The sequence below is a fragment of the Oncorhynchus gorbuscha genome, linkage group LG05 (genome assembly GCF_021184085.1).
Source record: "Oncorhynchus gorbuscha isolate QuinsamMale2020 ecotype Even-year linkage group LG05, OgorEven_v1.0, whole genome shotgun sequence".
NCBI classification, from domain to species: Eukaryota; Metazoa; Chordata; class Actinopteri; order Salmoniformes; family Salmonidae; genus Oncorhynchus; species Oncorhynchus gorbuscha.
In genome coordinates this window covers 64,364,223-64,425,170 of record NC_060177.1, presented here as the reverse complement: position 1 = coordinate 64,425,170, position 60,948 = coordinate 64,364,223, and the positions used below count along the sequence as shown (strand labels likewise).

Here is a 60,948-nt window from a genome sequence, read left to right as displayed (position 1 = left end):
TTCATCTAATTCATGCTGATAAAATAAATGAATTAATATGCCGAAAGGACAAATTCTCAAACTCGCACACGTTTGAGAGACTTAAAGGGGCAATCTGTAGTTGCTACATCCATTTTTGGACTATATACAGTGGGACAAAAAAGTATTTAGCCAGCCACCAGTTGTGCAAGTTCTCCCACTTAAAAAGATGAGAGAGGCCTATAATTTTCATCATAGGTACACTTCAACTATGACAGACAAAATGAGGGAAAAAAATCCAGAAATCACATTGTAGGATTTTTTATGAATTTATTTGCAAATTATGGTGGAAAATAAGTATTTGGTCAATAACAAATGTTTATCTCAATACTTTGTTATATACCCTTTGTTGGCAATGACAGAGGTCAAACGTTTTCTGTAAGTCTTCACAAGGTTTTCACACACTGTTGCTGGTATTTTGGCCCATTCCTCCATGCAGATCTCCTCTAGAGCAGTGATGTTTTGGGGCTGTTGCTGGGCAACACGGACTTTCAACTCCCTCCAAAAATTTCCTATGGGGTTGAGATCTGGAGACTGGCTAGGCCACCCCAGGACCTTGAAATGCTTCTTACGAAGCCACTCTTTCGTTGCCCGGGCGGTGTGTTTGGGATCATTGTCATTTTGAAAGACCCAGCCACGTTTCATCTTCAATGCCCTTGCTGATGGAAGGAGGTTTTCACTCAAAATCTCACGATACATGGCCCCATTCATTCTTTCCTTTACACGGATCAGTCGTCCTGGTCCCTTTGCAGAAAAACAGCCCCAAAGCATGATGTTTCCACCCCCATGCTTCACAGTAGGTATGGTGTTCTTTGGATGCAACTCAGCATTCTTTGTCCTCCAAACACGACGAGTTGAGTTTTTACCAAAAAGTTATATTTTGGTTTCATCTGACCATATGACATTCTCCCAATCTTCTTCTGGATCATCCAAATGCTCTCTAGCAAACATCAGATGGGCCTGGACATGTACTGGCTTAAGCAGGGGGACACATCTGGCACTGCAGGATTTGAGTCCCTGGCGGCATAGTGTGTTACTGATGGTAGGCTTTGTTACTTTGGTCCCAGCTCTCTTCAGGTCATTCACTAGGTCCCCCCGTGTGGTTCTGGGATTTTTTGCTCACCGTTCTTGTGATCAGTTTGACCCCATGGGGTGAGATCTTGCGTGGAGCCCCAGATCAAGGGAGATTATCAGTGGTCTTGTATGTCTTCCATTTCCTAATAATTGCTCCCACAGTTGATTTCTTCAAACCAAGCTGCTTACCTATTGCAGATTCAGTCTTCCCAGCCTGGTGCAGGTCTACAATTTTGTTTCTGGTGTCCTTTGACAGCTCTTTGGTCTTGGCCATAGTGGAGTTTAGAGTGTGACTGTTTGAGGTTGTGGACAGGTGTCTTTTATACTGATAACAAGTTCAAGCAGGTGCCATTAATACAGGTAATGAGTGGAGGACAGAGGAGCCTCTTAAAGAAGAAGTTACAGGTTTGTGAGAGCCAGAAATCTTGCTTCTTTGTCGGTGACCAAATACTTATTTTCCACCATAATTTGCAAATCATTAAAAATCCTACAATGTGATTTTTTTCCTCATTTTGTCTGTCATAGTTGAAGTGTACCTATGATGAAAATTACAGGCCTCTCTTATCTTTTTTAAGTGGGAGAACTTGCACAATTGGTGGCTGACTAAATACTTTTTTTGCCCCACTGTATATCCATTGATTCTTGAAGAATATAAGTTATAAATGCCTCATGGGTTTAGTTCAACTGTCACGCTCCATGAGAACCCAAAATATAAGATTGTTTCCCCCCCCAATGTTTGTAAACAATGTAAATGTAAACAAACACTATAGCCTCATAACATGATTAAATAAAACAAAAATGTTGATATCATGGATGGCCAGTCCTTGCATCCATAGCTCTATCTTTTAATCTGAGAGTGGTTACATTTCTCCAGGACCATCCCTCAGCTTTTTACCAAAACAGAAGTGGGCGACTGTTTTGTTATTGTTTCATTTGCGGATTTGCCCTTTAAACAGCTGCATATTATCAAGATATCAAAAATTCCTCAACAAAAACGTAAACAGTAGGCCTATAGAAAATGCAGCATATGGCATTCGTTTTTCACATGTAAATAGCACTTTTCAGTAGTGCGCAAGGCATGCCATTCCATGAGTGCAGCATTTATTTTTCAACTTGAATCAATGAGCCCAATCAGTTCTCCATGACAACAAAATCATAAACAACAGAGTAGGGTTGGCTAATAAGTCCTTTGGGGTTATACTCAGGTAAAACTATTTAGCTAATCTATTCTTCCATATTTCCAAGTCCTATTCTTGAAGATCAAGGGGTATAACATTTATTGGAATGACTGGAACTCTGATAGATGTTGTTTTTTATTATAAATATAGAATTTAAACATAATATTATATGTAGTAGAAAGCGATGGGTCTGAAGCAGCCTACATAACCAACCCATAAAGTCATATTTAACATCCATATATGGCCAGCTATGTAAACTTTAACATTAATTTATTCTGCAATAGATGTCCTTCAATTGGTAACACACATTTTTGTCATCTTCTAATGCCTCTTAAGGGGAAAGTAATCTAAAAGTAACTGAATGTAATCAGATGACCTTACTGAGTTTGGGTAATCCAAAAGTTACGTTACTCATTACAATTTTGGACAGGTAACTGTAACGGATTACATTTACAAAGTAACCTACCCAACCCTGTTAGCATGTTAGCTAACCCTTCTCCTAACCATAACCTTAACCCTTTAGCTAAACCTTCCCCTAACCTTAACCCTTTTAGCTAACCCGTCAATTAAACTGAACCTTAACCCTAACCCATAGTTTAGCTAGCGTTTGCCAGATAGCTAACATGCAACATGCAGCAATTTAAAATATTTTACTGAGTTGCAGTTCATATATAAGAAGTCAGTCAATTTAAATAAATTCACTAGGTCCTAATTTATGGATTTCACATGACTGGGAATACAAATATGCATCTGTTGGTTACAGATACCTTAAACCAGAAAACCAGTCAGTATCTGCGGTGACCACCATTTGTTGCCTCATGCAGCACAAAACATCTCCTTCGCATATAGTTGATCAGGCTGTTGATTGTGTGCTGTGGAATGTTGTCCCACTCCTCTTCAATAGCTGTGCAAAGTTGCTGGATATTGTCGGGAACTGGAACATGCTGTCGTACACGCTCAATGGGTGACATGTCGATAAAATGCAATTGTGTTCATTGTCCGTAGCTTATGCCTGCCCAAAACATTACATTTGTCATTTAGAAGATGCTGTTATCCAGAGCGACTTACAGTAGTGAGTGTATAAATTTTTCTTCTCCCCGTACTGGTACCCCATGAGAATCTAAACCACAACACTGGCATTGTAAGTGCCATGCTCTACCAACTCAGCCAACTAACCCAATCGCCACTATGGGGCACTCTGTTCACAATGTTGACATCAGCAAACCGTTCGCCCACATGACGCTATACATGCTGTCTGCCACCTGCCCTGTACAGTTGAAACTGGGATTTATACGCAAAGTGCTAACTTCTCCAGCACACTTCTCCAGTGTGCCAGTGGCTATTGAAAGTGAGCATTTGCCCACTGAAGATGGTTACAACACCGAACTGCAGTCAGGTCAAGACCCTGGTAAGGATGACGAGCAAGCAGATGGGCTTCCCTGAGATGGTTTCTGACAGTTTGTGCAGAAATTATTAGGTCATGCAAACCCACTGTTTCATCATCTGTCCTGTTGGCACGTCTCAGACCATCCCACAGGTGAAGAAGCCGGATGTGGAGGTCCTGGGCTGGTGTGGTTACACGTAGTCTGTGGTTGTGAGGCCGATTGGACGTACTACCAAATCCTCTAAAATGACTTTGGAGGTGGCTTATGGTAGAGAAATGAACATTCAGGTCACAGGGACCAGCTCTGGTGGACATTACTGCAGTCACCATGCCAATTGCATGCTCCTTCAAAACTTGAGACAACTGTGGCATTGTGTTGTGTGACATAACTGCACAATTTAGAGTGGCCTTTTATTGTCCCAAACACAAGGTGCACCTGTGTTATGATCATGGTGTTTAATCAGCTTCTTGATATGCCACACCTGTCAGGTGGATGGATTCTTTTGGCAAAGGAGAAATGCTCACTAATAGTGATGTAAACAAAAGCTTTTTCGGCGTATGGAACATTTCGGAGATCTTTTATTTCAGCTCATGGGACCAACACTTTACATGTTGTGTTTATATTTTTGTTCAGTATAAATGGAGTGGCTCGAATTTACATACAGAAAAATATGAAATGCTTTAAGACCAGGCTGCAGCTTCAGTGGAAAATCATCTGCAAGCAGCAAGAGCACACCGCTCTCAACTGGTTGTTGCATGGAGCAGCTCACAGAAGATCATCAGTAGCCGTTAGGGTAGGGAGGAAAGACATTTCAATGTATGATATCTACCAGTAAATGCTAACCAAAGCAACAATGGGTATCCAACCCGGTATTGAAAAAGTTTCCCCCTAAGTGGTTAGTTCAAATCAAATCAAATTGTATTTGTCACATGCGCCGAATAGTGTAGACCTTACCGTGAAATGCTTACTTACAAGCCCTTAACCAAAAATGCAGCTCAAGAAGAGTTAAGAATATATTTACCAAATAAACTAAAGTTAAAAAAATAAAAATAAAATAATAAAAAGTAACACAATAACATAACAATAACGAGGCTATATTCAGGGGGGTACCGGTACTGAGTGAGTGTGCGGGGCTACAGGTTAGTTGAGGTCATTTATACATGTAGGAAGGGGTGAAGTGACTATGCATAGATAATAAGCAGCAAGTAGCAGCAGTGTACAAAACAAATAGAGGGGGGGGGGGGGGGGGGCAATGTAATATTCCGGTGGCCATTTGATGAATTGTTCAGCAGTCTTATGGCTTGGGGGTAGAAGCTGTTAAGGGGCCTTTTGGTCCTAGACTTGGCGCACAGGTACCGCTTGCCGTGTGGTAGCAAAGAAACAGTCTATGACTTGGGTGACTGGAGTCTCTGACAATTTTATGGGCTTTCCTCTGACACCGCCTATTATATAGGTCCTGGATGGCAGGAAGCTTGGCCCCAGTGATGTACTGGGCCATACGCACTGCCCTCTAATAGGCCATTTGAGATCTGCAATTCAGTCATTATGCACTGTTTGCCTGAACATTTCTAAAGGCTTTACCAAAAACCTTCCAAATTAAATGTTGACTGCAAAGTAGGCCTACCTGACAGAAGGATATCATGCTGATATATATATATATATATATATTTTTTTTTTTAAATTGTCCCGGACATCAAAAATTGGCTCCTGTGGTTTAAGCATTATTGTGGACTTAGACATCACATTTTTGTCATTTTTTTATTAAAAAAGTGTGATTTTGAGAGTGAAAATCTGAAGAAAAAAAATGGCGCCTTTCCTTCTCAGGCCGGGATGTACACAGTATTCAGACCCCTTGACTTTTTTTCCATATTTTGTTGTTATGTTACAGCCTTATGCTAAAATGGATCAAATTGTTTGTATTCCTCATCAATCTACACATAATACCCCATAATGACAAAGCAAAACAGGTTTGTAGAACATTTTCCAAATGTATTAAAAATACAAACGGAAATATCACATTTACATAAGTATTCAGACCCTTTACTCAGTACTTTGTTGAAGCACCGATTACAGCCTTGTGTCTTCTTCGGGTATAATGCTACAAGCTTGGCACACTTGTATGTGGGGAGTTTCTCCCATTCTTCTCTGCAGATCCTCTCAAGCTCTGTCAGGTTGGATGGAGAGTGTTGCTGCACAAGTATTTTCAGGTCTCTCCAGAGATGTTTGATCGGATTCATGTCCGGGCTCGATGACGGGTAGCTCTAGGAAGAGTCTTGGTGATTCCAAACTTCTTCCATTTAAGAATGATGGAGGCCACTGTGTTCTTGGCGACCTTCAATGCTGCAGAAATGTTTTGGTACCCTTCCCCAGATCTGTGCTTCAACACAATCCTGTCTCGGCGCTCTACGGACAATTCCTTCGACCTCATGGCTTGGTTCTTGCTGACTTGAACTGTCAACTGTAGGACCTTATATAGACAAGTGTGTGCCTTTCCAGATAATGTACAATCAATTGAATTTACCACAGGGGGACTCCAATCAAGTTGTAGAAACATCTCAAGGATGATCAATGGAAACAGGATGCACCTGATCTAAATTTCAAGTCTCATAGCAAAAGGTCTGAATACTTATGTAAATAAGGTATTTCTGTTTTTTATTTTTAATACTTTCTCAAAAAATTCTAAAAACCTGTTTTAATTTTCATTATGTCATTATGGAGTATTGTGTGTAGATTGATGAGGAAAAACATTTAAGTAATCTATTTTAGAATAAGGCTGCAACGTACCAAAATGTGGAAAAACTTAAGGGGTCTGAATACTTCCCGAATGCACTGTATACCCATTTATCCAGGTGTCACTTCACCACTACAACACTGCTTAGGGTTGATGGAAAGTCAGCAGTCACACAAATCAAATCAAATCAAAGTTTATTTGTCACGTGCCCCGAATACAACAGGTGTAAACCTTACAGCGAAATGCTTACTTACAGGCTCTATCCAATGGTGTGAAAAAAGGTATGTGTGTGTTGGTAAGTAGAGAAATAAAACAACAGTAAAAAGACATTTGAAAATGCAAATAGTCCGGGTACCTGCCTTTTTGTCCTAGACTTGGCACTCCTGTACCGCTTGAGAGAACAGTCTATGAGAGAACAGTCTATGACTGGGGTGGCTGGGGTCTTTGACTATTTTTAGGGCCTTCCTCTGACACCACCGGGTGTAGAGATCCTGGATGGCAGGCAGCTTTGCCCCAGTGATCTACTGGGCCGTACGCACTACCCTCTGAAGTGCCTTGCGGTCAGAGGCTGAGCAATTGCCGTACCAGGCAGTGATGCAACCGGTCAGGATGCTCTCAATGTTGCAGCTGTAGAACCTTTTGAGGAGCTCAGGACCCATGCCAAATCTTTTTAGTTTCCTGAGGGGGAATAGGCTTTGTCGTGCCCTCTTCACGACTTTCTTGGTGTGTTTGGACCAATCTAGTTTGTTGTTGATGTGGACACCAAGGAATTTGAAGCTCTCAACCTGCTCCACTACAGCTCCTTGATGTTAATGATAAATAGTCCATTCACTGGGATATAATAAGCCAGTAGGTAAAACACAACCATTAGGCTAAACATTTCCCATTTTAACTGTACAACTGTTACTCCCCATTGCAAAAACCATTTAACATTTAGCACACAAAGTAACTGGTGATCTAAAGTTTAAATGCAACAACTTTTCACACAAGTTATTTTTGAAGAGATAATTCCACTGTCACTCAAATGTCTTGCCCTAATACAGTTGAATGGCAGATGCTTTGGCTGAAGTAGCTACAGTAGTTAGACTTTATTTATAAGAAAAATCTAAGAAAAATCCTGATTGGATCTTTTTTTCTGTTCGGTGTTAATCTTTTCCTTTCTAACAAAAATTGAAGAGATTAAATCAGAAGCCATAGGGTTAGTGAAATTGTACATACATTTTTAGCAGTATCACGTACAACATTGTGGATATGCTACTGTAACTATTCAATTATATCTCCTCAAGGCTGTGATTGATGCTTCATTTATTATTGATTAGTTAAACAATCAGTCAGTTGATTACATGATCTTTGTTAGATACTTCAATATATAGCCTGTAGTTCTATCAAGCATGGTTGTATTCATGGCCCATATAGGTAGAGAAAAGCCTTCCTCTTAAGGTATCTCTCTAGGTTTTTGTTGAAAAACTCAGCAGAAACTAATTCATGGATGTCCATGTTTCAAGGAATGACTATTGATTCTAAATCATTGGCCGACTGTGATTTAAGAAGACCATAGTTACAAGCCAGGCCTTGTGTGACCAGGAGTGGCATTCTGGTGTAGCATTCATTATATGTAAGAAGCATGGGACTGTTCGTTCTGTACCATCCTGTTGTGAGATCAATATAGGTTTATTCTTCCCTCCCTTCCCTTTAGGGGTACTAAACACTGCTCCTGGCTATGTCAGCTACCTGGGAAGTGAGCCTAGAGACAGTGTGGTGTTAGTGTTGTGGTGTGAAAGCAGTCCTTAGGCAGTAGTCAGAGGTCTAGGCAGTGCTACAGTAGGCACAATATATCCGGGGGCAGCTTTGACAGCTACAATTGCATATTTATGACTTACTGTGAATTGTAGGTGCCCAACATCAACAAGAAAAATGTTTTTGTTGGTCCTGCTTTATGTGGCTCTCTTGAATTTAGAAAACATTTTACAGAGGGGAGCTAACCATCGCTAACCATCGCCATCCACGTACATTCCCGATGTCCTGGCTGTGATGCCTCAGCCATATACCTGAAACCTAATGAACACAGCAGGCAAAGCAAGTAGGCTCAGGTGGGAGAAGAATCATTTGCAAACACATAGCCACGGGTGGAGAAGACAACACAGTAGGGGAGAATAACAGCATGGATTCATGATTATTTCAATGTCTTCTTATACTCTATAAGACAAGAAGATACATACACTGAGAGTACCAAACATTAGTTGCACCCCCTTTTGCCCTCAGAACAGCCTCAATTCGTCGGGGCATGGATGCTACAAGGTGTCGAAAGTGTTCCACAGAGATGCTGGCCCATGTTGACTCCAATATTTCCCACCCTTGTGTCAAGTTGGCTGGTAGTGGATCTCTATTCCGAAAAGTTTGTTCCATCTCAACCCACAGTTACTAAATTGAATTCAGATTTGGTGACTGGGTAGGCCACTGCAGTAAGCTGAATTTACTATCACGTTAGTGGAACCATTCCTTGACAATCCTAGCTTTGTGGCATGGGGCATTACCCTGGTGTGATGAATCACGCTTCACCATCTGGATTTGGCAAATCTGAATTTGACAGGAGAATGCTACCTGCCCCAATGAATAGTGCCAACTGTAAAGTTTGGTGGCTGTTTGTCATGGTTTGGGCTAGGCCCCATAGTTCCAGTGAAGGGAAATCTTAATGCCACAGCATCTATTCTAGATAATTATGTGCTTCCAACTTTGTGGCACCATTTTGGGGAAGGCCCTTTCCTGTTTCAACATGACAATGCCCCCGTGCACAAAGCGAGGTCCATACAGAGATCGGTGTGGAAGAACTTGACTGGCCTGCACAGAGCCCTGACCTCAATCCCATCAAACACCTTTGGGATGAATTGGAACGCCAACTGCGAGCCAGGCCTATTCGCCCAACATCAGTGCTCAATCTCACTAATGTTCTCGTGGCTGAATAGAAGCAAGTCCACCTAGCAGTGTTCCAACATCTAGTGGAAAGCCTCACAAGAAGAGTGGAGGCTGTTATAGCAGCAAAGGGCGGACCAACTCCATATTAATCCCCATGATTTTGGAACGAGATGTTCAGATGTCCAAATACTTTTGGTCATGTAGTCTACCAGAGATACCAGACATCAGAAGGTGAATGTCATAGTACACAATGCATTGTCAGTAGAACCTATCTCTCTCCTGATTTCGAAAAATCCATGGAACATATTTTCTCTTTTTCAGTCAACTGAGAGGAGATAATAGGGTCTGCTTGATGATTCCAAAGTCCAGTGCATTATGTATTCAAACTAAATTTGATTAAGGTCTTCTTAATATTTTAGTATCTATCTTACTGAATAGAGAACTACCTCATTATTGGCTTTTTCCATGCCATCGTAGATGTGCGTGTTGTGATTTATAAATGTCAGAAAGATACCTTTTATTTATCTTAACAACCAGGTGTACTGTACAGTATTGTATGTTTTCCATTACCGTATGCTGCAGAAGAGCTTGTTGAGAAGGACTGATAATTCAGGTTTATGATTTAAATAGGATAGGATTACCCTGCTTACTAGTAGTTGCTAGTTATTGTTTAATATTATTTTACTACAATACCATAATATTATTGCTAATTTGATTCATCTTTAAAATAATATAAGTACCCTGTCAAACCTGCTCTTGTATTATTCCTTGTGTAAGTTTCAGCTTGTGCTTTAGAGGTTATGCTATGCTTTACAGGGCCATCAGAAAGTATTCACATCCCTTGACTTTTTCCACATTTTATTGTGTTAAAACCTGATTTTAAAATCTATTCAATTTAGATTTTGTGCCACTGACCTACACACAATAGCCCATAGTGTCAATGTGGAATTATGTTTGTAGAAATGTTTACTAATTAATAGAAAATGAAAAACTGAAATGTCTTGAGTCAATAAGTGTTAATGTAAGGAGTGACGCCGGACAGGAGAAGCAGGTATGGGAAGTTAAACATTTAATAGGGAACAGACGTAGAAGACGACAGGAACAGCGTCAGCACACAGGTAAAAAAGGACCTATGACAAACAATTCCGAAGCAGGGAACAGAGCTTGGGCACAGACAGATATAGGGAAGGTAATGACACAAGTAACTGAGTCCACTTGAGTCCAATGATCGCTGATGAGGAAGAGGGGGAGCAGGTGTGACAGTACCACCCCCCCTCTAGTGGCGCCACCCGGCGTCCCACCTGGGCGAATCGGCTGAGACATTGGCGCTGGGCAAGGCGGCCGCTGGGGAAGGGAAGGAATAGCGGGAGCAGGCGTGACAGTTCAATCCCTTTGTTATGGCAAGCCTAAATACGTTCAGGAGTAAAAATGTGCTTAACAAGTCACATAATAAGTTCATTGGACTATAATAGTGATTTTTGAATGACTACCTCATCTCTGTACCCGACACATACTGTAAGGTAGCTCCTTCAAGCAGTGAATTTCAAACACAAATTCAACCACAAATACCAGGGAGGTTTTCCAATGCCTCGCAAAGAAGGGCATGTATTGGTAGATGGATTTTTAAAAAAGCAGACATTGAATATTCCTTTGAGTGAAGTTATTAATTACACTTTGTATGGTGTATCAATACACCCAATCACTACAAAGATACAGGCCTCCTTCCTAACTTAGTTGCCGGAGAGGAAGGACACCACTCAGGAACTTCACCATGAGGCCAATGGTGACTTTAAAACAGTTGCAGAGTTGAATGACTGTGATAGGAAAAAACTGAGGATGTATCAACAACATTGTCGTTACTCCACAATACTAACCGAAATGAGTGAAAAGGAAGCCTGTACAGAATACAAATATTCCAAAACATGCATCCTGTTTGCAATAAGGCACTATAGTAAAACTGACATAGAAATGTACTTTATGCCCTGAAAACAAAGCATTATGTTTTGGGCAAAACAACACATCCTTGAGTACCACTCTTCATATTTTCAAGCATGGTGGTGGCTCCATCCTGTTATAAGTATGCTTGTCATTGACAAGGACTAGGGAGTTTTCATGGATAAAAATAAATGGAATAGAGCTAAGCACAGACAAAATCCTAGAAGGAACACTGATTCAGTCTGCTTTCCAATAGACACTGGGAGACAAATTCACCTTTCAGCAGGACAATAACCTAAAACACAAGGCCAAATATAGACTGGATTTGCTTACCAAGATGCCATTGAATGTTCCTGAGTGGCCTAGTTACAGGTTTTCATTTTTTATACATTTGCAAACATTTCTAAAAACACATTTTCACTTTGTCAGTTTGGGGTATTGTGTGTAGGTGATGTGTATATTTAATACATTTTGAATTCAGGTTGTAAGACAACAAAATGTGGACTAAGTCAAAGGGCATGAGTACTTTCTGAAGGCACTGTATGTTAAAAGGGAATCAAGGCTGGAAGTGCTCATTTGAGACCAGGGAACTGATAACATACTTCAAACAGATGACAAAGGGAAGATCCAGCATTGCCACTTCTATCCTTATTGAAGAAGCTGTAGGCAAGGATTTAGGATTGGAGGATGGGATGTGGGGCTTAGACCAACAGTGTTCCATATGTATTCTGGGTGCACTGCTGCTGATTGCTGCTTGTTCATTGACACTTTCATCTTTACCACTGCAACAACCAGATCAAAGTTGTTCCCTGTCCACTCAGCACCCTGTCCCCACCAGCACCCCTGCCAGTAGAGTGCGAGCTTGTTTGGGGTTACTTCGCTCGGAAATGGATCTGATCTCATGGGTATACACACTTCAGTTCAAGCGCAATATGAAGTGTACCCTCAGTTGTGGTTCTGTGGATCATCATGGGTGTGCCCTCAAATGTCTCACAAACAACCAATGTAAAAAAAAACATATATATGTGATGCTTATGTGAACATATGATATGTTGTGCTTATTACAGTTTCTACAGTTACAGTTGTTGTACTTAAATTACTTATATATTTTTTTGTTAGCTCTGTGTGTACTGTTTTTCTCCAGACAAGACCCCAGAGGTCTCCCAGGTGAAGTTACCATATCTAGGATGATGTCCATCATCAAAGAAAGCTTGTAGATGCCTTTCATTTCTCTCACTGCATGACCTCACTCCAAGTCTTTTCAAACACAGCATTCTAGTTTCTGATCCATTTACTGGACTGAGAGAATCTAATACGCTCTAGAGGTCAATCACATCAAAAGAATATATCATAAGTTCAGTGCCCTCTGATTCTTTCAAAGAGACTGTGCAGAGCATACAGCTACAGAATGAAGAACAGAAAAGAAGAATTGGCAGCCCCATTTATCTTATTACATTTTGACAGGGTTCTGTTGCTCTATAGAGATCTGGAGATGAGATAAATAGATGAACTATGAATGACTTAACCACATGTTTTTACTAGACCACAAAATGTTAATTAAACTGTTATTGATATAGCCTAAATAGGGGTGGATCTACAGTATGTGGTAGGGAGGTAGTCTACTTTGTGTGTTTGTCCTCAGAATATAGGGCCAGTAGTTTTGAAGAACATTTTGAGGCACTGTTCCCCCAAAACTGCCCCAAAACACCTGGCCCTAGTATGATGACTACTAGTTATTGGTCTCTGCATCATTGTCGATACTGAGCATTGCTACTGCTGAGACCTGGGCTTGATGAAAGATCAATGGAACAATTTACCACAGTGGTTAGTGACCACAGGCTGTCACACTGCTCTGCGTGTACACTGAGTAGTAAGTGATGTAAGCAGACTTCCTGGTTAGCTGTCTTGCTGTGTTAATTAAGGGAAGTATTTTGATCTTACTAAGTTCGATGAACAATCAGCTTGTCTACCTGAAATGCCCTTGTTCCTTGAAGAGAGTGGTTAAGTCCCACCACTGCTGCTGAGATGGAGATGAGAGTTGGACAAGATGTCTGGTTTACTGAATTACTTGACTGGCATGGATAGAACCAGACGCCTGTCTCTACATGACTCTCTGCCAGCCTGGCCAAATCTCACTGCTCAACCATTTTATTAAAATATGAACTTTGCCTGAACCCACTCACCCTGGTTCCGCTCACTATCCATGAAATACAGTTCAGGGGTGCTGCAACAGATGAGAACAGATTACATTTTTTCCTGTATGTGTTTTGAGAGAGAGATGTGAAAATCAAAGGGCTGTTTGACAGATTGCTAATGGCCATGCATTATGGTACTGTAGATGTTGATTATGGTCATTGTTTACCCTAAGTGCAATGGGAAGAGTGGGCCGATCGTCCATTACGTACCCTCCCTCATCATTTTTCGCCTGGATGTTTTTGAGGTTACAGCACTGCATTTGGGCTCTGTCATTATGAATCTGGCGAAAGGGAATTTAATGCCAGGCATGTTAACAGATTGTCTTTAATCTGCATGCGTTTCATTTTGGGTCGCCATGGTTTTCATTTTCTCACACTGGATTCAGTTGAACTTTTCTTATTGCATTATGAGCAAAGTATCAATCATTACATTTGAAACAGAAGAAGTGGTGAAAAAACTCAAGAGAAACAGCCTACATTGTAAGAGCTGTAACATTTGATTTTCATAACCTATGGCTGCCAGTTAACATCTGCTTACACGTCAAATCAGTATTGTATAGACAATGTAGGCAATGTACAATGACCTAGATAGAAATATATAAGGCTCTTTTAATTGATCTGCCTGTATGTGAGTATTGTCAGTGTCAGGAAGCATCAAGAGGTATGACAATGTTCCTGCGTAGGTCATTTACTCAGTAAACCTTGTTTCTTGGAATTGGGAGCTGTGATCTGCTACGTACACAGAGTCTTTTGTCCTGGACATACAGTATATCTTGGTTTTATATACGATATCAAAGGCAGCAGCGAGGTTGTCATGGCTGGAGAGCATCTTTGCGCGTTTCAGTAAAACATTGATGTGTGCTTGCCTGTGGCTTATCAGCTCCAATTGTTTTCCTCAGGTTGTTTTTCCTCCTGTTGATTTAACATATGATAGATTGTGTTTGGCAAGTCCCCGTGTCTAGAGGCACAGACTGATGTTTCTGCAGGCACAAAAATTACATCGCAAAGCATAGGACATTTCGAATAGACTGTCTTATCTGTGATGTTAGGGAGTTTGTATGAATATTATGACATCAGCTGTCTTCACAGAAAACATTTACATTTTTGATTATGGTTTATGCTCTGACATCTGTGATCACATCTCTTATTCATACATTCATAATGGCGGTGTCACATTTATGATATGCTTATCCTTATAGAGGTGTAATGTATGCTTGATGAACATACTGTAGGGCCTTACAGCGAATGCAAATCATTACCCAGTTTTTTCTACCAACCCAAATTTCTATACAAGATCCACACCAACTTGCCTGGGAAAATTGGCGCTGTGTATAACTGGGGGTTGGATTGATCTACACTGGGCTGAAACTATGTGTTATGTGAGGTGTAGGTGTGTGCTGTGGTGGATGTATATTTTGTCCTTTCCGCTCACATTGTCACACTGACATGTAAGGTTCAATATTAGGCAACAATAAAGCAAGGGCATTTTGTGAGGGGAAGGGTTTAAAAAGAAGGGGCTCGACGAGCAGGTGTCCACGCACTTTTGGTCATGTAGTGTATCTGCTGACACCTCTCTATTGGGAGTAACTTTTCACAAGACGGATCATGTTGATTTAAGACTACATTAAGTCTCCATATCCATTTTTATTCCCTCAGATATTTTATATTGAACTAGAAATGTTATGTCTGTAATATTGTTGTGCATTTGATTGAGATTCCCCCGAAGGCACTAAAATCAGTCTGGATAGTATTGAAGGCTCCTCTCAGTAATGGATGTTGTGTTGCTCAGGAGCACAACAGTAGTTCCTTATGCACAGCTTGGAATTTCAATCTGTATCCTCTAGATACCACCTTTGCATTTAGCAAACATCTGGACCACAACATTGCCTGTCTACTGAGTCTCACTTCACCGTAGATTGCAGGTTATATATTCATAATTATTCTGAATAATATCATTGTTTCTAAAATACAACAAGGAAGTATTTTTGCCTGCGCTGGCGCTGCAGACGGCTATATCGGTTGGCTAATACAGGACTATTAAAGGCCCAGTGCACTACTTTTCATAGTGCAACCCCCTACTTCCCACCGCTATGCTTACAAATACATTTAGTAGGAAGAAACCCCATCTATCTACCCTACCAGAAAAACAACACTACAGCACATCGATCAGCAACATTTATTGTTGTCAGGGAATAAATACAGAACATTCTATGCCAGAGCAGAATTCTATTGTCTAAAAGGGTACAGACGCTGATGCAGCACTTTTTAAAATTGTCTGAAAGGTTATCGATTGTCGCTATTGACCCGTTACTGTAGCGGCGTCCTATATATGAAAAGGGTATAACTCTAAAACATGTTAGTGAATGCCATTCGTTTTTTGGCTGAAATAACTGGACTCCAATGGGGAATCAGATTGTGAATGTACAAAGACTAGTGTATTCATGTAAATGACACTGACACTGTCTTTGGTGTAAACTAATCAGATTAAGTTCGATTTCATGTTATTTTTTTCAGTTGGGGAGCTAGGCTACATGTAGCTATTTACATGTTGTACACAAAAGACATGATCAACATGTTCATACAAACTCGCAGATTGTTTTTTGCCCCAATGCAAAACTCAAGTGGGGAATTACTTGCAGCTATCTAGACAGTACATCAAACACAAGCAAAACAAAGACACACAGTCTAATTAGCGATGTAATGTTATTTTTTTAATCATCATTGCAAACGATGGCTAAGCAGGAGGTAGACAAGCAGTCAGAGTAGTAGTGTTCTTTTTCAACAACTCTGGCTAGTGGCTACGATATGACAGCAACTACAAAGACTAGCTTACATCATCACACAAAACGTAGATTGTTTTTGCTCCAATGCAATGTGTAGGGACTGCGTCCGGCTTGTGCAACTGCAATATCCGTTACAACAAACAGAGGTTGTAATCAAACAATCAATATTCAGGTAAACAACATGGATGTATTTCCTAATGACACGAGCACCATCTTATTATGAAAATTGGTATAGTACACTTAATTTTAAACGTTTTGAGAAGGTTTTTAATTATTTGTCACTGCACATTTATTTGACCTTCTACCATGGAACTACCTGTATGCATTCAAAATAATATCTTTCAATGTGCCACAAACAATAGGTTACAGTATAAAATAAATTGGTCAATAAAAAACTAACAAGGTTGACCTAAATAATTTCATGGTTACGTTATCACTGGAGTTAAAATAACATGTTAAAAATTACAAAAGGGTGAAACTATCCAATTGGGCAGTGTTCTGTGAGTGTTCTGTGAGCACAAACAACAGTCATTGCAGTGAAGAGGATGAAGAATTCAAAGATGATTAAATGGCAGACTGATAGGCCTACTAGAATCCGACTGGGAACGTGGCTAGGACAATCCCTCTACTACTCCCATATTGTAAGTGTCACAATAGTTGTCTCTATAAGGTCAGGATCTCTGTTTAACATCTCATCCAAAAGATAGACCCTTGTCTTGACCACACAAGAACCCCTTTACCCAACTAGGGCATTAGGATCTACTTGTACCAGAGGAAAGAGTGCTCCTTACTGGACTACCACAGCACAACTATATGCCTACAATATTTCCAGCTATGTAGGTTCAAAATACCATATGCCATAGTTCATATTCCTTAATCCCTACCTCTAATTTAACGCTTGGATGTTACAATCTACATACTAAAGTCAATTGTTAATTTGTTTAAATAAATGATAACAGCCATTTTCCATATGAATTCAGCCCTAATTCGTTTGGTATTGTATGTGACATAAAGATGCTTCCTTCACATGATTTAGTCAAGCTGAATAAGGATCTTATGGAGGCTGTCACCAGGGGCCTCATTTATACTTGATAATTTCCGATGGTGTCCTTACATTCGACGCATAAAATATACTGGGCATAAAAAACCTTGCTTACACAGGTTCAAAGAATCCCATTTTGTAATGTACGCACCTGTGATCTATAAATCTAAAATTAACTTAAAATTGACGGCACCTGAACGTGCCTTACAATCAACGATTTCCCCTTATAGAATGCTAGCACAAATGAGGGTTTAGTCAGGAATAGCCATGGACCAAAATAGAAAAGCAAACCTTTTGAAAGACGAGATCACAGCGATGGTAGAGGAGATCGAAGACAGGAAACACGTATTATTCGGTGGGTTGACAAACAAAGCCAAACAGCTAGCTTGGGAGTGTGTTGCCGCTGCAGTGAACCAGGTGGGGCAGCAAGACAGAACTGTGGCTGATGTGAAAAAGAAAGTGTCTGACCTTAAACTGCAAGGGAAAAAAAAGAATAGCCCTAGATAACCAGCAGGAAAATCACCTACATAGAGTAGATCATTTCCACGTCAAAGTAAGGTTTTATAAATAACTGCTTATACGTGGTTTTCTGCATAAGTCATACTTAAGATCAAAATTGATCATAAGTCCGTTTTATAAATGAGTCCCCAGGTATTCTAATTGACATCAGAAGACAGAGGTCAATGCCAGGTGGATGGACTCAGCTATATAGTCTAGGTTACAGCTGTTGATAGCACTCACATTCAGACAGCCATTGGGATGCAGGTAGATATGTCTCCTCTTTTCCAGGAATTCCACTTGTTGGACTAAAGGAGACAGGTGAAGAGATCATAATCAAAGATGAAGGACATTCAACATGGAACATAGCACTTACATAAATTACTGGTACCTACGTGTACAATAAACAGTATAGTGGACATTGTCACGCCCTGGTCGAAGTATTTTGTGTTTATCTTCATGTATTGGGTCAGGCCAGGGTGTGGCATGGGGTTTTTATATTGTGGTGTGTTTTGGTGTTGGTATTGGGATTGTAGCTTAGTGGGGTATCTAGCAAAGTCTATGGCTGTCTGGAGTGGTTCTCAATCAGAAGCAGGTGTTTATCGTTGTCTCTGATTGGGAACCATATTTAGGCAGCCATATTCTTTGAGTTTGTCGTGGGTGATTGTCCTTAGTGTCTTTGTTCCTGTCGCTGTGTTAGTTGACACAAGTATAGGCTGTTTCGGTTTTCGTTTAGTTATTTATTATTTATTTACGTTCTTTGTTTTGTAGTGTTTGTGTTAATTCGTGTTTTACATTGTTCATTAAACATGGAATCGCAATCTACACGCTGCATTTTGGTCCGACTCTCCTTCACACCTAGAAAACCGTTACAGAATCACCCACCAACCAAGGACCAAGCGGCGTGGTAAACAGAGGAATCAGCAACAGCAGCAGCAGGAGAAGCGACAGGTGCAGCAGGAGCAACAGCAGCAGCAGCAAAGGCAGCAGCAGGAGAAGTAACAGAGGCAGCAGCAGCAGTGGGAGAGGCTGCACTATTTGGATAAATGGACTTGGGAGGAGATCCTAGACGGAAAAGGACCCTGGGCAGAGCCAGGGGAATATTGCCGCCCCAAAGCCGAGCTGGAGGCAGCGAGGCGGCATTATGAGGAGATAGCACGGCAGAGCGGCTGGAAGCCCGAGAGGCACCTCCAAAAATGTATTGGGGGGGCACAGGGAGAGTGTGGCAGAGTCAGACCTGAGCCAACTCCCCCTGTTTACCGTAAGGAGCCATGGATGGAATTGGAGCTGTCGGCGAAGCAGAGTGCTGAGTCTGAGAGTGTGGAGGATGTATTGGACAGAGTAGAAAGAAAGCTGTTGATTTTGCATAGTATGCACGGCATTCGCCCTGAGGAGCGTGTTAGCTGTCCGATGTCACCCGTGTCAGTTCCTCGTACTCAGCCTGAAACGTGTGTTGGAGTTCCGGGGGATTTGATGCCGGCTATACACACCAGGTCTCCAGTACACCTTCACAACCCGGTGTGTCCTGTTCCTTGCACTCACCCGGAGGTGCGTGGCCCAGTACCACCAGTGCCAGCACCACGCATCAGGCGTACAGTGCGTCCCGCCTGTCCAGCGCTGCCGGAGCCTTCCTCCTCTCCAGCGCAGCCAGAGTCTCCCTCCTGTCCGGCGCTGTCTGAGCTACCCGTCTGCCCAGCGCCGTCTGAGCTACCCGTCTGCCCTGCGCCGTCTGAGCTACCCGTCTGCCCTGCGCCGTCTGAGCTACCAGTCTGTCCAGCGCCGCCAGTGCCACCAGTCTGCCCAGCGCCGTCTGAGCTACCCGTCTACCCAGCGCCGTCTGAGCTACCCGTCTGCCCAGTGCCGTCTGAGCTACCAGTCTGCCCAGTGCCGCCAGTGCCGCCAGTCTGCCCAGTGCCGCCAGTCTGCCCAGCGCCGCCAGTCTGCCCAGCGCCGCCAGTCTGCCCAGTGCCGCCAGTCAGCCAGGATCCGCCAGTCGGCCAGGATCTGCCAGTCAGCCAGGATCAATTAGATCCGCCATTCAGCCAGGATCCGCCAGTCTGCCAGGATCCACCAGTCAGCCAGGATCCGCCAGAAGTGCCAGTCAGCCAGGATCTGCCAGACGGCCAGGATCCGCCAGTCGGCCAGGATCCGCCAGTCAGCCAGGATCCGCCAGTCAGCCAGGATCCGCCAGTCTGCCAGGATCCGCCAGAACTACCAGGATCTGCCAGGATCCACCAGTCAGCCAGGATCCGCCAGTCAGCCAGGATCCGCCAGATCTGCCAGTCGGCCAGGATCTGCCAGTCAGCCAGGATCTGCCAGTCAGCCAGGATCTGCCAATCGGCCAGGATCCGCCAGAACTGCCAGACGGCCAGGATCTGCCAGTCGGCCAGGATCTGCCAGTCGGCCAGGATCTGCCAGTCGGCCAGGATCTGCCAGTCTGCACGGAGCTGCCAGTCTGCAAGGAGCTGCCAGTCTGCAAGGAGCTGCCAGTCTGTAAGGAGCTGCCAGTCTGCAAGGAGCTGCCAGTCAGCGTGGAGCAGCCAGAGCCGCCAGTCAGCATGGAGCAGCCAGATCTTTCAGTCTGCCAGGATCCGCCAGTCAGCCAGACTCTTCCAGATCTGCTAGTCAGCCAGACTCTTCAAGATCCGCCAGTCAGCCAGACTCTTCCAGATCTGCCAGGCAACCAGACTCTTCCAGATCTGCCAGTCAACCAGACTCTTCCAGATCTGCAGGAGCTGCCAGTCTGCTAGGAGCTGCCAGTCTGCAAGGAGCTGCCAGTCTGTAAGGAGCTGCCAGTCTGCCAGAGCCGCCAGTCAGCGTGGAGCAGCCAGAGCCGCCAGTCAGCATGGAGCAGCCAGATCTTTCAGTCTGCCAGGATCCGCCAGTCAGCCAGACTCTTCCAGATCTGCTAGTCAGCCAGACTCTTCAAGATCCGCCAGTCAGCCAGACTCTTCCAGATCTGCCAGTCAACCAGACTCTTCCAGATCTGCCAGTCAACCAGACTCTTCCAGATCTGCCAGTCAACCAGACTCTTCCAGATCTGCCAGTCAACCAGACTCTTCCAGATCTGCTAGTCAACCAGACTCTTCTAGATCTGCCAGAACTGCCAGTCGGCCAGGATCTGCCAGTCGGTCAGGATCCGCCAGTCAGCCAGGATCCGCCAGATCCGCCAGTCAGCCAGGTTCTGCCAGTCAGCCAGTATCTGCTGAGACCACCAGCCAGCCAGGATCTGGTAGATCTATCTACCTGCCTGAGCTTCCTCTCACTCCTGAGCTTCCTCTCACTCCTGAGCTTCCTCTCACTCCTGAGCTTCCTCTCACTCCTGAGCTTCCTCTCACTCCCGAGCTTCCTCTCACTCCCGAGCTTTCTCTCACTCCCGAGCTTTCTCTCACTCCCGAGCTTTCTCTCACTCCCGAGCTTTCTCTCACTCCCGAGCTTTCTCTCACTCCCGAGCTTTCTCTCACTCCCGAGCTTTCTCTCACTCCCGAGCTTTCCTCACTCCCGAGCTTCCCCTCAGCTGCCTCAGTCCCGAGCTGTCCTTCAGTCCCGATCTGCTCCTCAGTCCAGTGGGGTTCTGGGTGAGGACTACTAGGCCATGGTCGGCGGCGAGGGTGGACTATCCAGGGACGCGAGGAGAGGGGACTAAGACATTGACTGAGTGGGGTCCACGTCCCGCGCCGGAGCCGCCACCATGGACAGACGCCCACCCGGACCCTCCCCATTGTTTTGAGGTGCGTTCGGGAGTCCGCACCTTAGGGGGGGGGGGCGGTTCTGTCACGCCCTGGTCGAAGTATTTTGTGTTTATCTTCATGTATTGTGTCAGGCCAGGGTGTGGCATGGGGTTTTTGTATTGTGGTGTGTTTTGTCTTAGGGTTTTGGTGTTGGTATTGGGATTGTAGCTTAGTGGGGTATCTAGCAAAGTCTATGGCTGTCTGGGGTGATTGTGGGTGATTGTCCTTAGTGTCTTTGTTCCTGTCTCTGTGTTTGCACCAGATAGGACCGTTTAGGTTTTCACTTTTTTTGTTTTGTTTAGTCTGTTCATGTATAGTCGTCTTTATTAAAAACATGAATAACCACCACACTGCATTTTGGTCCGCCTCTCTTTCACCAGAAGAAAACCGTTACAGACATGGACATATACTGTACAGTATAAAGTATATGCCATTTAGCAGAAGTTTTTACGAAGCTCGACTCAGCTTGGCTATAAGGGGTAGAATTCAGGTCAATAAAACTGTACAACATCATTGCTAAAGATATAAAGAATATATTTCAGAATTAAGTGCATGAAAGCCAACTAGAGATGAAAATTGTGAGATAAAATTGCCGACACTAAAGGCTAGCTAGATAATGCAAAGAAACCAAATCAACTGTCTTGATGCAGTGCATAAATTGTCTACATTGTTTGTGGAAACAATACAAAAAAATGCTGATATACAGTGCCTTCGGAAAGTATTCAGACCCCTTGACTTTTTCCACATTTTGTTCCTTTCCTTTAATGAGTCCGACGAGCCCGACTTGAAGGACATACTGTTTTCCCGGGAACAGGCCCAAATCCTTGTCATTTGCGTGAAGAGAAGACAGAGAAAATGAGGACGGAGGTCGGGCTGCCTTCTGAGAATTTGAAGGCGATCGAACTAACATGCAAACATTGGAAAATAAAATTGACGACCTACGAGGAAGATTAAACTACCAACGGGACATTAAAACTGTAATATCTTATGCTTCATGGAGTCGTGGCTGAATGACAACATTATCAACATACAGCTGGCTAGTTATACGCTGTATCGGCAGGATAGAACTGCTCCTGATTTGACAAGGGGTGGCGGACAATGTATATTTGTAAACAACAGCTGGTGCATGATATCTAAGGAAGTCTCAAGGTTTTGATCACCTGAGGTAGAGTATCTCATGATAAGCTGTAGATCACACTATTCACTTAGAGAGTTTTCATCTGTATTTTTCGTAGCTGTCTACATACCACCACAGATCATTCCACCATAAGCAAACAGAAAAACGCTCATTCAGAGGTGGCGCTCCTAGGGGTGGGGGACTTTAATGCAGGACAACTTCAATCCGTTTTACCAAATTTCCATCAGCATGTTAAATGTGCAACCAGAGGGGACATACTCTAGACCACCTTTACGCCACACACAGAAACGCGTACAAAGCCCTCCTTCGCCCTCCATTTGGCAAATCTGTCCATAATTATATACTCCCAATTCCTGCTTACAAGAAAAAAATCTAGCAGGAAGCACCAGTGACTCGGTCAATAAAAAAGTGGTCAGATAAAGCAGATGCTAAGCTACAGGACTGTTTTAAGTAATTAATTTGCATTTTATTGCATGACATAAGTATTTGATACATCAGAAAAGCAGAACTTAATATTTGGTACAGAAACCTTTGTTTGCAATTACAGAGATCATACGTTTTCTGTAGTTCTTGACCAGGTTTGCACACACTGCAGCAGGGATTTTGGCCCACTTCTCCATAGAGACCTTCTCCAGATCCTTCAGGTTTCGGGGCTGTCGCTGGGCAATACGGACTTTCAGCTCCCTCCAAAGATGTTCTATTGGGTTCAGGTCTGGAGCCTGGCTAGGCCACTCCAGGACCTTGAGATGCTTCTTACTTCTTAGTTGCCCTGGCTGTGTGTTTCGGGTCGTTGTCATGCTGGAAGACCCAGCCACGACCCACCTTCAATGCTCTTACTGAGGGAAGGAGGTTGTTGGCCAAGATCTCGCGATACGTGGCCCCATCCATCCTCCCCTCAACACGGTGCAGTCGTCCTGTCCCCTTTGCAGAAAAGCATCCCCAAAGAATGATGTTTCCATCTCCATGCTTCACGGTTGGGATGGTGTTCTTGAGATTGTACTCATCCTTCTTATTCCTCCAAACACGGCGAGTGGAGTTTAGACCAAAAAGCTCTACTTTTGTCTCATCAGACCACATGACCTTCTCCCATTCCTCCTCTGGATCATCCAGATGGTCATTGGCAAACTTCAGACGGGCCTGGACATGTGCTGGCTTGAACAGGGGGACCTTGCGTGCGCTGCAGGATTTTAATCCATGACAGTGTAGTGTGTTACTAATGGTTTTCTTTGAGACTGTGGTCCCAGCTCTCTTCAGGTCATTGACCAGGTCCTGCCGTGTAGTTCTGGGCTGATCCCTCACTTTCCTCATGATCATTGATGCCTCACGGGGTGAGATCTTGCATGGAGCCCCAGACCGAGGGTGATTGACCGTCATCTTGAACTTCTTCCATTTTCTAATAATTGCACCAACAGTTGTTGCCTTCTCACCAAGCTGCTTGCCTATTGTCCTGTAGCCCATCCCAGCCTTGTGCAGGTCTACAATTTTATCCCTGATGTCCTTACACAGCTCTCTGGTCTTGGCCATTGTGGAGAGGTTGGAGTCTTGAGTGTGTGGACAGGTGTCTTTTATACAGGTAACGAGTTCAAATAGGTGCAGTTAATACAGGTAATGACTGGAGAACAGGAGGGCTTCTTAAAGAAAAACTAACAGGTCTGTGAGAGCCGGAATTCTTACTGGTTGGTAGGTGATCAAATACTTGTCATGCAATAAAATGCAAATGAATTACTTAAAAATCATACAATGTGATTTTCTGGATTTTTCTTTTAGATTCCATCTCTCACAGTTGAAGTGTACCTATGATAAAAATGACAGACCTCTACATGCTTTGTAAGTAGGAAAACCTGCAAAATCGGCAGTGTATCAAATACTTGTTCTCCCCACTGTACATACCCCAACCAGAAGCCATGGATTACAAGCAACATCCGCACTGAGCTAAAGGCTAGAGTTGCCGCTTTCAAGGAGCGGGACTCTAACCCGGAAGCTTATAAGAAATCCCGCAATGCCCTCCGACGAACCATCAAACTGGCAAAGCATCAATACAGAACTAAGATTGAATCATACTACTACATACTATCATACTCCGGCACTCGTCGGATGTGACAGGGCTTGCAAACCATTACAGACTACAAAGGGAAACACAGTTGAGGGCTGCCCAGTGACACGAGCCTACCACATGAGCAAAACTACTTCTATGCTCGCTTTGAGGCAAGTAACACTGAAACATGCATGAGAGCACCAGCTGTTCCGGACGACTGTGTGATCAGGCTCTCCGCAGATAATGTGAGTAAGACCTTTAATCAGGTCAACATTCACAAGGCCGCAGGGCCAGACGGATTACCAGGACTTTGAGCATGCGCTGACTGTGAGCAGTGAGCATGCGCTGACCAACTGGCAAGTGTCTTCACTGACATTTTCAACCTCTCCATGTCTGAGTTTGTTATACCAACATGTTTTAAGCCGACCACCATAGTCCCAGTGCCCAAGAACACTAAGGTAACCTGCCTGAATGACAACCGACCCGTAGCACTCACGTCTGTAGCCATGAAGTGCTTTGAAAGGCTGGTCATGGCTCACATCAACACCATTATCCCAGAAACCCTAGACCTATTCCAATTTGCAAACCGCCCTAACAGATCCACAGATGATGCAATCTCTATTGTGCTATTCATTAAATACAGCTCAGCGTTCAACACCATAGTGCCCTCGAAGCTCATCAATAAGCTAAGGACCTTGGGACTAAACATTCCCTCTGCAACTGAATCCTGGACTTTCTGACGGGCCACTCCCAGGTGGTAAGGGTAGGTAACAACACATCCGCCACACTGATTCTCAGCACAGAGGCCCCTCAAGAGTGCTTGCTCAGTCCCCTCCTATACTTACTGTTCACTCATGACTGCACGGCCAGGCACGACTCCAACACCATCATTAAGTTTGTCGATGACAAGTTTGCCGATGGCCTAATCACTGACAACAACGAGACAGCCTATAGGGAGGAGGACAGAGATCTGGCCGTGTGGTTCCAGGACAACAACCTCTCCCTCAATGTGATCAAGACAAAGGAGATGATTGTGGACTACAGGAAAAGGATAACCAAGCACACCCCCATTCTCATCAACGGGGCTGTAGTGGAGCAGGTTGAGATCTTCAAGTTCCGTGGTGTCCACATCACTAACAAACTAACATGGTCCAAGCACACCAAGACTGTTGTAAAGAGAGCACGTCAAAACCTATTCCTGAAAAACCTGAAAAGATTTGGAATGGGTCCTCAGATCCTCAAAAGGTTCTACAGCTGCACCATCGAGAGCATCCTGACTGGTTGCATCACTGCCTGGTATGGCAACTGCTCGGCCTCCGACCGCAAGGCACTACAGAGGGTAGTGCGTACGGCCCAGTACATCACTGGGGCCAATCCTCCTGCCATCCAGGACCTCTATACCAGGCGGTGTCAGAGGAAGGTCCAAAAAACTGTCAAAGACTCCAGCCACCCTAGTCATAGACTGTTCTCTCTGCTACCGCAGGGCAAGCGGTACCGGAGCGCCAAGTCCAGGTTCAAGAGGCTTCTAAACAGCTTCTACCCCCAAGTCACAAGACTCCTGAACATCTAATCAAATGGCTACCTAGACTATTTGCATTGCTCAGCCCCCCCATCCCCTCTTTTATGCCGCTGCTACTCTCTTGCCATTATCTATGCATTATCACTTTAAGAACTCGACCTACATGTACATATTACCTAAATTACCTCGACTAACCGGTGGCCCCGCACATTGGCTCTGTACCGATACCCCCTGTATATAGTCTCGCTATTGTTATTTTACTGCTGCTCTTTAATCACTTGTTCCTTTTATTTCTTATTCTTATTTGTATGTTTTAAACTGCATTGTTGGTTAGGGGCCTGTAAGCATTTCACTGTAAGGTCTGTTGCACCTGTTGTATTCGGCGTATGTGACTAATAAAAGTTTATTTGATTTGAGAGATCTTTGATGAAAACCTGCTCCAGAGCACTCAGGACCTCAGACTGGGGCGAAGGTTTACCTTCCAACTGGACAACGACCCTAATCACACAGCCAAGACAACGCAAGAGTGGCTTCGCAACAAGTTTCTGAATGTCCTTGAGTGAACATTGCTGGAGAGACCTGAAAATATCTGTGCAGCAATGCTCCCCATCCAGCCTGACAGAGCTTGAGGGGATACGCTGAGAAAGGGAGAAACTCCCCAAATACAGGTGTGCCAAGCTTGTAGCATCATACCCAAGAAGATGCTGTAATTTATGCAAAAGGTGCTTCAACAAAGTACTGAGTAAAGGGTCTGAATACTTATGTAAATGTGATATTTCATAAAAACCTGATATTTTATAAAAACCTGTTTTAGCTTTGTCATGATTGGGTATTAAGTGTAGATTGATGAGGGGGGGGGGCTATTTAATCAATTTTAGAACAAGGCTGTAAAGTAACGAAAATATGGAAAAAGACAAGGGGTCTGAATACTTTCCGAATGTACTGTAGGACTTGATTCAATACGTATCCCTGAAGTACAGCTGTAAAAAAACACTGTATATGCCGGCTCAATGGAAATTAACTTTACATTTTAATGGTGCTATAGCGCTGAACTTCGGTGATACTGATTTAATCAAGCCCATAGACAGGTACAGTGCTCTACCACTGTTTGAATTGGTTGAAAGATGACAAATCCTAAACTTAACTTAAGCCCCGTTTCCATTGGCACTTTAAAGTCAACCCAGGTTGGGCTGGCCTTAAGTGGGCTAGCTCAAATTGCGTTTCCACTGCCTCCAGAAATGAGAAATTATGTAATGTTGTTAGGTAGCCAATATGTGACTGCAGCTGGCTTCGCTAATGTTGATAGAGAGTGTACAAAGCTGTCATTAAGGCAAAGGGTGGCTACTTTGAAGAATCACAAATATAAAAACTTTTTTGCTTACTACACGATTCCATATGTGTTATTTCATAATTTTGATGTGTTCACTATAATTCTACAATGTAGAAAATTATAGAAAATAACGAAAAACCCTGTAAAACCCTGTACATTAATTGGCTACTTTATGGCCAACAGAGGCAAATGTTTTCGTTTTCCCATAAAAATAACCAAGTGAAGGAGTTCCATAACTTCCATTTTAAATTTATACTCGACCAGCCTCCAAGAACCAAGAACTGAGGATGCATAAAACACTTTGCTTGATAATGCAAAGTCAACATTAGAATGCAGTTTAAACCACCTCTGAGCAAATTTATGTAATGCGCTCTAATGTACCCAAAGTCGTCCAGTGCTTTGTCCCCATTATTTCTTGATGTGCATCAGCTCTAGCTCATGTTTTACAGAAAGATGGTTGGAAGTAGGTGTCTCCATAATGACAATCTAAATAGCCTATCTTCAACTAAAAAGTTGTCACAACATGCGGGTGCTGCTCCCTCTCCTCTTGCTCACTCAACACACACACACACACACACACTCACTCACTCAGCAACAGCCTGCATCAATGCCTGACAGTCAGCAGCTGGTCACAGTGAAATATATATATATTTTTAAGAGAAATTACATGGCGGCCACAGTGCAATTTAGGAATAGCTCAAAAACCCGCAACCCGCGACCAATGCATTTTCACCCGAAACATTATGGAAACGGGGCTTAATATGGTTTGCTCACCATTCAGCCCAGTGCAACAGTACAGTCCACCTTGCTGGATCAGGTGATCCCAGCTGCCAGGACATCCAAGAAGCCTTAACTTCTCTCTCAACCTCTCTCTGACCAGTATGCCCCTCTCCACCATACTCTTCACTCCTTCCTGCCTGGGACAAGGATTTACAGAGGTCTATTTAACTTATCATGAAGCACTAGTTCCACGTACTGTAACCAGACTTTGTATGATCTCATTTTATACTAGAGAAGCCTTTGCAGACAATGCTATTGAAGCATAGACTAGCCATAATGACTTACCACTCCACATGGTGGGCAGGGTTACTGAGCACCGTGGCAACCACACGAGCTCCTCTGACAGATGGCCGGGACCACAAAGCCCTGACCTGCTTCTCGGCCTGGGACTGAACAGCTAGCAGTGTGGAGCTCTGCTTTAGGACACATAAGAGGTGTCCAACTCGCTCGCCTGTAGTAAGGACAATATTAGAAAATGCATTTCCATACAGAGATTTACTGTCAATATATGTCCTGGGGATCTTACATTCGTCACATTCGAGGAAAGTAAGAGACGTCAATTGATAATACACTAAGAGACAAGTGAACCCTTGAAATGGCTCACCGTAAAGCCCAAAGCTGTGGGAGAAGGACTGGGCACACATAAGCTCCATCCCCAGAGAGGCACACAGACGCACTGGCCAGGCGTCTTGTTGAAAATCCCCATGGCATAGGCCCTGTGCAGGCAGCAGGAAGAAAGGGAAAAACCTACACCTCTGAGAGTATAGAAAAAAAGATGCAGAGAGAAGAATAAAGAGAGCATGAGGAGACTGAAGAGAACTACTATTACAAGTGTTTCTACTGTAGAAATGCTACTCCCTGGGATAGACTGATGCCAGGACCTCCAAAGAAGAAAAAAAAACATTGATAAATGACTTTGCTGATAACTTCTTTATTGAGGAAAACATTTACTTACTACAACTGTAATATGTGGTTGTCTCACCTAGCTATCTTAAGATGAATGCATGAACTTTAAGTCACTCTGGATAAGAGTGTCTGCAAAATTACTAAAATGTCAAATGTATAACATCTGTTACATTACTAACGACTGTAAAAACAGTTGGGTTATGGAGCAGTACCACCATAAGCTGTGTGAGGAGTCTCCAGTGCTTCTGGGAGAGGTCTGAACCAGTAGGGCAGTGAGCAGAAGCAGACAGAACAATGACACTCTGCTCTGGAGCCATCTCCAGATCCTCCATCATTTTTTGCACACCCACACCCCTCTGCTCTGTATCCCAATACCGATACCGACGGACATCCTGGATCCCTGCTGCCTCAAAGATACCAGCCAAGGAGTCTGCAGAAAGGAACATGATGACCAGAGCTTCAGCACCAATATCATCAGCAATACCAATACTATATTGCTCTGTGATTGTGCTTTTAACTATGTGCATGCTCTCCTCCCCCCGCTACTTACCATCACAGGGGGAGGAGAAATAGACTGGCCCACACCAGACACCGCTCACATTGTACCAGTGCTTCAAGAGCTCAGCCCCCAGACGGACAGCCCCAGTACAGCCCACAGTCTGCACACCCAACACCTATAGAATAATGAGCATAGGGGATGGGAGTCAAATCAAAATACTCACAGCCATAATGTATTATCCAATGCCACTTACAAGCTGATGTTGATTGATTACATAAAAAGTAGTGTGTGGATAGGGAAGGGGTGGCCAAATTGTAATTACATAGGTTACGCTGCTGTTGAGCTTGTGAAAGGCCTATCTTTGTGTCCAGATGGCTGTTCTTGACTGATGGCTTGGTGCAGTGCTTGTTTAAATACAGTTTCATAACCTTGAGCTCAGCAAGCCACCTACTGTATGAGAAAACTGTGAGGATCACACATGAGGTCAAGTTGATTCATGGAACATACACAGTAGACAGCAAAGATTACCCTGTTCTCCACGATGGCATGGCAGTCCCTGCCCAAAACCAATTCTGTTGCTCTCCTGGTGAATTCTGGAAGGCCAAAGGATGATGGATACTCTGGACAGAGAGTGGGGTCTGTGCAGATCTGTTGCATTATTTTCCCAATGAGTGGGCTCACAGAGGTCTGACCTTCCTTGTTGAGATACTCTGAGGTCCCAAAAAATAGTTATGACAATAAATATTTGAATGCTTAGGCTAGAATAAGCTGTAATATATTACCCTAAAATAGTAACTTCACAAGCTTAACTAAATAATTATAAAATATATATTATTTGATCAGTAGTGTTATTCTGCCATTTAGTCTAGTTGAACTCAGTCAGTGGTTCTTACTCAAAGCACCAGGACCAGACACTAGGGTCAGTGACAACAAACGCTAATGAGATGCATAGAAGTCAGCCAGCTGAATTTATGAGCTAACTCACCTCTTCCCGCCAAGTACACTTTGCTGAGATGAGTGTCTGTCTTGAAGTCAGCCAATAGCTTGGTTTCAGGATTCGGTTCGGCAGTTGGAGTGTCGACGAAAATAGAGAGAAGAGTTATTCCCCGGGCTTGAACATTTTCAGTGGAACCCACTCCACCATCACTATTACATGTTTGCCTCATCTTTTTAGTTTCATCACCCTGCTCTGTCAGCACTAAGCAAGCCACCAAGCCTTTGTTTATGGTTGTTGCTTAGCTACACAACATCAATTTAAATACCGTATCTTGGCAACGTCTGTGATGGATGGCTTCTACCGTTCTCTTATAAATAATATAAACGGTTTTCACTAGTTACCACAGCCATAAAGTCAGCATTGGATATCGTAAAAAATAACTTAAGTTTAGGGTTAGGCTTAAGTTTAGCAATTTGGTTAAGGTTAGGGTTAGGGTTAAGTTTAACATCTAATTTTAAGAAGATAAATGACAGAAAAATGCCGGGTTTAGGATTTAGTGATTGTGGTAACTAGGGACGACCCTTATAAATGGACAGGTTTGAGATTTCGTTCTCATTGACCTCTATGCTGAGTAGCCTTCGCATCGACACTGAGCTGCAATTTTCCTAGGTTAAAAAAATGGTGTAATCTTCAACCTAGCGATTTCCCAGGAAGTGTTCAAGAACAGGTAAAATTGTGGCGTTTGGTTAATGAAAGTATGTCCTTTTCACTTTTTGGCAATATAACAATAATACAGTAAAAATGTAGGCCTATGGAAACAAAAAGTTGCTTTTTTAAACATGGCACCCTGCTCCTGTTCCTCAAAACCCAACTGTAGAAACCCACAGAAGAGAGAATTGAAAAATATGAATTCGATTATCCCTGTCAACAAGCTACAAACTCTTTTGTGTGGTTTTAAATATAAATGCTGCTTTTAAAATGAACATTTTTACTCCATGTTCTAAGTACTCCATGTTCCTGATTGAACATTTGAACCATTCAAACCAAATTGTCCCTTTGTAAAGTAAGGCACAATTAAGCATTATACTCAAGGCCCTTTACTCAAAGCCCCCAGTCAGACTGCATTGATGCCGACACAGCGGTTTTCCTATTGAATCCCAGTATAGTAGCAAGTGTAGACACATGGTTGCTGACTGAAGCACCTTTTTAACATAATTTGCATGTTAGAGGGTCGAGATTTTTCAGAAATTTGCAGCTAGAAATGTAACATATAGAGCTACTGTCTCATCTCACGTTTACATTCAATGCATTGTATTTTGCATTCAACAAGTGTGAACCTGGTGCACATCATTACAGAGCAAATAAAAGCTCACATTTGTGGTCACTTACAACATTTGAGGCAGATTGTTCAGACTCAGCTGTACACTAGGTGGCACTGCATGTTTAAGTATATCATTCTTGCTCCATTTGCAGGAGGTAAACTTGAGCCCCTGATTCTTGTTGGAACCCTTCTTCACAGAATACAACGTGTTGGTACTCTTTTGATCTTGGGCAGTGTGAATGATGAAACTCATGTTTATTCTCTCTGAACATTTGACCTAATTTAATCTCCTTTTGATGCCAATATATTCACAAGATCCAATAGATTCACAAGAACCTCATCGATCATCTAGTATGCATGCATATCACTGTTGTAGTTATGAGATGAATATAGTTATGAGATGAATACTCCCCCTGACCTACTGTATGACTGCACTTCACTGTGTGAATACATTCTTGTGTGTTATGCAAGCTGATCACTGCAGAGAAGCCGCTTGACCTTCAGATGTATCAGATAGGCATCTCTCTCTGTACAGTATGGCCGTGTCCGACATCTGGCTGGGCTGCTACTTACTTAAACTGCATACTGAGCACTAATTGTACAACATACTATTTAGAACATACTGTTTATTAAAAAAACAAATCCAGTAAAGCTGCATTCATATCCAAGTGGGAAGGCAATTACCAGTTGTGATGTCGTAAATACCAGTTAGATGCATTCATGTAATTTGAATTTGGCACTGACAAGGTACACATCTGTCGTTCTGCCCCTGAACTGGCAGTTAACCCACTGTTCCTAGGCCACCATTGAAAATAAGAATTTGTTCTTAACTGACTTGCCTAGTTAAATAAAGGTAAAATATATATTTTTTACATAGAGGTAGGGGCAACAGGATGCTCACCCCTCCGCGTCCAGATTGCAAATGAATTGCGCATGCGGGAAGCCGCCGCTGGCTGATTCCGCCCTGGCTTACATTCAGGGTGGGATGTAAATGTAAAATGTTCTTTGTCTAAAATAAATCACAGCACAAAATAAATCACTGCATTTGACTCACACAGCCTCAGTCACTTACTCACCTTGTCCACTGTGTGTGTGCCTCTCTGTGACATAAGCTAAACATCTAACTGGCTAGCTCATCATGTCACAGTCTAAACTGTACACTCAAAAATACAGAAAGCAGTGGGAATCAAACACTGAATTCAAAGGCTGGTTGAAGCTGTTTATTGTAAGGCTGATTTCTATGCCAAACTTAGTGATGTAAAAAACACATGACAACTCAAAAACATACTCAAAATGCAAAGCCTTATAACAATTCCACCCAAAACAAGCTGCCATTTATGGTTAAAAAACTTGACTCTGCAAAACAGGCTGAGGCCACCATAGCATTAGCTATCGCTGAACACTGTTCCATGCTGGCATGTGATCATATTGGAGAAGCATGTACAGCTGCTTTCTCAGACTCCACTGCTGCTACCCACTTCAACATGCACAGGACAAAGTGCACTGAAATGATTAATGGTGTTCTATCACCATACTTTCTGAAAAAGTTGGTCGCAGATGTGGGTGACCAGCGTTTCAGCCTCCTCCTCGATGAGTCCACGGATATAAGTGTTTCTAAGTACCTGGGGATTGTGATAAGGTACTTTAGTGACACCAAGCTGACAATTGTATCAACAATTCTGGGGCTTGTTGAGTTGGAGGAGATGCCAAATCTATAGCATGTACTGTTGTGGCTTTCCTCGAGAAGTGTTGTCTTAAAAAAGAGAAACTCCTGGGGATAGGGACTGACAATGCCTCTGTTATGACGGGGATTAACAATGGGGTCCATAAAGTGCTGAAGGAGGAGTTTGGCCTCAAATATCTGGTTCTTATTCACTGTGTGTGCCACTCTCTGCAGCTTGCTGTAAGTCATGCTTCCAATGACATCATCCCCCGTAGTGTGGAGTACTTGGTACGAGAGACTTATAACTGGTTTTCAGTGTCTCCAAAGCGCAGGGAGGCCTACAAGGCCATATATGAGGCCATCAACTGTAGGCAGAAACCTTTACAGATAACCAAGGTGTGTGCCACACGTTGGCTCTCCATTGAACCCACAGTTTCACACATTTTGGACCAGTGGGAGGAGCTTAGGCTGCATTTCACAGTCACCAAGTCCAGTGAACACTGCTACATGGCAGAGGTTTTATACTCCATGTACAGTGATCCTCAAAACATATTGTATCTGACTTTTTTGAAGTCAGTGCTGGTCGAGGTACAGTTTGCCATCAATGCTTTTGAGGGAAAGCAAGTAGATCCTATTAAGCTACTTGACAGCTTGGTTAGCCTGATCAAGTCTGTGAGTAGCAGGGTGCTGAATCCACTGGCAAATGTTGATGTACTCAAAGGGCCAAAATATGGATACATCAGTCCCAAACCTTACCTTGGTTACGTTTTTGAGTCAAAGGCAGCTGAGCTCCACCTTGCGCCTGAGGATGAAAACGATGTCTGAAAGCGGTGTGTAGCCGTCACCATCTCCCTCACTAATGAGTTGAGGGTGAGACTGCCGGACAACATCGAAGCATTGCAGTACATGTCAGTTTTCAATGTGGAGGAAACTCTAAAGCACAATAAGAGCGATGGAGAAATAGAAAAAATAGCCAAGCTCCTTGGCTACTCCTCTGCAGAGATAGACAAGATTGCCCAGCAATGGCGTGCCATCCATCTTAGTAAATGAAATGAGACAAAAAACACACTGGGCTTCTGGAGTGAGATTTGGAAGTTCAGGGATGCAGCTGATATCAACCCTTTTCAAGAACTTGCCATGGCTGCTGTGTCTGTGTTGTCCTTGCCACACTCCAATGCTGAAGTCGGGAGAGTATTCAGCCAGATGGGTGTGGTAAAAAGCAAACTTAGAAATCGGATGTCCTTGTAGACCCTTAACTCCATCCTGTACATTCGATATGGACCGAAGCTGTCTGGTGAGGCTTGCTATGAGCACCAGCTGTCTGATAATGTTTTGCAGATTTTTGGCTCATCAGCTGCTTACTCATTTACGTCAGCTCCCTCAGTTGCTGAACCTGCCATAGAGAGCCTTGACCAAAAAGACGATGACCCACTCTTTCTGTGAGCCAGCATAGCCTGTATGTGTGTGGAGGGGGGTCTGAAAAAACAACAACAATTAACCTGAATTAGGGCCAGACTAGTTACCATCATTTTCTTACATTGCCATTGACAGTTTTTTGTATGGTCTCTTTTTGGTTCATTTAGATTGTATACAATCTACATTAACAAAAAAATGTAAAAAATGATATAGTTAAAAATGTTCATGTTTTACTGTGACTTGTTGTAGGCTCCTAAGTGGACCATAAGGTTAAAAAATAAATAATAATAATAATAAACAAAAAAACTAAGTAACTCCGCCAGTGTCTCTTTTGGTTCACTTTTGCCGGTTCCAAGCCCGGATAAAGGAGGAAGGTTGGAATTGTGACATAAAAAAAAACAAGAATCGACAGAAAGTTCATTTGTAGTTCTAAACATATTTAGGGTGTTTTTTACTCACTTTTTGTCTCTCGCCGGTATTCTTCTCTCCTACAGCGTCCATCACAATTACATGCACATGGCTGGCAAATTATGCAAGTTAGGCGATGGCGTCCTTTAGCAACTTCTAGCGACATTTAGGACTGCCAATAGCTACTTTCCTTACTGAGGAGTTGGTGTCATGTTTTGTCTTATATTGTCTTGTCATTATGCTTTCCCTTCTGTTCGTTTCCCCCTGCTGGTCTTATTAGGTTCATTCCCTTTTTTCTATCCCTCTCTCTCCCCCTCCCTCTCTCTCTCCTCTCTCTATCGTTCCGTTCCTGCTCCCAGCTGTTCCTATTCTCCTACTCAATCATCTAGTCTTTTCACACCTGTTCCCTATCTTGTCCTCTGATTAGAGTCCCTATTTCTCCCCTTGTTTTCCGTTTCTGTCCTGTCGGATCCTTGTATGATGTTCGCTGTGCTGTGTCTTTGTCTCGCCCTGTCGTGTCTAGTCTCCTTCAGATGCTGCGTGTGAGCAGGTGTCTGAGTCTGCTACGGTCGGTGCCTTCCCGAGGCAACCTACAGTTAATGGTCGAGTCTCCAGTCTGTCCTCGTCACTACGAGTGGATTTAAGTTTTTTTATGTTTTGTTTTCTGCTCTGATTGTCCAGGAGTATTGCTTATATCCTTTACTGGAATAAAGACTCTGTTTTCGCCAAGTCGCTTTTGGGTCCTCATTCACCAGCATAACAGAAGGATCCGACCAAGAATGGACCCAGCGACTATGGATTCTCTCTACTCTACTCTCGAGTTCCAGGGAGCGATGCTCGGCAGACACGAGCAGGAATTGTCTGCTGCTCGGCATGCCATTGAGACCCTGGCCGCTCAGGTCTCCGACCTCTCAGGACAGTATCAGAGTCTTCGTCTCGTGCCACCAGCTACTTCCAGGTCTTCCGAGCCTCCGGAACCTAGGGTTAATAACCCACCATGTTATTCTGGGCAGCCCACTGAGTGCCGCTCCTTTCTCACCCAGTGTGATATAGTGTTCTCTCTCCAACCCAACACATATTCAAGAGAGAGAGCTCGGATTGCCTACGTCATATCACTCCTTACTGGTCGGGCTCGGCAGTGGGGCACAGCTATCTGGGAGGCAAGCGCTGAGTGTACTAACGATTATCTGAACTTTAAAGAGGAGATGATTAGGGTTTTTGATCGTTCAGTTTTTGGGAAAGAAGCTTCCTGGTCCCTGTCTTCCCTATGTCAAGGTAATCGATCCATAACGGATTACTCTATAGAGTTTCGCACTTGCTGCCTCCAGTAACTGGAACGAGCAGGCGTTGCTCGCTCGTTTTCTGGAGGGACTCCACGCTAAGGTTAAGGATGAGATTCTCTCTCGGGAGGTTCCATCCAGCGTGGATTCTTTGATTGAACTCGCTATTCGCATTGAACGACGGGTAGATCTTCGTCACCGAGCTCATAGAAGAGAGCTCGCGTTAACTGTGTCTCCCCTCTCTCCGACACTACCATCTTTCCCCACTGACTCTGGTGTTGAGCCCATGCAGCTGGGGGTATTCGCATTTCGACTAAGGAGAGGGAACGGAGAATCACCAACCGCCTCTGTCTCTATTGCGGTTCCGCTGGTCATTTTGTCATTTCATGTCCAGTAAAAGGCCAGAGCTCATCAGTAAGCGGAGGGCGACTGATAAGCGCTACTAGACGGTCCTCTCCGTCAAGTACCTGTACTACCTTACCGGTCCATCTACGCTGGACCGGATCGGCAGCTTCCTGCAGTGCATTAATAGACTCTGGGGCGGAGGGCTGTTTTATGGACGAAGCCTGGGCTCGGGAACATGACATTCCTCTCAGACAGTTAGGGGAGCCCACGGTCATGTTCGCCTTGGATGGTAGTCCTCTCCCCAGTATATTATGTGAAACACTACCTTTAACCCTCACTGTATCTGGTAACCATAGTGAGACCATTTCTTTTTTTGATTTTTTGTTCACCTTTTACACCTGTTGTTTTGGGTCATCCCTGGCTAGTGTGTCATAATCCTTCTTTTGATTGGTCTAGTAATTCTATCCTTTCCTGGAACGTTTCTTGTCATGTGAAGTGTATAAGGTCTGATATTCCTCCTGTTTCTTCTGCTCCCTCTTCACAGGAGGAACCTGGTGATTTGACAGGAGTGCCGGAGGAATATCATGGTCTGCGCACGGTCTTCAGTCGGTCCAGAACCAACTCCCTTCCTCCTCACCGGTCGTATGATTGTTGTTCTGATCTCCTCAAGAAGCGTTTTGCATCCGCTCCTATCCTTGTTGCACCTGACGTCACTAAACAGTTTATTGTCGAGGTTGACGCGTCGGGGGTGGGCGTGGGAGCCATTCTGTCCCAGCGCTCCGATACTGACGATGGGGTCCACCCTTGCGCGTATTTTTCTCATCGCCTGTCACCGTCGGAACGTAACTATGATGTGGCTAACCGCGAACTGCTCGCCATCCGTTTAGCCCTAGGCAAATGGCGACAGTGGTTGGAGGGGGCGACCGTTCCTTTTGTCGTTTGGACTGACCAAAGGAACCTTGAGTACATCCGTTCTGCCAAACGACTGAATGCGCGTCATGCTCGTTGGGCGTTGTTTTTCGCTCGTTTCGAGTTCGTTATTTCTTATTGCCCGGGTACGAAGAACACCAAGCCTCATGCTTTATCCCGTCTCTTTAGTTCTTCTGTGGCTTCTACCGATCCCGAGGGGGATCCTTCCTGTTGGGCGTGTTGTCGGGTTGACTGTCTGGGGAATTGAGAGACAGGTTAAGCAAGCACTCACTCACACTCCGTCGCCGCACGCTTGTCCTAGTAACCTTCTTTTCGTTCCTGTTTCTACTCGTCTGGCTGTTCTTCAGTGGGCGCACTCTGCCAAGTTAGCTGGCCACCCCGGTGTTCGGGGTACGCTTGCTTCCATTCGCCAGCGGTTTTGGTGGCCTACTCTGGAGCGTGACACGCGCCGTTTCGTGGCTGCTTGTTCGGACTGCGCGCAGAATAAGTCTGGTAATTTTTTTTTCTGCTTCTGCTCCTGGTCTTGCTGGGTCTCAGTCTGTTCCCTGCCACCGCATCTCTCCTGTTCTTGTTCCTGCCCTTGCTGTGTCTCAGTCTGTCCCTAGTTGTTACTCTCCTGGCCTGTTTGGTCCTGTTTGCTCTAAAGCTTTCAGTTCTCTACCCGTGTCTCATTTTTTTTTTTTAGAGTAGTACCCTAGTTTCCCTTTTTATCGTTTTCCGTTACGGTCCTGAGGAGAGGAGTTGGGTTCTTTCTCGGGACGTGCTGGACCGTTTGTGATCTATGATTTCCTCCGTTGCCGCCAGTGTTCCTCCTCGAGTGCGCCAGGAGGCGCTCGGTGAGTGGGGGGGTACTGTCATGTTTTGTCTTATATTGTCTTGTCATTATGCTTTCCCTTCTGTTCGTTTCCCCCTGCTGGTCTTATTAGGTTCGTTCCCTTTTTCTATCCCTCTCTCTCCCCCTCCCTCTCTCTCCTCTCTCTATCGTTCCGTTCCTGCTCCCAGCTGTTCCTATTCTCCTACTCAATCATCTAGTCTTTTCACACCTGTTCCCTATCTTGTCCTCTGATTAGAGTCCCTATTTCTCCCCTTGTTTTCCGTTTCTGTCCTGTCGGATCCTTGTATGATGTTCGCTGTGCTGTGTCTTTGTCTCGCCCTGTCGTGTCTAGTCTCCTTCAGATGCTGCGTGTGAGCAGGTGTCTGAGTCTGCTACGGTCGGTGCCTTCCCGAGGCAACCTACAGTTAATGGTCGAGTCTCCAGTCTGTCCTCGTCACTACGAGTGGATTTAAGTTTTTTTATGTTTTGTTTTCTGCTCTGATTGTCCATGAGTATTGCTTATATCCTTTACTGGAATAAAAACTCTGTTTTCGCCAAGTCGCTTTTGGGTCCTCATTCACCAGCATAACAGTTGGCAACACTGCCTGGAGCCAGTGGGATTGGCAATGAATATGAAGCGAGAGCATACAGGTCGCAGTGGTGGATAGTATATGGGGCTTTGGTGACAAAACGGGTGGCACTGTGATAGACTACATCTAATTTGCTGAGTAGAGTGTTGGAGGCAATTTTGTAAATGACATCGCTGAAGTCAAGGATCGGTAGGATAGTCAGTTTTATGAGGGTATGTTTAGCAACATGAGTGAAGGAGGCATTGTTGCAAAATAGAAAGACGATTCCAGATTTAATTTTGGATTGGAGATGCTTAACGTGAGTCTGGCAGGAGAGTTTACAGTCTAACCAGACACCTAGGTATTTGTAGATGTCCACATATTCTAAGTCAGAACCGTCCAGAGTAGTGATGCTAGTCGGTTGAAAAGGATGCATTTAGTTTTACCAGCATTTAAGAGCAGTTGGAGGCCACGGAAGGAGTGTTGTATGGCATTGAAGCTCGTCTGGAGGTTTGTTAACACAGTGTCCAAAATAAGGGCCAGAAGTATACAGAATGGTGTCGTCTGAGTAGGGTTGTACCTAGTAGGTTCCTTGATAATTTGTGTGAGATTGAGGGAATCTAGTTCAGACAGTGTGTGTGCATAGTCAGCACAATAGAATTGTTGCAAAAAAGGGTCAAATTTGAGGCTATGAATAAGAAGTTGGAGCTCTTTTCTATCTGCATTAGCAAGGACAACACATAATTTTATGATGTGTGTGCTAATGAACTCAAGCTTACGGACAATATCAAATGTGATATAGCGAAGCACCTGAGTGAGTTGGGTGCCCAATTATGCAGGTACTTCCCAAAACGGATCACACAAACAACTGGATTCGTTATCCCTTTCATGCCCTGCCTCTAGTCTACTTCACGATATCTGAACAAGAGAGCCTCATTGAAATTGCAACAAGCGGTTCTGTGAAAATTGTATTTAATTGTAACGAGTGCGCTGAGAGTTGGGAAGAAAGTACAGAGAGTGATTGTTTTAATAAATAAACGAAACAATAAGCACGAAACAGAAACAATGCACCGACATGAAACAGAGTCAATAACACCTGAGGAAAGAACCAAGCGTAGTGACAGATATAGGGAAGGTAATCAAGGAGGTGATGGAGTCCAGGTGAGTGTCATGGGGCGCTGGTGCGCTTGACGATGGTGACAGATGTGCGGCATAATCAGCAGCCTGATGGCCTAGAGGTCGGAGAGGGAGTATACGTGAGATTAATCAGAAGCCACTGCCAGATTTCTGGATTGGGCTGCGCTCAGAGTATCCTGCCTTGGCAACTCGCATTGTTAAGACACTGATGCCCTTTGCAACCACGTACCTATGTGAGAGTGGATTCTCGGCCCTCACTAGCATGAATACTAAATACAGGCACAGACTGTGTGTGGAAAATTATTTAAGACTGAGACTCTCTCCAATACAACCCAACATTGCAGAGTTATGTGCGTCCTTTCGAGCACACCCTTCTCATTAACCTGTGTGGTGAGTTATTCACAATTTTCGATGAACAAATACATTTTTATATGTAAGATGGCTAAATAAAGAGCAAAAGTATTGATTATTATTATATTCGTATATGTGCCCTGGTCCTATAAGAGCTCTGTGTTACTTCCCACGAGCCGGGTTTTGACAAAAACTCATACTCAGTCTTATGTTTAATACATGTATCGTATAGGGTGTGTGTGACAGGCTTACAATGATGGCAAAAAACAACATTTGAGAGTGCACTGACCCTGGTGCTAGAGAGGGTATGCAGCTGGAGGTTGAATGTTTGATGAGGTACAGGACTATAAAAAGTTTGGGAACCACTGTACTAGATGAAAAACTGAAGAGTATGACATCCTGACATTTAAAGCACACTACATTTTTTTTACATTTCACATACTATGAAACACATTTTTTCCCATACCCAAAATGCCTACTATTTATAATGCAAGTGGGCTATGGCTATTCAGACATGGCCAATGACTATCTGGTCTGTGTAGGATGATTGATTTCATTTATGGGTATGTGACCGTTGCATCATCATTGTCTCACCAAACTGTAATTTGCTTGTGCTTGTTCGTTGAGACCGTTTGCTCTATAACCAATAAGACACACTGGCCTTCAATGCTAATGGGCGGCAACAATCTAATATTCGTTTGGACCAAACTGCATCAGATAGATGGCCTGTAGAGACACTCGCTCACTCTCCAGTGAGATACATTCAGCCTCTTGAGAAAATTATGAAACAGAGACGAAAGATAAATTATTGTAGAGATTTAAAAAAAATAATAATAATGTATTGGGAATTTTTTTGCGGAAGCCTGGCCTCCCTTGGCATACATGAATACATGCCACTGGTTATAAAGCAGTGAGGGGTTGTTTATCCTTGTAGATGACCAGTACAGTAGGTTGTGTGTGATTAATGAAGGCTTTACCAGCCTGCCACTTAAAAACTGTAACAGGAATTACCTGATAGGAATCGAGTTGAACTCCGGTCCGGATAATTGTTTCCATCCCAAGGAGTTGAGGAGATATGGATGTTTTTGTAGCATGAGTGTTTTCAACCCCACACAGTTACTGTGAGCGTTATGCGTTCCAGGGCTTATTCCCCTAGAGTGAGAGACAGACTACATGTATTTCTCTACAGCCAAAATTCTCCCTCTCACTCACCCTCCACTATCTCTCTGTCTGTCTCCCTTTTTTCTGTCTCTAACTATGTCTCACTTACTCACTGACTCACTCTCTTTCTCTGTTTCTGTCTCTACCTCTGTCTCACTCACTCACTGACTCACTCTCTTTCTCTGTTTCTGTCTCTAACTCTGTCTCACTCACTCACTGACTCACTCTCTTTCTCTGTTTCTGTCTCTCTCTGCTCCCTCTCTTTCACACATTGATACAAGTGAGAAGGATCATGGAAACCTTGTCATTTACTTCAGTTGTACAGTCATATGTTTAGTGAAAGTTTTGTAGAGGTACCAATTGTCAGAATTCATAATGACTTAGTTCATACCAATATTGAATTAATGTTATTTTTGGAAATTACATCACACTCATTCACTGCTTCATTGCTGTGTAAAAATAAAAAATGAACACATTTTTGTACTCATATGACATCCTATAGCATCAACAATGATACACAATAAATAAGTTATGAGCAAATATACTGCACGAGATGCAAGGAAGTGTTAGTAGATCTTATGAGTCAATGCAATGTCTGCAATCAGTGATGCAGATGGTCCTGCTGTGTGTACGAAGCACCATAAGGATGTAATTTGGCTGTGGGTCAGTACACCTGATAGGTGTGCTGGTAAATTTAGTGTGGCTGATGCTTCAAATCATCTTAGGTTTTCATGGATTAGTTGGCAGTCATTGCCTTACATTCATAATTGACTGTTTTGTGCAAATTCTGTATTTCAGTTACATATCACTATTTATAAAATAATATGTTAATGTCCTTGATCAGAACACTTATATTTCAGTTGCAGTTTTTAATTAGGTTGATTTTGCAGTGAAGAGGTTGATGATATGAAATCTGAAAAGAAAACCTGTTGCTACACTATGGACATTACTGGACAGTAAAGACATATGGCATAATATTCCTGTATTAAGTTGACAAGTTTTGCATTTACAGATAAAGTTGAGATATAATAAATAAATAAATAATTTAGCATGAGATAATGTACAAAATGTATTCTGATTCCCCACTTTTGACCATACATCACACACTGTGTATTACTGCGTCACGTCCTAAGAGCTACTGCAATCCTTTCTGGTTGTCGGGAAGAGTCTGTCCTATTGTACACAGTATGCCGTGAGCGTGTTGGTGGTAGCCAATGCCAGGATAAGTCAGTTAATGATGATGATTTATTTTATGTTGTATTGCAGTGAACAGTGAGCTATCCTCACAGTCTCAGGCCTACCAAAATGTGGCAGGGTGGTGTGTTAACACAGTTGGTCTTCAGATCTTGTGATTAGCACCTTTAAACTGGTGCTACTCCCAAAGTCCAGACCAGCCAACCCAAACTGCCCAGTCCAGTTCTCCTTCTCAGGGTTTTGACATCAGTCAATCTTCCTTGCCCATATTCACCAGGACCAGCTCGTCTGCCATCTACTTTGGTTTTCCTTTTCGCAGTCTCATCTCAGCCGTTCCAATCTCTGCTCAGTCAGTTGTGAAAGTCTGTTTTTCACCCGTCCAATTCCTGTAATGTGAAACTGAGTTAATAAGGAGAAATTAGTTTTTGTGCTTACTGTATTGAGTCATATTCCTGTCATACTTCATATTCCAGACATTGTTAAAGCCTATGATTCACTGAGTACTAAGAATGACATTTCGGTTGGCAAGATAATTACTTTTGAGGAATGTTGATGCCATATTAGCCAAAATATACTAAGCACATTTTACTGTAACAAATTCAGAGCCAGCAGAAAGTGGCTATTGTATCAATGGTGAAATATCGACTCTATAATAAAAGGTGTTTTGTTTTCCCAGCCTTGGAGAAGATGAGATTTTTGCATTGATACTGTATATTCAAGACATCACCTTTTTGGAAAATATTTATTTTTACAAAATGATGGAATGGAATTCAAAGCATTGGGATCCAACCCTGAAATTGATCCAAACATCTTATTTGATCATGTCATTTACATTTCATTTGCAATATCAGACTTCTTCACCCCATCCTCCCATTAAATCCCAAACACATGCTCATTTACTGAATCCAGATATGAAGGCCAACTAATGGTCTCATCAGGAGATTATGTGTTTGTTTGACTTGGCAAATGCCCTTTGTGAGAGGTTACTCTGACATGGTGGGAGGAGGTTGAAATGTGTAGCTTACATAAATGTATTGAACATTGTGGGATTTGGGTTCATTTTTTAAACTGGGAAACAGTTTTACTGCTTATTTGAGTTTGAGCTTTTAAACGTATCTCTCCTGATTGATTAATTTCCATCCTATCCCCATCAATCACTTCATGGTAGTGTGTACTCTAGGGTTCTCTTTCCCCCAAACATACCCAACCAATCCTTTTTTTCAAAATGCCAGAGATTCTGATCCTATCAGTTTTACAGTACATGTCTACGCAGGAAAATATAAACAATGTCCACCATTGTTTTGCTAGAGAAATCTACAGAAAAATGAAAACATTTTATGAAATACGACTCAAGTACCCTTAGCCCTTATAAAGCAAGTACTGTACTTTCACTTGGTCTTCTGAGGGAAATAATTGCCTGTGTAGTTTAAATCCTAGTTCAAATTTGGCTTTCGCTTCATCCCAAAGTCTCAGGCAGAGACATCCATCATTTGAGTTAAGTGTATTTTCTTTTACAGTACACGTCAACAGGCGAAGGTGGACTTTGTGGTCAGAAATTGAGGTCTTGCCTCTGGCAGGTATGGGGCCAAAGGGTTTATTTTGTAATCCTATCTACTACAGTGGAAGTGCCAAATATGTTGATTTCTATGATTGATGGCGCTAAAATATTTCAATCAAGTTGTTTGCAGTTTCATAAGAACCACATGGTTCCTCACCATTAAGAACCTTCCAACACATAGGTGTTTCTTTCCAGGCCTCAGGGCATTTACTATCAACACTACAGTAAATTGGAAAGAAACAATCAATGAGATTAATTTTTTTTGTTGCTTTATTCAACTGCAGACAGTGCAGTAAAACATTGACTTCAACCTCCTCTCACCATTTTAAGATGTGTCCCATACTGAACTACTTACTCAACTCCAAAACCACACCATTTAGGCCTGCTCTATGATGCTGTAGGTTTTGATCAGATACTCAGCTCTCATTGACAATGAGTGTCGAAGAGTGTCATTACCATGCTTTAGCTGATCCTGTTCCTAATTTCATGCTCTCCGAGGTAATATCTCTTTCTAATCCAAAATACTTATATAGCATGTGGTGCTCAGTTGATGGCAGTGCTCACATATTTAAAAGGAACATTTTTGGTCTGTCATGGACAACTGCACATGAAAAGAGCTCTAGTTCAGGTAATTTCCTGGGTAAGTCGCTACTGCTGCAGTTTCTAATTTTATAGAATCGTGACAATTTTTTTATATACAATTCTTGTCACCTGCTGTAATTTGAAAAAGTGACCATTGTGTTAAAGATTGTACAATGTGATTTATTTGTGCCAGAATGAAAAGGCTTGCTTTCATCTGTCAACTGTTTTATTCGTTTTACAAATATAACTTAATTGATGCGCATATTTTCTGTGGCCATCCTGCATGCCTATAACTGAAAAGTATGTACAGTGTATTTCATTGATACCATTATGAGAAATAGATGCATGGACGAACTGTAATGACTAGCCTTTCTAAATATTGACTGGACTTTTTACCGTTGATACCAGTGATGATGACAAATGCTGTTTAACTGACAAATGATGTACAACAGAGTGCAATGTTTCTGTTTATTCATAATAAGACAGCATTGCATTCCACTCTCCGGGAGAAAGGATTTAGATTTTACACATTGCTGGGTAGCATTACAAACTCAGCATGTAGCTCTATATCTAGGACTCAAGCCAGGACATCACCAATGTCTGTTGAAAATAGTGCTGGTGTCACCTAATGTGTGTATAAATGTTTACTCAGTCATTTGGAGTAATAAGCCAATTGTGGCATGCACTCTGAATCACTCAGTACATTAGGCTGGGCCGCAGATCGACATATTTCCACTGCCTCTCCTCTTGGTGGATTTTCTCCAAAAGCTATTTCTTGCCTGATATATTTGCCATGCCAAACAAGTGGAAGCTGAAACAACAACACAAGTTCAGAGGGTGAAAATACAGTGTAATGTGTCTCTCTAATCTGTGCAATTCAATTTGCTCTGAACATATCCATTAGAGAGTTGTGTCTGAGTTCAAACTGCCACAACATGTTGGCCTTCATTGCTTGTTGTGACACCTCGTGAGTGTTATTGCACTTAATCCATTACTGAACTGAATATAGGTGCCGTACAGCAACTTCTTAACCCAGGACTTCTGTGAGAATTTGATGAGAATTCTAGGAATCTTTCATTTGCTGTATTTTGGGAGGTGAATTTGATAACAATATCTGACACACTACATGTTTCTGTTGAGGGACATGGTGTTTGGATAAATATATCTTGAGGCATTTGGCCCTGGATCACCCCAAGGGGTGAGATCATGCCTCAGTCTCAGTTGCTTGGTAGCATACAGAAAGAGAGTTTAGTCCATCAGACATCAGATGGGAATTACTGTTCCAGACATGTCCCACAAAGCTATTCCACTGAAAGCTGCATGACTCTGTCAGTTGGTAATTTGGGACACAACCTTTTAGTGCCAGGGCAAACACAAAAGTTAGTACCACTGAGCTAATGATTGCAAAGCCATTGTAAAACAAACCTATCTTCTATCATGCTTTTATAGAGGCTCTGCCATTATTGATGCTTAATTAATATGATGATCACATGTTATTTTTTTGTGATAACGGCTTCTCTCTATTATACAGTCATTTTGTCCCATGGAGGAAATGTCCTGTTTGTTCTATCTGAGTCTGGCTGAATTGTTAACAAAACAGGCATTCACTCTTTGCTGAATGGCTCAATTGAAGATAATGAAATAGTGCTCTAGAGGTTGAACCTGCAATCTTGATTGTGTTGGTCTTGTATAACCAAACAGTATTAGGGCACATTTTAAATTAGAATGATCTTCAGTTGAATTTCTATTAATTTCAAGACTAAGCCTTTTCTCAAATCTACGTCAAAGCAACTCCTGACATTTTGCTTCAAAGAGTGGAACATTTTTAATCATCTGTATGTTCGGTGAAGTGTTGACAACAAAATAAATTGTGAGTTCTCTCTGAAAAAAAGACCCCACTGCCATTTTTAAATATTGGCACAGAACAAGTTGTGTTCTTCAATAATTTACTGTTTACCCTTGCATTACAGTCTTATCACATTTCCCCTGACCCATACTGAGCAGGCCACTGCAGAGCATACCACTGCTTATAAAAGAGAATGAGTATGTGATAACTATTACATGATGCTGTAGTGCTGCTGCATCATGAGGACTAAAACAGTAGCAGCTGTTCCTCTTTAGATCTAAAAACAGTTTGATATGAGAAACTCTGAGGACATTAGCTACAGTAATTTGATTATTTTGCTGCTATGCATGCTAGTAAAAAAAGACTGTACTGTACAGAATGAACAAATTACACAGGGTTTAGTTAAAGATGTCACATTCCATGTATTTCTTAATGAAGGATAGCTTTGATATTTATGATATGTATGTGATATGTATAATTTATAAAATACACTGCATGGTCAAGTGTATGTGGACATCTAACTACCATCGTGAATTTCCCATGTGGCATCGACTTTGTTTGGAACAATGAATTAGCAATAATTTGTACAAAGCACCATTCCCTATTTAGGGCATTTTGTCATGAACAAATAGTCATAAGACTAGATATAACAATAGTCATTACCCTGCTAGCACATTTAGTTCCTTGGAAGTTGTGGGAACATAAGTTTTAAGTTTCCCATTGGTTCTGGGAATGAAGCCATACGTTTCTTGACCGTTTAAATTGAGTGTTTTTTAAACCTTTCTGAGAACGGAAGTGAATATTTCGCCTGTTCTGGAACATACATTTTTAGGTCGCAGGGAGATTCTGAGAATGTTTTACTATGGTTCCCTGAATATTTTCCTGGGAGGCTTTATTGATGTTCTGAGAACAGAAATTATAAGTTATTTGAAGGTAATTAAATAACGTTCTGAGAACATGTTTCAATAATACCTTTAATAACACTACTAGCTAGGTTTGGGTTAACTGTTTTGAACTCCAAGCACAGATAAGACACATTGAAATTATTTTTCATAGGCATTAATCATGCAAACACATTCATTTTTTATTGTGGTGTGGCATCAGTGAGATTCCAACATACAGTGCCATCAGAAAGTATTCATACCCCTTGACTTATTCTACATTTTGTTGTTTTACCACCTGAATTCAAAATGGGATCAAAAAACAAATTCACTCTACTACACTCAATTCCCCATAATAGTGAAAACATGTTTTTAGAACATTTTTAAAATGTATTGGAAATGAAATACACCAATATTCATTTCATTTACAAAAGTATTCACACCCCTGAGTCAATCCTTTGTAGAAACACTTTTGTTAGCTATTACAGCTGTAAGTCTTTCTTGGTAAGTCTCTAAAAGCTTTCCACACCATGATTGTGCAAATTGTGCCTATTTATTATTTTCTACATTCTTCAAGCTCTGTCAAATGAGTTGTTAATCATTGCTAGACAACCATTTGTAACTCAGCCACTCATTCACTGTCTTCGTGGTAAGCAACTCCAGTGTAGATTTGGCCTTGTGTTTTAAGTTATTGTCCTGCTGAAAGGTGTATTCATCTCCCAGTGTCTGGTGGAAAGCAGACTGAACCGGGGTTTCATCTAAGATGTTGCCTGTGCTTAGCTCCGTTCCGTAAATGTTTATCCTGAAAACAATCCATAGTCCTTAACGATTACAAGCCTACCCATAAAATGATGCAGCCACCACCACCATGCTTGAAAATATGGAGAGTGGTACTTAGTAATGTGTTGTGTTGGATTTGCCCCAAACATAACACTTTGTATTCAGGTTTTGCAGTATTGCTTTAGTGCCTTCTTGCAAACCGGATGCATGTTTTGGAATATTTTTATTTTGTACAGGCTTCCTTCATTTTTACTTTGTCATTTAGGTTAGTATTGTGGAGTAACTACAATGTTGTTAATCCATCCTCAGTTTTCTCCTATCACAGCTAATCACAGCTTTTAAACTCTGTAACTGTTTTAAATCACCATTGGCTTCACAATGAAATCCCTGAGCGGTTTCCTTCCTTTCTGGCAACTGAGTTTTGAAGGATACCTGTATCTTTGTAGTGACTGTGTGTATTTATATACCTTCCAAAGTGTAATTAATAACTTCACCGTGCTCAAAGGAAAAGCATGTCTGCTTTTAAAACATTTACCCATCTACCAATAGGTGCCCTTCTTTGTGAGGCATTGGAAACCTCCCTGGTCTTTGTGGTTGAATCTGTGTTTGAAATGTACTTCTCGACTGATGGACCTTAGAGATAATTGTATATGTGGGGTACAGAGATGAGGTAGTCATTCAAAAATCATGTTATTAGTCCACTGCGCCACCAGGATGGAGCTAGCATGCCATATTTTTTAAACTCATACAAAGCTGTTTATTTTAGTCTAGTCTAGAGGTTGACCGATAAGGATTTTTCAACACCGATACCGATTATTGGAGGACCAAAAAAAGCCGATACCAATTAATCGTCCAATTAGTTAATTAATTTGTAATAATGACAATTAAAACAATACTGAATGAACACTTATTTTAACTTAATATAATACATCAATAAAATCAATTTAGCCTCAAATAAATAATGAAACATGTTCAATTTGGTTTAAATAATGGAAAAACAAAGTGTTGGAGGAGAAAGTAAAAGTGCAATATGTTCCTTGCTTAGAACATAAGACGTTTTAGGTTGTAGTTATTATAGGACTATTTCTCTCTATACCATTTGTATTTCATATACCTTTGACTATTGGATGTTCTTATAGGCACTTTAATGTAACAGTATAGCTTTCGTCCCTCTCCTCGCCCCTACCTGGGCTCGAACCAGGAACACATCAACAACAGCCACCCTCGAAGCATCGTTACCCATCGCTCCACAAAAGCAGAGGCCCTTGCAGAGCAAGGGGAACAACTACTCCAAGTCTCAGAGCGAGTGACGTTTGAAACACTATTAGTGCGCTAGCTAACTAGCTAGCCATTTCACATGGGTTACACCAGCCTAATCTCGGGAGTTGATAGTCATAAACAGAGCAATGCTTAAAGCATTGCGAAGAGCTGCTGGCATACTCACTGTTTGAAAGTGCTGTTTGAATGAATGCTTACTAGCCTGCTGCTGCCTACCATCGCTCAGTCAGACTGCTCTATCAAATCACAGACTTAATTATGAACATAATAACACACAGAAATATAAGCCTTTGGTGATTAATATGGTCGAATCCGGAAACTATCATTTCGAAAGCAAAACGTTTATTCTTTCAGTGAAATATGGAACCGTTCCGTATTTTATCTAACGGATGGCATCCCTAAGTCTAAATGTTGCTGTTACATTGTACAACCTTCAATGTTATGTCATAATTATGTACAATTCTGGAAAATTAATAAATGTTAGGAATAAATGTACTTCACACAGTTCGCGATGAGCCAGATGGCCCAAACTCCTGCATATACTGCTTGCACGGAACGCAAGAGAAGTGACACAATTTCCCTAGTTATACGAAATTCATGTTAGCAGGCAAAATTAACTAAATATGCAGGTTTAAAAATATATACTTGTGTATTGATTTTAAAGAAAGTCATTGATGTTTATGGTTAGGTGCATTGGTGCAACGACAGAGCTTTTTTCGCAAATGCGCTTAAATCATCACACGTTTGGCGAAGTAGGCTGTGATTCGATGAGAAATTAACAGGCACCGCATTGATTATATGCAACGCAGGACACACTAGATAAGTAATATAGTAATATCATCAACCATGTGTAGTTACTAGTAATATCATCAACCATGTGTAGTTAACTAGTAATTATGTTAAGATTGATTGTTTTTTACAAGATACGTTTAATGCTAGCTAGCAACTTACCTTTGCTTCTTGCTGCCCTTACTTAACAGGTAGTCAGCCTGCCATGCAGGCTCCTCGTGGAGTGCAATGTAAGACAGGTGGTTAGAACGTTGGACTAGTAACCGGAAGGTTGCAAAAACGAATCCCCAAGCTGACAAGGTAAAAATCTGTCGTTCTGCCCCTGAACAAGGCAGTTAAACCCACCGTTCCTAGGCCGTCATTGAAAATAAGTATGTGTTCTTAACTGACTTGCATAGTTAAATAAAGGTTAAAAAAATATATATTAAAAAATTGGCCAATCAGTGTCCAAAATAATTAATCAGTCATCCTCTAGTCTAGTCAAACCACAGAGATATATAGAGGACGCATCTTTATATCAGTGCCATTATAGCGTCTTTGATGAAAGCTGGTGGTTCCAGTGCCCGGGAGGGCTTGGTCGGTAGGGATGTCCTTGTCTCATCGCGCACCAGCGACTCCTGTGGCGGGCCAGGCGCAGTGAGCGCAAACCAAGGTTGCCGGGTGCACGGTGTACCCTCAGACACATTGGTGCGGCTGGCTTCCGGGTTGGATGCGCGCTGTGTTAAGAAGCAGTACGGCTGGTTGGTTTGTGTATCGGAGAACGCATGACTTTCAACCTTCGTCTCTCCCGAGCCCGTACGGGAGTTGTAGCGATGAGACAAGATAGTAGCTACTACAACAATTGGATACCACGAAATTGGGGAGAAAAAAGGCCAAAAAAATAATAATAATACTTTTTTTTTTAAAGATTACGTGTGGCCAATTAGTGGGTGTGGCCAACACACCTGAACACACTTAACCAGATGGAGGATAGAGAGAGTTATGTTGATGGTGAGAACAGAATGTATCTGTTTTAAAATATAATTCTTAGAAAGTTCTTTGAATGTTACTAATGTTTTCTAGTGGTTTTTATGGAAAGTTTTCTTAATGTTCTGAGAACATGACTTTAAATAGAACCATGAGGAAACCTATAGAAAATGTTATGCTAAAGTACTGAAATTCCCACCTAAGAAACATATGGTTCTCAGAATGTTATGTGCTAGCTAGGTATCCTGCACAATTCCCAGAACATTTTAGGACATTTTAGGCTAAATTACCATAGGACAACACTGCTCTCACCAAGCACTAAGCGCTGGCTTATCACCACCTGCAGAAGACATAGGTCCCTGGTTCATGCTGTGTCCTAGCCTATCCCCCCTGCCTGCTGGGGCTAATAGGGAGTTCACACATTATCATTCACATTCAATAGACTGTCAAAGCCACGGCCCGGTTTTTCTGATACACCTAATGATCTCACTCTAGTACAGTGAGCTATAGCCTTCTTACTGAATTACTGGACACTCTTAAATGGTTCCTACGTTACTGCCCAATTAATTGCATCTGTTAAAGTGCTCAGAGATTGCAACATTTCGGAAACAATTGTGACACTGCAAATGAACTGTTTAGATAAAAACTATATATATTGCATGTCACTGGCCTATTCATATTACTGGACTATTATCAGCTATAGAGCTTTTAAAGTCATCTTTAGATCCAGTATTTGCATGTGTGAGAAGAATGTGCACTCATAATGATTTCTAACTGCCCCTTAAACCCACGGAACACGATCAGTATAGATAACACAGCCTACTACCCTTCAACTGTAAATTGATGCAGTGAGAAGTCAGAAGTGAGTGAAGGCACTTGTTATCGATTAAATTGGTAGTCATTAAAAAGGTAACCTGATCCCAGCATCTGTATAGTATAAGTGACTCTCTGCAAATTGGATTGGTTTGGTAAGACACATGTTTAGCAGTCCAACCATAAACAAACCATGCTCTTATGTGTGCTCCCAATGGCTATTTGTCTTGTAAACAGCCTCTCCCGGTGAGCGGAAGTCTTGTGGCTCAGTGATAAAGGGTTATCAGCTGTGGGCGGGTGTTGGACAGGCTGCAGAGGGGCCCTAGCAGAGGCATAAACACCATCAACTCACTCTATTGGGAAGCCCCTCTATAATGTCTGCATCAGACATTCATACTTTTGGACACTTTTAATTGGGTTTAGTTTTGATGTACAATACTTTACTATAAGCATATTTTTTGTCATTCAAAAAGCTATATTCATTTGTATGTTTTCTTACCATTTTATCAACCTTTAGGATCTAAATGGATACTTAATTGGTATTGAAGGTTCCAAGACACAGCAAGAAAAGGTGGTTAAGGGTATAGTAGAGTAAACAGCTACAGAAGCACAAAATTACACATGGGGATTTGAAATTATTTGTTTTTTAGAGAACCCTTGGTAATATGTTATTAATTTGTATAATGTTGACATGTGCCGCATTCAAAGATGTACAGGTAACATAATACGGTAGCAGCAATTATAAATTAATCTACAGTCTTGAAATTAATTACTTTGATATGGATCTACACAATGAACATTTGCATATTACATTTCACATTGCGTTATAATGTTTAATATTAATCTTTCAGTATGTAAGCATTGAGTACATTCATTGTTAGGCCTACATTGTTCCAGCACCTTAGTGTATTCAGAACGTATCCAAATATATTGAACATGCATTCCCAGTGAGCTCTACGAAACCTGTGAGTGAAGGATTCAAAGAGATGTTTTGATTTACCAAACGTATCCCCTCTCCCAAAGGAATACCGCGAAACTACAGACATGATCCTAAACATGCCCTCTGGATTGCAGCAGTACACTCCCCTCCTGATGTCTTAGCATTGTTACATTATTATTTTCCATTCAGAGATGTATTGAATGGTTGACAAATGACACACACACATAAATTGCGTAATCAACCTATGGTCGTGTATTTCAACATTATGAAGAGACTTTTCCCTTCATAATGTGGAAATACACTACCATAGGTTGATTACGCAATTTATGTGTGTGTGTGTCAGCAGATATCAATTGGCCTAGACTTGTAAATACAATTAGGATTAACATTTTTGTAAGCTGAAGTAAAACATTTATAGCATCTACGGAATGTTAATTCTGGTACTTCTGTTGATTTTTATTTTGTTCCCATTGTATTTGGTCGGTCCTTATTTTACAAGCTGAACTTTAAGTTCAGTGCTTACTTTGGTTTACATTATGCTTGTATATTTTGCCATAAAACTGTCATCTTTCAATTCACTTCTAAAGGGATTTTCTCTGTAAAACTTAAGTGAAATATATGTCAGTTAACTCTTTTAATTCACTTTGATACTGGAGGCTTGAGAATTAGGTTTGTCGCCTTGCATGACAACAAAAGGCTTGTATAGACATGGACCATGGCGTCTTCTCAAGATAATCTATCACTATCAAATCGAATAGTGTAAATGCTAATAAGTGCAAATTTGAGATATCTGTGAAATATAAACATAATTATCCAACAATGACCCCCCCCTCCCCATTTTTCTATGCATTGTTTAAAGTATTTATCATGGAACGAGAAAATGTAGTGTGCAAAATTTTAGGTGATAACAATAGGAAACTTACAATTCATTTTCTGGTTTGGAGAATTCACTGAACTGTGTGTTGCCGTTAAAGTGTGGGGGTCCTGGGGAAGGCTCCTCACTCTTGTCGCTGCTCTGACTGCTAGCCAGGCTCTCGTCCCCCTCAGGTCTGGCAGCAGCAGGGGGCTTCTGGAAAGAGCTGGCTGCCTCAGGCGAACCCAGGAAGCAGGGGCAGTGTGTCCGCTTCTCCTTGTAGACACCTAAGGTGTTTAATCGTGGTGTTGAAAACCAGGGGCAGCCCAGCAAGTTCTTGAAAGCAGTGCGGAACTCAGGGCTCCTGCAGTAGATTATGGGGTTGAGGCCAGAGTTGATGTAGCCCAGCCAATTGAGCAGGCGGAAGATCTCTCCCGGGGGCACGTTCCTGTCAAACACGTTGATGATGTTAGCCACAAAGAAAGGCAGCCAGCAGAGGGTGAAGGTGCCCATGATAATGCCCAAGGTCTTGAGGGCCTTGTGCTCCTTGACAACGGTTAGCCGTGAGGGTCTTCGCCTGGAGCTTCTCTTGCGAGGTGAGCTGGTGCAGCTGCTACTGCCACCATAGCCCAAGGGCAAAATGTTGCAACTGTGGTTGCTCAGCTGTGTTGTTGTCGGCTCTGGCCATTCATTCTGGAAGCGCAGCCGGGTCTTGTCTATGAGCTGTACCTGTCGTGTGGCTATGAGGAAGACTTTGACATAGACAAATATCATTATGAGCAAAGGGATGTAGAATGACACTACAGAGGATATAATGGCAAAAGTGCTGTTGGTCATAAAGTCACAGCAGGCAGGGTCCTGATAGCACACCAAGGCCTCCGGGTCCTCTTCTGCCCGCCAAAGCTGGTTCATGATGGGCACAAAAGAGATCAGAGCAGACACAATCCACACCACACACACTATTAGTCGGGCGCGCCACTTATTGAGCAGAACCTTGTGCCTGAGGGGCCTTGTAATGGCAATATAGCGGTCCACTGCAATCACGCAAAGAGTCTCGATGCTGGCCGTGACACAGAGCACATCTACGGAGGTCCAGAGCTCGCAGGAGATGTCACTCAGCTGCCAGTTCCCTGTCACCACGATGGTGGCCCCCAGAGGGACCACCAGGACCCCCATGATGAGGTCAGCACAGGCCAGGGACATGATGAAGATGTTAGTCATAGTCTGTAACTGGGATGTCCGTGCTATAGCAATGATGACCAGCAGGTTGCCCACCACGATGGTCATGATGATGATCACCAGCAATAGTAAACTCCAGGGTCCCGCTGCAGGATGGTAGGGTCCTGTATTGTTGTGAAAGGGGGTCACAGTGGTGTTGACCGCGTAGAGCACTATGCTACTCAAGTTAAAATCCATCTTCATAAGAAAAGACATACACAAAGGTAAAATTGATTTTTCATGCATTAAGAGTAAAAAACAACATTTTGTAATAGCATTTTTAAAGTAAAACACACAACAATTTGGTCTCTCTATGTCACACCCTTACGTTTTTGTTCATTCCAAGCGAATGTAAATCTCCCACTGACATGTTTCACAGCTTTCATGTATCACTGGTAAGTGTCCAGATAATCCAAACATGTATGTCTGTCTCCAAACACCGGTGACAACATGTTGTCTTGTCAATGCAATGCATCCAAAATGTCCAAATGAAAACCCCGAAAACAATCCTTTTTTGCTAATTTTGTCTTGGTTTTATACATCCTTGGAGAGGATAGTGAAAAAATGACAAATTCAAGAAGTTAGAAAAACTTTTTAAAAAGGAGGCAAACCCATATTCCTCTGAAAGAAGTCCAATCATACATACTGTAATGTTTGTCTGGAGCACTTTTCGCTGTGTGCTATATGAGAGCGATGCCACACTGTCAGAGAGCAAGCAGCTGTGACGCTCCTGCTAGAACCACAAGAGTGCACCAAGTGGCTGCCCTCCCTCTTTGGCTGTATATCACTCCCTACCTCTCTCTCTACCCTGCTCTCGCTCTCTTTCTCTCTCTCACTCACTCCCCTGCTCTCTTTCTGTACCCTTCTCTCTCTCTCTCTCTCTGCTGCTTTCTCTCTCTCTCTCTCTCTCTCTCTCTCTCTCTCTCTCTCTCTCTCTCTCTCTCTCTCTCTCTCTCTCTCAATTCACAATTCAATTCAAGGGTTTTATTGGCATGGAAAACACATGTTAACATTGCCAAAGCAAGTGAAGTAGATAAAAACAAAAGTGAAATACACAATCAAAATGAACAGTAAACATTACACTCACAGAAGTTCCAAAAGAATAAAGACATTTAAAATGATGTGCAAATAATGAAAATAAATAAACATAAATAGTGTTTGTTCTTCACTGGTTTCCCTTTTCTTGTGGCAACAGGTCACAAATATTGCTGCTGTGATGGCATGCTGGTGTTTCACCCAGTAGATATGGGAGTTTATCAAAATTGGGTTTGTTTTCAAATTCTTTGTGGATCTGTGTAATCTGAGGGAAATATGTGTCTCTAATATGTTCATACATTTGGCAGGAGGTCAGGAAGTGCAGCTCAGTTTCTACCTCATTTTGTGGCCAGTGTGAACATAGCCTGTCTTCTATTGAGAGCCAGGTCCAAGCCAGCACCAACATTTGTACTGAGCTAAAGAGTAGAGCTGCCGCTTTCAAGGTGCAGGACTCTAACCCGGAAGCTTACAAGAAATCCCGCTATGCCCTGCGACGAACCGTCAAACAGGCAAAGTGTCAATACAGGGCTAAGATTGAATCATACCACACAGGCTCCGACGCTCTTCGGATGTGGCAGGGCTTGCAAACTTTTTATTTTTTATTTTTTTATTTCACCTTTATTTAACCAGGTAGGCTAGTTGAGAACAAGTTCTCATTTGCAACTGCGACCTGGCCAAGATAAAAGCATAGCAGTGTGAACAGACAACACAGAGTTACACATGGAATAAACAATTAACAAGTCAATAACACAGTAGAAAAAAATGGGCAGTCTATATACAATGTGTGCAAAAGGCATGAGGAGGTAGGCAAATAATACAGTTTTGCAGATTAACACTGGAGTGATAAATGATCAGGTCATGTACAGGTAGAGATATTGGTGTGCAAAAGAGCAGAAAAATAAATAAATAAAAACAGTATAAAAAACAGTATGGGAATGAGGTAGGTGAAAATGGGTGGGCTATTTTCCTATAGACTATGTACAGCTGCAGCGATCGGTTAGCTGCTCGGATAGCTGATGTTTGAAGTTGGTGAGGGAGATAAAAGTCTCCAACTTCAGCGATTTTTGCAATTCGTTCCAGTCACAGGCAGCAGAGTACTGGAACGAAAGGCGGCCAAATGATGTGTTGGCTTTAGGGATGATCAGTGAGATACACCTGCTGGAGCGCGTGCTACGGATGGGTGTTGCCATCGTGACCAGTGAACTGAGATAAGGCGGAGCTATACCTAGCATGGACTTGTAGATGACCTGGAGCCAGTGGGTCTGGCGACGAATATGTAGTGAGGGCCAGCCGACTAGAGCATACAAGTCGCAGTGGTGGGTGGTATAAGGTGCTTTAGTGACAAAACGGATGGCACTGTGATAGACTGCATCCAGTTTGCTGAGTAGAGTGTTGGAAGCCATTTTGTAGATGACATCGCCGAAGTCGAGGATCGGTAGGATAGTCAGTTTAACTAGGGTAAGCTTGGCAGCGTGAGTGAAGGAGGCTTTGTTGCGGAATAGAAAGCTCACTCTTGATTTGATTTTCGATTGGAGATGTTTGATGTGGGTCTGGAAGGAGAGTTTGCAGTCTAGCCAGACACCTAGGTACTTATAGATGTCCACATATTCAAGGTCGGAACCATCCAGGGTGGTGATGCTAGTCGGGCATGCGGGTGCAGGCAGCGATCGGTTGAAAAGCATGCATTTGGTTTTACTCGCATTTAAGAGCAGTTGGAGGCCACGGAAGGAGTGCTGTATGGCATTGAAGCTCGTTTGGAGGTTAGATAGCACAGTGTCCAATGACGGGCCGAAAGTATATAGAATGGTGTCGTCTGCGTAGAGGTGGATCAGGGAATCGCCCGCAGCAAGAGCAACATCATTGATATACACAGAGAAAAGAGTCGGCCCGAGAATTGAACCCTGTGGCACCCCTATAGAGACTGCCAGAGGACCGGACAGCATGCCCTCCGATTTGACACACTGAACTCTGTCTGCAAAGTAATTGGTGAACCAGGCAAGGCAGTCATCCGAAAAACCGAGGCTGTAGAGTCTGCCGATAAGAATATGGTGATTGACAGAGTCGAAAGCCTTGGCGAGGTCGATGAAGACGGCTGCACAGTACTGTCTTTTATCGATGGCGGTTATGATATCGTTTAGTACCTTGAGTGTGGCTGAGGTGCACCCGTGACCGGCTCGGAAACCAGATTGCACAGCGGAGAAGGTACGGTGGGATTCGAGATGGTCAGTGACCTGTTTGTTGACTTGGCTTTCGAAGACCTTAGATAGGCAGGGCAGGATGGATATAGGTCTGTAACAGTTTGGGTCCAGGGTGTCTCCCCCTTTGAAGAGGGGGATGACTGCGGCAGCTTTCCAATCCTTGGGGATCTCAGACGATATGAAAGAGAGGTTGAACAGGCTGGTAATAGGGGTTGCGACAATGGCGGCAGATAGTTTCAGAAATAGCGGGTCCAGATTGTCAAGCCCAGCTGATTTGTACGGGTCCAGGTTTTGCAGCTCTTTCAGAACATCTGCTATCTGGATTTGGGTAAAGGAGAACCTGGAGAGGCTTGGGTGAGGAGCTACGGGGGGGGCGGAGCTGTTGGCCGAGGTTGGAGTAGCCAGGCGGAAGGCATGGCCAGCCGTTGAGAAGTGCTTATTGAAGTTTTCGATAATCATGGATTTATCGGTGGAGACCGTGTTTCCTAGCCTCTGAGCAGTGGGCAGCTGGGAGGAGGTGCTCTTGTTCTCCATGGACTTCACAGTGTCCCAGAACTTTTTGGAGTTGGAGCTACAGGATGCAAACTTCTGCCTGAAGAAGCTGGCCTTAGCTTTCCTGACTGACTGCGTGTATTGGTTCCTGACTTCACTGAACAGTTGCATATCACGGGGGGCTATTCGATGCTATTGCAGTCCGCCACAGGATGTTTTTGTACTGGTCGAGGGCAGTCAGGTCTGGAGTGAACCAAGGGCTGTATCTGTTCTTGGTTCTGCATTTTTTGAACGGAGCATGCTTATCTAAAATGGTGAGGAAGTTACTTTAAAGAATGACCATGCATCCTCAACTGACGGGATGAGGTCAATGTCCTTCCAGGATACCCGATTAGAAAGGCCTGCTCACAGAAGTGTTTTAGGGAGCGTTTGACAGTGATGAGGGGTGGTCGTTTGACTGCGGCTCCGTGGCGGATACAGGCGATGAGGCAGTGATCGCTGAGATCCTGGTTGAAGACAGCAGAGGTATATCTGGAGGGCCAGTTGGTCAGGATGACGTCTATGAGGGTGCCCTTGTTTACAGAGTTAGGGTTGTACCTGGTGGGTTCCTTGATGATTTGAGTGAGAGTGAGGGCATCTAGCTTAGATTGTAGGACTGCCGGGGTGTTAAGCATATCCCAGTTTAGGTCACCTAACAGAACGAACTCTGAAGCTAGATGGGGGGCGATCAATTCACAAATGGTGTCCAGGGCACAGCTGGGAGCTGAGGGGGGTCGGTAGCAGGCGGCAACAGTGAGAGACTTGTTTCTGGAGAGAGTAATTTTCAAAATTAGTAGTTCAAACTGTTTGGGTATGGACCTGGAAAGTATGACATTACTTTGCAGGCTATCTCTGCAGTAGACTGCAACTCAAATCAAATCAAATCAAATCAAATTTATTTATATAGCCCTTCGTACATCAGCTGATATCTCAAAGTGCTGTACAGAAACCCAGCCTAAAACCCCAAACAGCAAACAATGCAGGTGTAAAAGCACGGTGGCTAGGAAAAACTCCCTAGAAAGGCCAAAACCTAGGAAGAAACCTAGAGAGGAACCGGGCTATGTGGGGTGGCCAGTCCTCTTCTGGCTGTGCCGGGTAGAGATTATAACAGAACATGACCAAGATGTTCAAATGTTCATAAATGACCAGCATGGTCAAATAATAATAAGGCAGAACAGTTGAAACTGGAGCAGCAGCACAGTCAGATGGACTGGGGACAGCAAGGAGCCATCATGTCAGGTAGTCCTGGGGCACGGTCCTAGGGCTCAGGTCCTCCGAGAGAGAGAAAGAAAGAGAGAATTAGAGAGAGCATATGTGGGGTGGCCAGTCCTCTTCTGGCTGTGCCAGGTGGAGATTATAACAGAACGTGGCCAAGATGTTCAAATGTTCATAAATGACCAGCATGGTTGAATAATAGTAAGGCAGAACAGTTGAAACTGGAGCAGGAGCATGGCCAGGTGGACT

The 60,948-nt window shown here is 42.9% G+C and overlaps 2 protein-coding genes across 7 annotated transcripts; both read right to left on the bottom strand.

The window, feature by feature from the left end:
* Positions 1 to 15,591: 15,591 nt before the first annotated feature.
* got1l1 (glutamic-oxaloacetic transaminase 1 like 1) lies at positions 15,592 to 31,014 on the bottom strand. 3 transcript variants are annotated; one of them, XM_046348646.1, is made up of 9 exons: positions 30,676 to 31,014; positions 30,219 to 30,400; positions 29,742 to 29,865; positions 29,404 to 29,621; positions 28,890 to 29,040; positions 28,571 to 28,736; positions 28,280 to 28,422; positions 17,996 to 18,060; positions 15,592 to 17,728 (listed from the first exon to the last, which is right to left on the bottom strand). In XM_046348646.1, the coding sequence occupies exons 1-9, from the start codon at positions 30,854 to 30,856 to the stop codon at positions 17,636 to 17,638; spliced, it is 1,323 nt and encodes a 440-aa protein (XP_046204602.1). In that variant the 5' UTR covers positions 30,857 to 31,014; the 3' UTR covers positions 15,592 to 17,635. The 3 variants fall into 3 exon arrangements, with proteins under 3 accessions (XP_046204602.1, XP_046204600.1, XP_046204603.1); XM_046348644.1 differs by having other exon boundaries at positions 15,592 to 17,696; XM_046348647.1 differs by having other exon boundaries at positions 17,585 to 18,060; positions 30,676 to 31,013.
* An 11,298-nt stretch (positions 31,015 to 42,312) lies between these two features.
* LOC124036295 (beta-1 adrenergic receptor-like) lies at positions 42,313 to 56,497 on the bottom strand. 4 transcript variants are annotated; one of them, XM_046350687.1, is made up of 3 exons: positions 56,049 to 56,497; positions 54,573 to 55,845; positions 42,313 to 43,602 (listed from the first exon to the last, which is right to left on the bottom strand). In XM_046350687.1, exons 1-3 carry the CDS (start codon positions 56,104 to 56,106, stop codon positions 43,563 to 43,565), a joined length of 1,371 nt encoding a protein of 456 aa, XP_046206643.1. In that variant the 5' UTR covers positions 56,107 to 56,497; the 3' UTR covers positions 42,313 to 43,562. The 4 variants fall into 4 exon arrangements, with proteins under 4 accessions (XP_046206643.1, XP_046206641.1, XP_046206642.1 ...); XM_046350685.1 differs by having other exon boundaries at positions 54,573 to 55,918; positions 56,049 to 56,496; XM_046350686.1 differs by having other exon boundaries at positions 42,313 to 43,615; positions 54,573 to 56,497.
* Positions 56,498 to 60,948: the final 4,451 nt, after the last annotated feature.

Bases quoted from the DNA above. Each gene is read 5' to 3' on its own strand.
- got1l1 (XM_046348644.1), bottom strand. From the start codon at position 30,856: ATGAGGCAAACATGTAATAGTGATGGTGGAGTGGGTTCCACTGAAAAT. The intron at 29,866-30,218 runs GTAATCTTTGCT...ATTATTCTATAG, and splicing joins ATGCCATCGTGGAGAACAGG to GTGTTGGGTGTGCAGACTGT. The intron at 29,622-29,741 runs GTAAGTAGCGGG...TCCTTTCTGCAG, and splicing joins TTTCTCCTCCCCCTGTGATG to ACTCCTTGGCTGGTATCTTT.
- LOC124036295 (XM_046350684.1), bottom strand. From the start codon at position 55,966: ATGCATGAAAAATCAATTTTACCTTTGTGTATGTCTTTTCTTATGAAG. The intron at 43,603-54,572 runs GTAAGTTTCCTA...TTCACATTACAG, and splicing joins TCCAAACCAGAAAATGAATT to GAATTGGACGGGTGAAAAAC.